This window comes from Xenopus laevis, chromosome 9_10L, assembly GCF_017654675.1.
Source record: "Xenopus laevis strain J_2021 chromosome 9_10L, Xenopus_laevis_v10.1, whole genome shotgun sequence".
NCBI classification, from domain to species: domain Eukaryota; kingdom Metazoa; phylum Chordata; class Amphibia; order Anura; family Pipidae; genus Xenopus; species Xenopus laevis.
This window is the reverse complement of record NC_054387.1, coordinates 133,641,259-133,713,347: the sequence shown is the minus strand read 5'-3', so window position 1 is coordinate 133,713,347 and position 72,089 is coordinate 133,641,259. Positions and strand designations below refer to the sequence as shown.

The following is a 72,089-nucleotide window of genomic DNA, read 5'->3' as shown; positions in this document are numbered from 1 at the left end:
ACGGGTCACACTCCAAGTAAGCGCCACTCATTGTATATATGGCCATAGTGATATAACGAGCAGCAGGTAGATTATCAAGTAGATTATCAGAACAACAGGATCCAGGAACAAGTCAGGATTAGTCAAGATATAGAATCCAAGTTCCTTTACCCTTGTGCTTTATCACTGCAACATAATATGTACAATAAGCAGTAACAGCTCTAAGAGCGAGTATGTGGGCGGCTCTGAAAATAGCCTTTGGGTATTAAATTAGTGGGAAGGAAGAGATTTATCCGCCAAAGCCGTAGAGAATGTGGCCCTGGCGCTTGAGAGCATACACCACATCCATGGCGGTAACGGTCTTCCTTTTGGTGTGCTCGGTGTAGGTGACGGCGTCCCGGATGACATTCTCCAGGAAAACCTTGAGGACCCCACAAGTCTCCTCATAGATGAGGCCAGAGATGCGCTTGACTCCCCCTCTCCGTGCCAGGCGGCGGATGGCGGGCTTGGTGAGTCAGGGGGAGTCGGCCTCTGAGGTTTCTCTCATTTATTGTTACAGATGGGATAGAAGGCACATTAGCAGGATACCTGGCAACATTGTGTGTGCTGTATTATCACAATCACGTGTATCACTTCAAGTTATGTGTTGCCTCTTCTTTCAATTGCAGCAATTATAAAATCTACTCACTGTGCTTTATTGGTTCTCTCTCTAGTAGATCTCTCTCCTATCCATGTAATCATTTTTTTCTCTTTCATTACTGGAATGATTGCGCTTGATCTAATTAGAGTGATATAGGGAATGATGTGAGTTTACTTTTCTGTGAAACTTCATGAAAATCGCTGCTGCGTCTGTGTCAGATACGGGGAACATGTGGTGTCTGTTTCAGCCTCTGTGCTCGGCATTGGAAATGCCACATAACCTGAGACGGAGTTCCCAGATTACTAATATTGAGTTTGGATTTACTGTTGAGCTGCCAAATCACGCAGTTTTATACAAGTGTAACCCATTTTTGGCTACCCCCTGGTGCCAAAGTGGTACATCACAATAATTACTGACTTACAGGTCCTGATTCCCCTTTGCTAGGTGAAAGGTACTGGGAATTCTTCTTCTCTGGTAGTGCCTCCACCTAATGGGATCTGGGAGTGCACCTGCAGATGGCCCCATTAGGAATAACATGAAACACACTTTATTATATAAAAACAACAACTTTATATAAGGAAAGTGTAATTTACAGAGTAAGTAAAAACACATTGTCATCATATCAAATATAACCTACTCTCATGTGAACCTGTGGCAGTCCATTTCCTGGTGCTCCATGCCAGGCAAAGTCCCGCACTACTCATTTGCAGATTAAAGTCTCAGTCCCTTATCCTAAATGAGTACCTTAGGTCCCAAGTAGCAATAGCAGCCAAAGACACCTTTCCCTCTGGTTAGGTACTGGCTCCCTCATGGCAGGCAAAAACAAAGCCCATTTTACAAATGGAATTTTGCCGGATCCTCTCTTTCTCCACCCTCCTCTGGCATCATTCACCCTGTGGATTCACTCAGATGGGCAGGTTCACCTAGAGCTGGAGCAGGCATCCACAACGATGAATCCATTCCATAAACATACACAGCTTGTATTAGCTTCCATGACATAGCTCCTAGCACTGTCTATAGCGCGAGCACATTGTTGCTGAATGCATAGCTGAACTGTAGCTCCCAGTACTGTATATAGCGCAAGCATTTCACTTTCAGTTGGGCAAATCTGGAGCTTCCAACCCTCTTGATCGAGCTCCCAGGCATGGGGTTGCACCCCAGCCACCGAGGCCTTCCTGCCTCTACATTGTGGCAGCTGAACTCACTACTCCTTAGTGAAATACTATCAGCAGCAAATCCTCCAGCAGTAATGGCTGACTGAGCACATGGCAGTCTCCTTTTATAGGGCACAGCGACACCTTGTGGGTGCTTTTTGGATCAGCCTTGCTGCACCAATCCAAGAGCTCTGCCACTGGAAAACTCTAGGAGACCCCACTCTCAAGCCAAACAGGGGAATTCCCAGACCATGAGGTCTTAGACCATAGGATTAACACTACGGGTCCCTACACAAGAAGGAAGTAGCAGCCACTGGCAGATAGAGGGTCAATCGCTAAGAAAGTCTTTTTACTATTCATAGAACATACCACTTGGGAGGCACAGGAAGTAGAGACTAATCTGTACCTTATTTATAGAATGGGTCGTAGGTTGGTCAGTGGGTGGAGTGTGAATATACAATATAATGATATGAAAAGAAATTCAGCTCATCGATGGCTCTGAAAAGAGCCTTTGTGTGGTGGACTTGGTTTGCCGCCGCTGCCAGTTGGAGACTGATCTAAGCCCTCTCACCTTGGATCCTGCGGGCCAGCTGGATGTCCTTGGGCATGATGGTGACCCTCTTGGCGTGGATGGCACACAGGTTGGTGTCCTCAAAGAGAGTGACCAGATAAGCCTCGCTGGCCTCCTGCAGAGCCATGACAGCTGAGCTCTGGAAGCGCAGGTCGGTCTTGAAGTCCTGAGCGATCTCCTGGACCAGGCGCTGGAAAGGCAGTTTGCGGATGAGCAGCTTGGTGGATTTCTGGTAGCGGCAGATCTCGCGGAGAGAGACTGTGCCGTGGGAGAGACAAACCGTGGGAGAGAGCTTCAGAGGAGAGGTGCAGCCCTTGCAAAGTCTTGAATGCGAGCATGTGAGGTGGTAATGAGAGAAGAGTTGAGTAGCAGGTCAGTAGAGGAGCGTAGTAAGCAGTTGGGTGAGTATATAGAGATGAGTTCAGAGATGTAGGGTGGGGCAGAGTTATGAAGTGCTTTGAATGTCAGGGTCATTAATTTGAATTTGATTCTGAAAGGTAGCAGAAGCCAGTGCAAGGATTGACAGAATGACGAGACAGAGAAGGAGCGGTTTCTGAGGTGTATGAGCCTCGCAGCAATGTTCATTATGGACTGGAGAGGTGACAGTCTCTGGAGGGGAAGGCCAATTAAAAGAGAGTTACAGTAGTCTAAACGTGATATGACGAGAGAGTGAATAAGAATTTTGGCAGCATCTTGAGTGATAAATAATGGTATTTTGGATATGTTCCTTAGGTGGAAGTGACATGATTTAATAAGTGACTGGATATAAGGAGTGAATGACAGGGCAGAATCTAAGATAACCCCAAGGCACCGGGCCTGGGGAGAGAGGGTGATAGTGGAATTGTTAGCTATGATAGATACTTCTGGGATGCTACTAGTGTTAGTTGGAGGAAAGAGAACCATTTCAGTTTTAGAGAGGTTTAATTTAAGGTAGCGTTGCGACATCCAGGTAGAGATAGCGGACAGACAGGAGGAGACGCGAGTTAGGAGTTCTGGGTTGAGATCAGGATAGAGGTGGTAGTGGAAACCGTATGAGTTGATTAATTTGCAGAGGGAGGAAGTATAGATGGAGAATAGTAATGGTCCCAGGACAGAGCCTTGAGGAACCCCAACAGAAAGAGGTAGGGGAGAAGATGCTACTCCATTATAGGAGACACAGAAGGAATGATTGGTGATGTAAGAAGAGAACCAGGACAGGGCTGTTTCACGTAGGCCAAGCGAATGGAGGGAATGGAGGAGCAGAGGGTGATCTACAGTGTCAAATGCAGCTGAGAGATCAAGCAGTATTAGTAATGAGAAATGATTGTTGGCTTTAGCGGTTAAAAGGTCATTAGTTAGTTGAGTCAGTCGAGTGTTGTGGCTTAAAACCAGATTGTAGGGGGTCCAGCAGGCTATTGTCAGAGAGGAATGAAGTTAGTCGGTTGTAGACTAGGAGCTCAAGTAGTTTAGAGATGAAAGGTAGCAGAGAGATAGGTCGGAGGTTGTCAAGATTGGAGGTTGAGTAGTGTAATGTCTCTTCTGATAGTGTCAATTTTGTTTTTGAAGTGCTCAGTAATATCTTGAGCAGAGACAAATGTGCATGGAGGGGGTGGAGAAGGGGAAAGGAGAGTGTTAAAGGTGGAGAAAAGTTGTTCTGGTTTTTTAGAAAGGGAGTTAATGAGTGAAGTAAAGTATGTTTGTTTGGCTTGGAAGAGGCTGGTGTTATAGGAGTGCAGGGCAGGTTTGTAGCTCCAAAAGTCTGACTCTGTCTTTGGAGCGCTTTTGTATGAGCAGTATGCCGAGGTTGAAGTGGTTTGGGTCTAGAATGTTTAGTTTTTATAGGAGCAGCTCATTAAGGGCAGTGGTGAGAGTACTATTGTAGACAGAGGTAGCCACATTAGGACAAGGGTTTGGGGAAATGTCCCCAGCTGCCAGCAATAGAAAGGAAAGATAGACTAAGTGAGAGCGGGATTTGTAAGTTCTTAGTTTGTATGAAAAAGAGGAGTTTTGTGGAATAGCTAAACAGAGTACTTTATAAACTTCATGTGTGGAGAGGGAAGGAGAGGAGAGTAGAGAGGCTGATATTTGTATAGAACTGGGATTTGATGGAGGAGGTAGTGAAAAATGTTTTATGAAGCATGAGAGTGAAAGGAGGAGAAATGCAGGATAAAGTATGTTTGGAGTAAGAAGTTACAAACTGGCAGGTACAAACAAATCTGTTTTCTTCTTATCCCAGCTGGTTCAAAGTTGATAGAAGATAATCCGGTTCCTTTTGCCTTGTCAATACCTTGTCCAACTGCCTTGTATAAAAATAGTTTTATGGAGATCTCTCACTTGTATAGATCAAAATCTCTAAGCAGAACACTACCAAATTTCCAAAGCACCGCTCCACAAAACGGCATACTTCTGATTTCAAGGCCAAACACTCGACTAACAGTAGGTTTACCCTAGAAAACAACGCAATATTAGAAAGAGCAGATTCTGACAAAAATGGGTAAATAGATCTATGGGGTCCTCTGAACAGTTTTATGTCCAATATGTATAGGTGTACCCAAGTACGTGGCATATAGGAGCCCCAAAACGAAGACCCCCCCATATGGTCTATCATTTCAGATACTGCAAAAGCAACACATTTACATCATTTTGAGGGGGGCAAAGTTAAAAAAGAGTACGTTCACCCCAGAAAACCATATATTTTTGGAAACTACACATTCCTCCGAATGCAAATTTGGTATACATGTCTTTCTACTCCAAAGCACCATACTGCAAAGCAACGCTAAAAGCTGTGGTTTTTATGACATTTCTGAAAATCACCTAAAAATATTACAATTGGCCACATTTTTCTCACCCAATTTCTTTCTTACAATTGTAAAACACATACAATTGTAAATATTGATGCCAAGGGTCTACTCTTGCACATACAAACACATTTATACACTTTTTAGAGCTCTACACATAATATTACACAAGCACACACATATAGAATTGTAGTTCAGTATGTTGGAGTAGAAAGACACAATTACTCATTTTGGATTCATCAGAATGTGTACTTTACACAAATATATGGTTTTGGGGGGTCTTTGTGCTGTTAGAGGGTCTTGTGGCAAATAATACACTGTAGGGGTTTTTGTTAACCTTTATTTCATCTTTATTTGGGGTCCGCACATGCCACCTGCTTTGGTATATCTTGGGCATCAAACTGTTCAGTAGACCCTTGGCATCAATACTTAGGGTGTTTTACAATTGTAAGAAAGAAATTGGGTGAGATAAATGTGGCCAATTGCAATATTGTTAGGTGATTTTCAGAAATGTCAAAAAAACCACAGATATTAGCGTTGCTTTGCAGTATGGTGCTTTGGAGTAGAAAGACATGCATACCAAATTTGTATTCGGGGGAATGTGTACTTTCCGAAAATATATGGTTATCTTGGGTGAACTTACTCTTTTCTTCTTTTTTTTAACAAATGTTTTTATTTATTTTCATAAAAGTAAAACAAATTCAAACAAAATAAACAAGTAATCTGTTCAAAATTTGGAGGAGCAAAAGGAGAGAAAATAGAAAAAGTGGGGTCATAAACCGTACAGTTTAACATGTATAGATATCGAACAAAGTTATTCACTTAACTTTACCATTTCAGTAAACAGCATTTTTTAAGGTTTTTAAATCCATAACCAAACTCCAATCCTTATTGCTTATATACCACTTGCAGATAGCAATCTATTGATTTGGTGACTCCTGGGGGGTGATTGATGACTCTTTCCCTGCGATCTATAAAGATTCTGTATGTATTGATTTGTATCTTATACTACATTATTGTTGAGCAACAATTCTGTATCAAACCATATGGTATGTCGAAATGCATAAATCGTTAAATGTGGAGTATGAGTAGGGAGTGAGGATATATATGTCATCCAGGTTGAAAAAAATGTTACTGTGTGTTCCTCTTTATTTGTAGTGGTTTCTATCCAGTCCATGTGGAAGATCTGGTGGAGTTTTCGTTTAACTAGCGAAAGCGGAGGTACCGATGGGGAAAGCCAATGATGAAGAATAGCTTTCCTATATGTTGCCATTAGTCTTTCCGCTAAGCATCTCTCAGATTGTGATAATGTTAGTTGTGAAGGGGGGGACCCAAAAAGTACCCATAATAAAGTAAAGGGAGCTGTATGTTGTGTTAAAGATCTCCAATATCCCTGCACGTTTTCCCAGAATTGCTGTATTAAGGGGCAAAGCCAAAGACAGTGCACAAGGTCTGCTCGAGACTGATGGCATCTTAGACAATTGTCCCTGTCCAAAGTACCAATATGATAGCGCCTGAGTGGTGTAAGATAAGAATGGTGTAGGACCTGTAATGACATTTCCTGGTATTTGCTGGAAGATAGAACCTGCATAGTTTTTGCATGGTATTGAAGTATTTGAGCTGTATCTATCTGCGGAAGTACTGAAGTCCATTTAGATAGAAAAGTATCTGTTGATTCTACTTGTAATGTGGATTGAATTATTCGGTATATCTGGGATGTAGTTTTGTATGAGTCACTCAATAGTGTATTAATTGGATTATCTTTGTCTGCAGGAGATAGATGTTGAAGAACCGTCTTAGTGAAGTGGATAATTTGAATTGAAAGCAAATAATAATTGGAGAAAAAGGGGAATTTTTGAATAAGATTTTCTTTTGATGGTATAGTAAAAGTCTCACTAATAATATCTTTGACCAATCTTAAATTTTGATTTTGCCAGTCCAAAACTGTTTAATTTTGTTCCCCTATCGGAAAGGTTGGGTTACCGAGCCATGTCAGATAGATAGAGTGATAGGAGTTAATTTATATCTGAGCCTTACTGAAATCCAAGTTTTGTATGTGTCAATGAATAAGGGGTGTTCAATCATATCCTGGGAAATGTCTTTTAGAGAGGAGTGGAGAAGCACATTAAGAGATATGCCACCTGACAGAAGTTGATCCACTTCTGTTGAAGTGTAAATATTTCTGTTATGTATCCAATCACCTACAAATCTGAGTAAAGATGCTTCATTATATTCCCTTATATTTGGAAAATTGTCTTTGGTTTGTTGTAGTTTAAACATACTTATCCGTGGTCTCTTTTTTTGCCAGATAAAAATGCAGCACATTTTAAGTAATCTTTTGTAGTCTGATGGTTTTATGCTATAAGGTAACATCTGTATTTTGTAAAGGATTTTTGGGAATAGCATCATTTTTATTAAGTGAATTCTGCCTAGCGAGCTAAGATTCAAGTTATCCCAGGATTTTAACTCTTGCTGGATCTTGTCTATAGTATGACGAATATTAATCGGATATAATTCAGTATGTTTTTTTGGCAACTTAATTCCCAGGTATGTTATGTAAGATTTTGCCACTTTAAAAGGAAAATCGCTATTTCTGCTTGTTATACTAGAACCCCCAAGTTCCAGTGCCTCCGATTTATTTAGATTAATCCTAAATACTACAAAAGTGCTAAAAGTTTCTATTGTTTCTAGTATCGTAGTCAATTCTATTTGGGGATTGTTAACAAATAATAAGATGTCATTGGCGAAAGCTGTTATTTTATGTTTGGTGTGGCCTAGTGGGATACCTGCAAATGTCTTAATCTGCAATAAATGTTTTATTAAGGGGTCTATCGCAATATTAAATAGTAAAGGGGATAGAGGACAGCCTTGCCTAGTTCCCTGTTGAATTTCAAATGTTTCCGAATTGTAACCGTTAACTGTGAGAAAAGTTTGGGGAGAATTATATAATGCTTTGAATAAGTTTAGCATGTGTATTCCAAAATGTTGAAACTTTAAAAGTCTCCTTATATTAATATAAGCGATCCTATCAAAAGCCTTATCTGCATCCAAATTTATTAATAATCCTTGTTGTCTCTTTTCTAGGTTACAATGATAAATAACAGCAATTGCCTTCCTAATCGCCTGGACCGGATATCTGTTTATGAGGAAGCCCATCTGATTAGAGGTAAGTATAGTAGGGAGAATTTTTTGTAGTCTATTCGCCATAATTTTTGTTATAATCGTTAGGTCTTGGTTTAATAGAGAGATTGGTCTATAGGAGGACGGGTCTGTACGTTCCTTTCTAGCATCTGCTGCTTTATCCCATAACTGATTGTCTTGTAAGATATCATTGTATAAAGATGTTAATAAAGAGGTTGTTTCTGTGAGTAGTAGTTTATAAAATTCCACTCATAAGCCATATGGGACTGGAGATTCACCATTTTTAAATTTAGTAATAGTCATTGCTACCTCTGTTTCCGTTACAGGTGCATCTAGGATTTCTCTATCCTGGACAAAAAGTTTATTCAGATGAGCTTCTTGGAGAAACTTAAGCCCATTTTCTGGGGAATCGAGAGTTCGCTGATAAAGTTTTTTTGAAATGGGATGCCATCACGTTTGTGATGTCTTTTGCAGTGTGGCTTAATTTATGTTTCATCTGTTCAGTCAATAAAGTATTGAAAAGAGCCTTTGACTCTGTGTATTTTTTCTTTGCTATAGCAGAATTTGTAGATTTAAAATTTTTATAATCCTGCGTGAGTTCTTTTTGTAGCAACCAGTACTTTTCACTAAAGGACCTCTTCCGCTGAATCAGGTAAGATATGATGTGGCCTCGTAACACTGGTTTGGCTGCTGCCCATAGTAAGTTTTTGTCATCCCAATGGGCTAGATTGTCATCAATATAATAAACCCAATGTTGCTTTAGATAATTTCTAAAGTCTTCATTATGGTACAGGTAAGTCGGAAATCTCCAATTATGTGAGTATGGTTGGGGTACAGACAGACGTAAGGTGAGTTTCATGGGGGCATGGTCTGAGGTATCTATGTTACCAATACTAGCGTCATCAATTGAGGCTAAGAGATGGGTAGACAAAAAGATGTAATCTATCCTCGAATGCGAGTTATGGACTGCAGAAAAGAAAGTGTAATCCCTAGTGTCCGGGTATAGGTATCTATAAGTATCTTGTAATTGAAGGTGTTCGTAAAGGGAGTGCAGTGGTTTGATTCTACTTAAGACATGTGTGGATGATGTATCTGACTTGTCCATGAAGGGATCACACACCGTGTTCATGTCACCACCAAAGATCAAATTTGAGGCCCCCCAGCAGTCTAACCATTGGAGCAATTCTGCAAAAAAAGATTGGTTTTCAGTGTTAGGAGCATAGACATTAACAAGAGTATATTTTGTCCCATATATATTCCCATCCATAATTAGGTATCTACCCATTTTGTCTTTGAGTATTTTTCCCACCGTACTATTCAAAGCAGTATTTAGGATAATTGCCACACCTCTACATTTGGAAGCATATGAGGCAGTAGTGACAGAGCCTATCCATCTATCTTTTAGAGAGGCTGTATCATGTCTGCGCCAATGCGTCTCCTGTAGAAAAGCTATGCGGACTTTGTCCCTTCAAAGGTGGTCCAATATTTTACGTCTTTTTATAGGAGTATTTAAACCCCCGACATTCCATGAAATTACCTTAATTTTCTCAAGGATATTATCCACCCTAGGGTTAGTAGAATCTTGAGTAGAAGACATATTAATTTAGCCTATACATTTTTTTGGAAAGCGTATGTCTCTATACTGATAGTGTATCCGGTCTGGCTGTCCCAGCGAGCAGACCAGGGTCTGGAATAAGTTGGGGTGTGGGAAAGTATCTTGTTCCTAAAGGCACACTGGCCTCCAGATTCCAGATTATAATATAATAAACATAATAACTAATCAAAATATTTAACTTGAAATATTATGACTGCATCTTAGCCGACTGTTCATATCATGCCCTAGGTCTCTCCAAGTATATAGAAATATAAGTGTAGGTCAAAAGGACCAATATGCAAAATTATCATCTTGTAGTGCAAAAAAATAAAAACCTGTAATACAAACTGTACTCTGAAGAAAAATTGTCCATAGCAGATAGTCCAACTGAAAAAGTCCAGTACAAAAGAAAAGCTAGGGAGCCAAAGAGAAAAGTCTGTTCCGGCTGATGAACAAGGGAGAAAAACCCTATGGAAGGTCTGTCTTTCCAGGCCAGAAGGCCAAGTATAAGGCTAGATGTCATTCCAAAAGGTATTTAGCGCTTAGTCTGTCCCAAAAAAGTATAATAGAACCATGTTATGAAAGAACAAGATGACATAGCTTAGATATAAGTTTATATCATACCAGGATCAATGTGTTTACAAGGATATATGTCCCTTTTCGGATCAAATACAAAACCGAATATCCCAACTCAGTAAGACAGAAAAGGGGTAGAATGTTAAGATCAGCAAAAGAGAAAGTTTTAACTCCTTCAGAAAATCATGGTCAACCTTCTTGTGCATTTTGTAAAGTATCAACATAGACACGTGCTTCATTCGGATTTTCGAAAAAATTGTGGTTTATCATTTTTTTTTCTGAGGATTTTCAATTTTGCCTGGTATAACAGTGAGAATTTATAACCCGCTGAGTACAGAGTTTTACAGTTGGTGAAAACTCCTGCCTTTTTGCGGAGACAGAGGCAGAATAATCCTGAAAAATATCGAGTCGGTGTCCATTATATTGTAAGTCCTTTGTTTTCCTGTATGCATCTAGGATTCCAATTTTGTCTGCGAAATTTAGTATCCTGAAAATCACTTGTCGTGGTCGGGTTGCGGATTGTTTTTGAGTTGGGCCAATCCGATGATAACTTTCTATCTGGAAAGATGGAGGTGACATTGGTAATTGGAGGGCTCTAGGAAGCCAAATCGTTAAAAGGTCTTCCAGGTCCTTGCCTTTAACCGTTTCTGGAACCCCAACAAGTCTCAGGTTGTTCCTTCTACTACGATTTTCAAGGTCCTCAAGTTTTTCAGCCAAGATGGTAATCTCTTTCTGTTGGTACTTTGTGCTTTGCCCACCTCATCTTCCAGAGATGATATACGTTCTTCTGCTTCGGATAGCCGTTGTGAGTGGGTGGTCACTTCCTGGAGAACCTCAGTTATGGAATCTTTAATGGAAGCCAATTTTTAATCCAATAATGGACCGAGAATCTGCACAAGGTCTTCCGCCGACGACAATTGAAGTCCAGATTGCGAATGTTGTAGATCTAGTTCAGCCTCTTGTTGAGTGTGTCCTGTCGATTTTTTTGTGTCCTTTAGTTTGGTCGATTTAATTGCTTTTGGTGGCATTGTTATAGTACTGTCTAAATATTTATCCATAACGGAGATAAGCAAATGAGTAGATAATACGTCTCCTTTCCGAAAATGAGTAGTATAGTTCAACCTGGTAAGATTTTATAATTTGGCCCAAAATATTTTGTGGAGCGAGAACCTGAGTGTTTATGCTGTAGTATCACATAATGTCTCTTATGAAGTAAAGCTGTTGAGAAACAACCGAAGATGTAGCATTCAAAGGGTTATTGTTACATAATGTGGCTGAGCCCTGGTGTAAATGATTTTCAGGCCTGGGTGAAAAAATTCCAGAGTCCTTTGCACAAATTCCAGGGCTTGTCTGTACAGGGATTTACCTCTGCTGGATGTGGCAAACAATCAAAGTTGCGATAGCCCCCTGTTGTTTCCCAGGTTGTGTTTTTAAATAAGTCCTGTGATTGCTCTGTCTATATAAAACAGAAAAATATTAAATAGTAGGCCAGAAGATTCCCAGCCATTGATAGCCAGGTAATTTGGATACAGGAGGCCTAGGTATTGAGTAGTATGTATCCAGGATTCATTATGCTTCTTATGGCCTTACCTCCCGTGTATCCCTTAACCGGGTTATGCCAGCCAAAGTTGGGTATTATTCATAGTGTACACTTTACCCGTTTATTGTACCGTCTTAGAAAAGGGTTATGCCAAGCAGTGGATTTGCTTAAGAGAAGCCCTGGCTTATGTTTGACCTGCCTGTGCAGCTTCTTTTATGGCGCGCCTGGTGGCCTTGTCCCTCTGTGGGCCTTAATAGGTGTTTGCGCCTCTCCTCCCATACTCGCCCTCCTGTGACCAGACTTACGGTCTGGAGGCAGCTGACTGTCACGTAGCTGCGGCCGATGATGTTATCGGTAAGTTGCCTCCAGTGATTGCAGTGTACTGTGCTCAATATCCGGTCCGGGTCCACGAGGTTGTTGTTCCAGCGTGTGTCTCCTGTTGTTTTCTGGTGGATTCTGGAGACAACACTCCTAAAAAATCTGTGATATTGAGGCAGCCGACAGGAGCTCTGTTAAGATGCCGACATCTCGTGGGTCCGCCCCCGGAAGTCCTCGAACTTACTCTTTTCTAACTTTGCCCCCTCAAAATTATGTAAATGTGTTGCTTTTGCAGTACCTGAAATGACAGACCATATGGGGGGGTCTTTGTTTTGGGGCTCCTATATGCCACGTGCTTAGGTACACCTATACATATTGGGCATCAAACTGTTCAGAGGACCCCAGGCTTTCATATTTGGGGTGATTTATCTTGATACCTAGTGATGGGCGAATCTGCGCCGTTTCGCTTCGCCGAAAAATTCGCGAAATTCGCGAAACGGCGAAAAATTCGCGAAACGGCGCCAGCGTCTCGTTTTTGACGCCGGCGCCCGTTTTTTCGACGCCGGCGCCCGTTTTTTACGCCAGCGCCCGTTTTTCGGAAAAAATTTTTTTGACGCGGGCGAATTTTTTCGGCGAATTTTCGCGAATTTATTCGCCTGACGCGAATCGCGCAAATTCGCCGCGAATTCGCGCCTGGCGAATAAATTCGCCCATCACTATTGATACCTAATAGTATGTGGAAAAAATGATGCTGCAGGGTAGAAATTTTGAGGTGATTTTTGGAAATGTCACCAAAATCGCCAAATTTAGGAAAGTTTTCCGGCTTGGTGCTTTGGAGTAGAAAGACTTGCATACCCAATTTGGATTTGGGGAAATGTATACTTTCCGAAAATATATAGTTTTCTGGGGTGAACTTACTCTTTTCTAACTTTGCCCCCCTCAAAATGATGTAAATGTGTTGCTTTTGCAGTATCTGAAATGACAGACCATATGGGGGGTCTTCGTATTGGGGCTCCTATATGCCACGTGCTTAGATACACCTATATGTATTGGACAAAAAACTGTTCAGAGGATCCCAGGCTTTCATATTTGGGGTGATTCATCTTGATACCTGATAGTATGGGGAAAAATGATGCTGTAGGGTGAAAATTTTGAGGTGATTTTTGGATATGTCACCAAAATTGCAAAATTTAGGAAAGTTTTGGGGGTTTGTGCTTTGGAGTAGAATTACATACCCAATTTGGATTCGGAGGAATGTGTAGTTTCCGAAAATATATGGTTGCCCCTCCGAATCTATGTGAATGCGTTGATTTTGCAGTATCTGGAATTACAGAACTGATCGCTCAAATGGGGTGTCTACATTTTGGGGTCCCTATATACCACATGCTTAAGTAAACCTATACATATTGGGCATGCAGCTTGGTAGTTTGGTGTACATAGATATATTTAACCATTTTTTATTTGCCAGAATCTGCTCTTTCAATGTAACAATGCATCATTTTCTAGGGTAAACCTACTGTTAGTGGAGTGTTTGGCCTTGAAATCAGAAGTGTGGCATTTTGGGGAGCGGTGCTTTGGAAATTTGGTAGTGTACTGCTTGAAGATTTTGATCTATACAAGTGAGAAATCTCCAAAAAAAAGAGACATAGACCATTCCAAATCTGCTGTGTTCTCATACATAAAATAAACTATGTTTCTGATATATGTATTTGTACTATGTGAAACATGTTTTTTTTTTTCATTTTATTAGACACTTAGAAGCCTATATCTTTTTACAAATGTGGAATTACACAAAAAGCCCAGGTTGTCCTGAAAAAAAACACCAATATATTGTTTTCCTGGGTAAACTAAAAGCCCCTCCCAGGAAAGGCCCTTAAAGTGAAAGAGTACAAAAAGTCTAAAAACTGATGTTGGCATTTAGGATGAAATGGCTGGCAGGGAAAGGGATAGACCAAGTGGCAGATCATTTCACTAATGTGCCCAAATATTACTGCTGATTACACTGTGCTAGGCAGGCCACATAATTAATAATTTCATGATGGAGGCTGAGGGCCAGTGTAAATTTGAAAATGGGCCGCATTTGGCCCCCAGCCTGACTATGGGCTAAGGGCTTTAGTTGCTTGGAGTAGATGGAGCTGGAGAGTATCAGTTATTACTGTCTCCTGGATTAAATTTAACAAAATGAGGGCTTAATTCTCAACCTGGATATTGTTCTTAGTTACAATTGTAGCGCTATGGTAAACTGACTTTGTTTTGGTCAGCCCTCGCAGCGGGGTGGAGGCAGGGTGTAGTGCAACTGTAACCAGGTGCAATAGCACAATGATGGGCGCCAGTAGTTTTTTAACTCTTAAACAATGAACTGTCTTTATTCAACTTAGCACATATCATAAATCCACAATGGAGTATAGAACAATCAGACAGCATAAAGGTAACATATACTCACAGTACCAGTATAGGCTGAATCCCTGCAGGTCAGGGGAAATACAGCAGAGAGTGTGGCAGCTTGTGAGGGGTATTGCCCAGTTTTCAGGATCTCTGTCAGAGGCAGTCTAGATGAATTCCTACCATCCCTAGTCTCATCACTTTAGTCCCTACTCTGGGTCAGTAATACCCTGGGATCTTAATCCCTCTAATATCCTCGGCGAGCTTTGAGCTGCTCAACTAAATAACCTCTCTATCACTCCTAGAGTGATCTATAAACGAGTATAGCTGTCTAATTACTAGGGCCAAGTGTTGCAAAATTGCATAGACTTGTGTGGAGTAGTGCAAATTAGTAATTTATAAGCCCTGGAGAGTAGTTTACTTATGTCTGATGTTGTTAGTAGGGATTGTTCCCATGCAGTCATAGACCTGCTCCACTTCTTATGTTTGTTTGCTTGAATACACCCATGTAATTGATTATAGCCCCAGTTGTCCCTGGGGTGATTTCCCAATCCTTTTTGTATTTCAGCTAAAGATATCATTCTATTATCCTTAAAAAATTGCGTATTCTAGGGTTTCTATTGTCCCATCTACTCCATCTGTTAAAGGAGCCTTTCTCCATGTTTGGACTAAACTACAGGTTGTATAGTAGGGGTTTGTAAAAGGTAGGGAGGGCTTGAAAGTTTGTATATTTCTTTATTATTTTGCTATTCTTTCCTTGTAGCTCTGATAAGTAGGTGGTTGGTTATTTCTTTGCTGGAACTACATGATGCATCTTCTTGAGATCTGACTCGCTGAGAGAAAACAGATGCGAAGAGACAAATGCAGAGAAAATAAGGTAATAGAAATGCCGGACCTTTTCGCTGCTTGTATTCTCCACGACACGACTGTGGGATGAAGACACAAAATGCAGAGTTGGCATCCGACTGTCAGATACAAGCAGCAACAAGGACCGGCATTTCTATTACTTACCTTATTTTCATTGCATCCGTCTCGTCACATAAGTTTTCTCTCAGCACGTTGGATCTCAAGAAGACGCATTGTTTCAGCCGTAATATAGAGCTTGATCATCCACCCAAAGTGTATTATCAATAGGGTGTGAAATGAAAGTCAGTTCTTAGCGACTCCAATCTTTCTTTTTTTTCTGCAGAGACCCAGCTGTGTATTCAAGTTAGGTGGACTGAGAGATAACAAAGGAGCAGCGCCTTTTTGCAATCTTTTTTTTTCTACACAGTATATTAGAATCTATAGGCAATTTTTTCGCAGTGAGACCTGACAAACATTTTTGTTCATTACTACTAGAAAATCTCAAACCTATTGATAAAGTAGTCTCTGATGCCTTTTAGGATGTCTCCCGGTGGGTTTACAAGGCAGAAGACCAACAGAAAATATGTCACTCTTTACTGAACTGGCGTGTGTAGAGCAGGTTGACTCTCAGAGCACCCTGGGAGGCAGTGGCTCTAATATGGGTGGTGGGGGGAGTGCAAGGAAGGAAAGGCAGGTTCTAGTTATAGGGGATTCAGTTATTAGAAAGTTGGATAGGGGAATCTGTCGTAAGGCCCCTACATGAAGAACAGTCTGCTGCTTGCCTGGTGCTAGGGTTCTGCATGTGGTGGAATGAGAGGAAAGATTATTGGAAGGGGCTGAGGAAGACCCTGCAGTTGAGGTACACATAGGCACATATAACAAAGTTAGAGGAGGTGGTGAAGTCCTCAAGAACAATTTTAAAAAACTAGGTGTAAAGTTGAGGGCGAGGACTTCCAAGGTAATTGTCTCAGAGATATTACCTGTGCCACGAGCAACACTAAGAAGACAGCGGTAGACTATTGCGTGGCTGAGAGATTGGTGTAGGGAGGAGGGTTTTGAGTTTTTGGAGAACTAGGCTGATTTCTCAGTTGGCTACAGGCTTTTTGCTAGGGATGGGGGCACCTCTATGATGATGCTTCGGGGGAGAAGATGGCTAGAAGGTTTGAGGAGATTTTAAACTAGGTATGGGGGGTGAAATAAAGGTTTCCATGGAAGATAGGTTAGAAGAGGAAGTGGGCATAGGAAGGGAAATGGGGGATTTGGCTGGGGATACTGTTAAGGATAGGGAGGACCACATGTCATTTGTTCAATATGGTACCAGTATTGAATGTATGTTTGCAAATGCAACAAGTCTGACTGGTAAAATGGGAGAGCTGGAGGTGCTGGTGGGAAAATATGATGTGATTGGTGTGGCCAAAACATGGCTGAATGAGTCGCATGACTGGGCAGTAAATATCAGTGGCTATACTTTGTTTTGGAGGGACAGAGGCAATAGAAAAGGAGGAGGGGTATGTCTGTATGTTAGGCAGGATTTAAAAGCTTATATAAAGGAGGAGGTTCTGTTAGAAAATGAGGGGGCTGAAGTCTTATGGGTGGAGTTCTTCACCAATTGTAAAGAGTCCAGCAAATTAATTGTAGGCGTCGCTATAGACCCCCTAATGTAAGTGACGAGGAGGAGGCAAAGCTCCTGATGCAAATAGAAAAGGCTGCTAGTTTGGGGAAAGTAATAATAACGGGGATTTTAATTACCCGGATATTGACTGGAGCAACAGTACTGCCAGATCAGTTAATGGGAACAAATTTATAAACTTGTCACATGACAATTTTATGGCACAGGTTGTTGAGGAGCCAACCAGAAAAAATGCTATTATTGATTTAGTGATCTCAAATGACCCAGAACTTATAGCAAATGTGCAAGTCATTGAACCCTGGGTAATAGTGACCATAATGTTATATCATTTAATGTCTGGTGCAAAAAACAATATATACTGGGGCAACAAAAACCATGAATTTTGGAAAAGCTTATTTTAGTGCCTTGAGGGCTGCCCTACAGAGCATTGATTGGGGCATTAGGTTTTTAGCTAAAAACACAGAACAGAAATGGTTGTCAAATGATATTAAATCATTACTGTTCTCAATTTATTCCCTTAAGAAGTAAATGTAGAAGCTCTAAGACTCATCCTGTGTGGCTTAATACAGAAGTAAAGAAGTTAATAGGAAAGATGAGAAAGGCATTTAAAAACTACAAATCTGTAGGGACAGAAGCTGCATTTTATGAATATAAACACTGTAATAAATGTTGTAAATCAGCAATCCGGAAGGCAAAGAACGGAAATTAATGAATTAATTGCGGTGGAGGTGAAAACTAACCCTAAAATGTTTTTTTATATATATTCATAGTAAAAAGATGAGAGTGTTGCTCCATTAAATAATGGTACCAGTATGGTTGTAACAGATACAGAAAAGGCAAATGTGTTAAATCAGTTCTTTTCTTCAGTGTATACAATAGAGGAGTCTGGGTTCACAGGCTCACTTTATAGCTGCACTAATGGCTCAGCTCAATCTAGTCAGTGGCTGACTCAGGATATGATTCATAAAGCTTTAATAAAAATGAATGTAAACAAGGCTCCAGGGCCTGATGGCATACACCCCCAGGTTCTAAGAGAGCTTAGTTCAGTTTTAGACCAGCCCCTATTTCTGATTTTCTCAGATTCACCTTCATCTGGTATGGTGCCTATGGATTGGAGAAAAGCTAACGTTATTCCAATAATTAAAAAGGGATTACGATCTCAGCCTGGCAATTATAGGCCAGTAAATTTGACATCTGTGGTGGGCAAATTATTTGAAGGCTTGTTAAGGGATCACATTCAAAATGTTGTCCTAGTTAATGGCATTATGAGCAGCAATAAGCATGGCTTTATGAAGGATAGGTCATGTCAGACAAATTTGATTGCTTTTTATGATGAGGTAAGTAAAATGCTGGACAGTGGGGGGGGCAGTAGATGTGATCTATTTGGATTTTGCCAAAGCGTTTGATACTGTGCCCCACAAACGACTGCTTTCTAAACTAAGGTCTGTTGGGCTTAATGAAGGCGTTTGCACATGGATAGGAAACTGGCTACAGGATCGGGTACAGAGGATGGTTGTTAATGGAACATTCTCTACTTGGAGTAAGGTTCTTAGTGGGGTCCCCCAGGGCTCAGTATTGGGTCCACTTTTATGTAACTTGTTCATTAATGACTTAGGGGAGGGTATTGTAAGTAATGTATCAGTGTTTGCAGATGACACAAAACTATCCAGCCCAATTAATTCCATCCAGGATGTGGCACTTGCAACAGGATCTTGGAAAACTGGCAATCTGGGCAGCTAAGTGGCAAATGAGATTCAATGTTGATAAATGTAAAGTCATGCACCTGGGATGTAAAAATATCCACTTATACCCTTAATGGGACTGCACTAGGCAAATCCATTATGGAAAAGGACCTTGGAGTCCTTGTAGATGATAAACTTGTCTGTAGCAAGCAATGCCAGTCAGCAGCATCAAGGGCAAATAAGGTCTTGAGTTGTATTAAAAGGGGTAGAGATTCACGGGAGGAGGGGGTCATTCTTCCACTGTATAGAGCACTGGTAAGGCCCCATCTAGAATATGCCGTACAGTTTTGGTCTCCATCACTCAAACAGGACATTATTGTATTAGAGAGGGTGCAGAGAAGGGCAACTAAGCTGGTAAAGGGAAAATCTTAGCTATGAGGAAAGACTGGCCAAATTGGGGATGTTCACGCTGGAGAAGAGGCGCTTATGGGGTGATATGATAACTATGTATAAATATATAAGGGGATTGTATAATAATCTCTCTAATGCTTTATTTACCAGTAGGTCTTTCCAGCTGACACAAGGTCACCCATTCTGATTAGAAGAAAGGGGTGTTACAGGGAGAGCTGGGAAGTGAATCAGTGGTACAGGCTGATACATTAGCTAGGTATAAGAAGGGGTTGGATGGTGTTTAGCAAGTGAGGGAATACAGGGATATGGGAGAGAGCTCATAGTACAAGTTGATCCAGGGACTGGTCCCATTGCATCTTGGAGTCAGGAAGGAATTTTTCCCCCTCTGAGGCAAATTGCAGAGGCTTCAGATGGGTTTTTTGCCTTCCTCTGGATCGACTAGCAGTTAGGCATATAAAAAAAAAACTAAAAGGTTGAACTTGATGGACGTGTGTCTTTTTTCAACCTTACTTACTATGTTACTATGTAGTTCTTATGTCTATCACACACACCCCACAAAGCACCACCTAAGTCCCAGGCACCTCATTGTACAGTGCTAAGGCAGTTAGGTCCCCTAACTGTCCTAAAAAGGACAACACTTTAACATCATGTCATCTTTGTGGCCCTAGAAATTTGTTTTATTGTTGTCGCTGTATATCTCGCCACTGGTACTGATGACATCAGCCCAACAGGTCTTGTGCCTGTGGTTAAAAACAGACTTTACAACTGTTTGAGCCTAAAAGTACTCTAGTTAAATATGTTATGGCAGCAGTCACACCTGACATTACAGTCTGTTGAATATGCACACACTCTACAGCTTGTAGCATGCCTTACATTTCAGACTCCCTAATACCATAGAGGATATAGTTAAGATGCCAAAAGTTAATTTCTTCCTTCTCCAATACAATACCACTTTCATCCTTATGGCTATAGCATAGTTAATATAACTAGAACAACAAGGAATATTGGTGAGTCAGTACACATTTGTTCAGATAGCATCTGTATTAATACATCAGCTATTACTGTTCTTTTTGTTCCTCCTTCTTCTTTCCACTGCGTGTCAAAAATACATTGCTGATTCTATGAGTTTGAACAAGCTGTTTTAGCACACATTGATAAAGTTGCAAAAATCAAATCTGTTTTTTTTTTTCACATACTGAACAAACAGTATTTTCCTGTCTAGACCCATCCACTTGGTTTCAGGCCTGGGCTCCTTGTTCTCTGGTTGGTTACATGGCCTCTTATCCCTCATTATCATTGCTTGTATTTTATCCACAAATCCCTCCTCAACAGGGTTGGACTGGTGAGGGTCACAACACATTGATTACTAAGTGCAGGAAGGTGCAACACTAATGCAAAGCAGCAAGTCTGCACCCACACAGCCAGACTGTACTTACTGAGGCAGTAGAGCAGTGCTAGTGTGGACATGGAACATGCCATCTTTTTGATGCTGATAGTTGCCTGTCTGTGTGTGCTGCATCTGTATGTAACACCCCCCCCCCAGTGTATGCACATCAGTAGAGGTGTGGCTCTTTGTACAGTGGACAGCAGGCACGATCACTATGGGGCAGGAAGAGTTTAGAATCAGAGTTGGCAGGCAGGCCTGGCACAACCCCCAGATGGCAAACCAAAAATTGACTGGCTGAACTTACACTTCAGATCATTTGTGAGTGGGTCCACTGCTGCAGCATCCTGCATCAGGTACTGTTAAAATGACTGAATCTGTTGTAACCCTTTGTTGGTACACTCATTTTCTTTGTAGCAGTTGCTATGGCGAGCCTCTTTGCATGAAAGATACTAGGAACTGGGATTTACAGCACAGTGCCTACCTGGAATGCAGGTTGCAGCAAAAAAAAACAACTTTATATTAAATTTAAGAAAAAAGAAATTGGGCATGTAATGCACAATACCATCCTAAACTAGGGACATGTGTATAGGTATCACTCTGACTGTCTCTCCAACACAGTCCTTTTTATTATCAGAGTCCCAATCACACCATAAGGGGTTAATGACCACACAGTTCAGTTTAAATTAAACTCCCCTTCCTAAGAGATCTTATTTGCCCAGTTAGTGCTACCTTTTTCCAAAGTACCTCAACCTTGGACAATTAGCAGCTGCTTCCATGTGGCAGGTACACAAACAAGACCTGTCCTCACACAGGGGTCCCATAGTCATCGGAGGGCTCTCAGCAGTCACACTGGAGATTACAGGAAGCTTAGGTAGGATCAAGCAGCTTGTCAGGGAACAGGATGGGCTCTCTCTGTACTTCTATATCTGCAGACATCTTATCCAGTCTCACGCTAACTGGTTCTGGCTGGATGTTATAGCAGGGGCTCTTTTATAAGGTCTCCCTGCCAGCCCCATAGATTTGGCCCCAAAACCTGGATCCTCCTCTTTTTTCCAGATGACCTCTAGGGATGTCAGACAATCAGTCACTTCTCTGCCTGTAAGTGGGTTCAGTGATGTCACAGGAATAACAGGGAGAAGGGCTAATATGTCACTGTCACTTGGGTGGGGTGCAGGCCCTTGATCAAGTTTCCTGGTGGGCCCAAGGCACCCAAGTCGCACACTGGCTCAAATACATTGTTGATAAATGAGTTCATGATGCTCATGACATTGGAGGAGATGCTGGTATCGGGGTGCACCTGCTTCAGCACTTTGTACATGTAAATAGCATATCTCTCCTTCTGGCTCTTCTTGCGTTTTTTTCTATCTTAGTCACCGCTTTCTTGGAGCCTTTCTTTGGGGCTGGAGTAGACTTGACCAGGTCAGGCATGATTTGTACTGCTTCTGTCTCACACACTAGTAAAGTATTTCCTCCTCCTGCTGGGCTCCTGCTTTTATAGTCTTCCCATGCTAATAAGGCAGTCCGATATAGGAAGAATCCTATCATACAGTGGCGTAACTTTGGATGCCAGGGCCCCCTCTGCACATATATAATAGTGGGAGAATTTCATGTATAATACCCCCAGAACTCATAGGAGGGTGGTACAGTGGCAATTCCATGTATAAATACCCTCTGAACTCATAGAAGGCTGGTACAGTGGCAATTCCATGTATAAATACTCTCAGAACTCATAGAAGGATGGCATAGAGGCAATTAGAGATATATATATATATATATATATATATATATATCAGATGGCACAATTGCAATTTTGCACATTAAGGCAAGGAAAGGGGTTAAAGGACCATAAGGCAGTGCAATAAATGTGATTTGTATCCTTACCCCCCTACATTCTTTCTATGCTGATAGTCTGGTAGAAGGGGGAGGAGGAGGGGAACGACCATCTGTCCTGCCTGTCTGGCTCGCTTCCCTCCACATGTTATTGAACTACAACACCCAGCACCAACACCTGGAGAGCTACAACCCTGGCCCAGGGCTAGTGGGGAGAGAGAAGAACCTGCTCCTGGAACTTTCGTGTCAGGCCGATGGTAAAACAGAGTGAGTTTATTGCGTGCGCACTGTGTAAATAGAGTGGGAAAAGGGGCATGAGTGTGGGCACAGCTGGCATCACACCCCCACAGCAGCAAATGTACCAATCATTCACACACATAGTAACAAACACACACAAACACACAAAAAACACACACACAAACACACAAAAATACAAACAGAGAAACACAAACACACACTCAAACTGTAATTGACACACATAGTAGAGCTTGCCTGGCTGCATGGCATCTCATCCAACCTGCTCCCTAAATCCACCCCGCCCCCCCAGGTTTAAGCTCAAACAGTTCCAGCAGCACAAACAAGGCAGCTAGGAAGATCAGCAGGCCACCGCTACCATGAGCACTCAGCACTGGGATCCAGCCATTAGCATTTGTGCCATTGTGCCATGTGACAGTCCTCTCATACCGGTCCCGGCACTACACTGACTAACTCCTCCAGGCACTGGGTGGAGGGGGGAGTTTAGAAATAGAAGAGCCCATCCAGGCATGCCTCTCAGACTGAAACAGCTGCACTGAGCACTGTAGGTTCGGCCCCCCAAGTGACGCCGTGGAGTTTAGAAGCTGTTTTTTTTCCTAGCTGCTCAGGATGTTGGGAATTTAAAGTGCCTATACGGAACATTGGGTTGAGCTGCAAAAAATGGGGCATTTGAGAGATATGCAGGTATCCCCATACTACTGAGGAAGCAGGCCCCGTCTGGGCCCCCTGTACTCCCGGGCCCCCCGTGGCTGTTGGGTCTGCTTCCTCGGTAGTTACTTCACTGCTATCATACTTACCTTGATTTTCCATTCCTGGCCAGCATTAACCTTCGGGTATTCCCCCTCCCACAGATGTGTCCTCTAGCAGTGTTTAAAAACCCGCATACTCATTTGTCTACTGTATGTAAAAAGCTCTAGGATTATGATGGGGATGCTGACCAGGGGGATGACCAGTAAAGGAGAATCATGGTAAGTATGATGGGATTAACCTTTAGGTAAATGCCCAAGCAATAATAAGGGAGGGCAACACAAGAATGAATCAGAACTTTATTCAGAACTTAACACCACCTGAATAACCTTTCGACCAAAATTAGTTCTTTTGGTCGCACTAACATCCAAATGATAATGTTTGACAAGAGTAGAGGGATTAGGTAGCTGCCTTGCAAATAGCATCTGTAGACATTTCTGCTTCTGCTGCCCAAGATGTTACCACCCGTCTGGTCGAATGAGGCCTGACCCCCTCAGGTGCTTCCTGCCCTGTAACGAGTAGGCTTTCTTGATTACAATCATTCTGCGAATTGTGGCAGTAGAAGCAGCTTGCCCCTTGTTTGCTCCACAAGGGATACTAAAGAGTCTTTCAGACTTTCTAAAGGATTTCGCAATGTTTAGATACACCTCTAGAAACCTCTTGACATCTAATGACACCGGGATGTTTCCTTCCAGACCTGACTTCTCCACATCAATGGCTGGAAGAAATATTGGCTTGTTCAAATGAAAACTGGACACTACCTTTGGCAAAAAACAAACTTGGTTTGAGGGTAACCCCTTGATCACTGCAAACTGTGTGAGGAGGATTGGACATTAGGGCTTGAAGTTCAGATACTCTTTGACCCGAAGCAACTGCCACTAGAAAAACTGCCTTGAGAGTTAGATCCCACAAGGATGTTTCTTCCTCTGGAAAGAAGGGTGACTCAGATAATGTCAAGAGGCAAATCCAAAGGAGGTGCCAGTTCTTTAATTGGAGGTCTTATTCTTACCATGGCTTTTAGAAATCGGACCACTAATGGGTCATTGGAGAGTTGAATACCTAGAACAGCTGAAAGAGCAGATACTTGGGACCCTTAGGACATGACCACCCCTAATTTGAAACACAGACAGGAACTGTTACATATTTATGGGGAGTTCCAATAAAGGGGGGGTTTATAAAGATATTAATTTTTGGCCCAAAGTAAAACCAGCACTGTTTATAATTCATTATTGCCTACAAAATTAGTGGGCTTTTTTGCTTATCTTATATGTCTCCATTAAAATGCTGACATTGCTTAGCCTGTATGATGGTTACGGAATGAAAATGTTTGGGTTAGAGAGCAGTGCAGAACAAAGAACAATTAAAGAACATATTTTTATTAATATATACTGATGATTCTGTCCCCACAGAGACTTTTGTATCTGAAAATAGTGCCCATACACAAAAACACAAATTTAAGGAATATGTGTGAAAGATTAGTAAAAATCTATTACACAAAGGGAATTTTTTTAACCCTTTAAGTGCCAGCAGAATTTCACATTTTGGTTACATGAAATGCCAGCCGTTTTTGAAACATTTTGTGCTCTCTCACTTTAGGGGCATTTTCTGAGGGGAAACCTATAGTTTACCTAGAAAAACTATACATTGTTTTTTTTCGGTAAAAACTGAGCTTTCTAAATCTGCCTGAGTTTTCATGTATTTCCATAATAAATTTATAGTGCTAAATACCAAAAAAAAATGAAAAATTACCATTTTTCATCGTATATCAATTTATACCAGAAAAATATTTCATTTTACGGATAAAAATCCAACTGATTTGGAAAGCCTTATGTCTCTCGAACGTGCCAATACCATAGATGTATAGTTTTAGGGAGATTTAGGATTTCTGTACAGCAAAAACTCCCTGCAGTATATTGCCGAATTTTGAAAGCACTAAGGCAGAAAATGGCATACTTTAGATTCCAAGACAAAAAATCCTGAAACCATAGGTTTACCCCAGAAATTTTTGAAAATACACATTCTGCTGATTACAAAATGGGTAACTATGTCTCTCTACTCCCAACTACCAAACAGAAAAGCTTGTCTGAACATAGCGGTTTTTCTAAAAAAAAATTCAAAATTCTGAAAAATCACTTCAAAGGTTTTATTTTGCTGCTCCGCATATCCAAAACTATATTAGGTACCAAGAAAAAGCACCTGAAATATGATTGCCAGGGGTCCACTGAACAGTTTGATACCCATTATGCATAGGTTTACCAAAGTATCTGGCATTTAGAGACACCAATATGAAGTTAGCACATCCAAATTGTTCAGGACTTTACTTCAGCTACTGAGAAATCAACACATTGACTGCATTTTTTGTGGGGTAAAAACACAGAAATATATGTTTACCCCCCAAACCCATATATTTTTGGAAAGTACACATTCTACAGAATCTAAAATGGGTACCCATGCCTTTCTGCTCCAAACTACTGAGTCGCAAGGCTTTCCCAAAATTGTCGGTTTTGGTGAAATATCTGAAAATTGCCTCAAAGCTTCAACTTCCCAGCACCATATCACCCATGTATCATTAGGTACCAAGAAAAAACACCCTAAATATGATTGCCAGGGTTCCTCTGAACAGTTTGGTGGCCATTGTTCATAAGTTTACCAAAGTATCTGGCATTTAGAGGCCCCAAAATGAAGTTAGCGCATACAAATAGTCCTGTGGGTAACTTCCGCTAATGAAAAATCAACACATTGACTGCTTTTTTGTGGGGTAAAAACACAGAAATATATGTTTACCCCCAAACCCATATATTTTTGGAAAGTACACATTCTACAGAATCTAAAATGGGTACCCATGCCTTTCTGCTCCAAACTACTCGCTCGCAAGGCTTTGCCAAATTTGGCGGTTTTGGTGAAATATCTGAAAATTGCCTCAAAGCTTCAACTTTCCAGCATCGTATTGTCCATGTATCATTACCAGCATAAAACATCCTAAATATAAACATAGGGGTCTAATAAACAGTTTGATGCCCAATGTGCATAGATATACCAAACTATGTGGGGCACAGAGACCCCCAAATGACAATAGTGTATATACATTTTCACGGCTGACGCGCTGGCTGCTGCAATATAAGCGCCTGGTGTGTGTATTATGTGACATTAGACCCCCTAACAGTACAGAGACCCCAGAAAAACCATATATTTTCAGAAAGTACACATTCTGACAAATCCAATATGGGTAAATAAGTGTTTCTACTGCAAACTGCCAAACTGCAAAGCAATGCTGAACGTAACGGTTTTTATCAAATTTCTGAAAATCGTCACAAAGCTTGAATTTTACCCCATTATATGCCCCACATTTCGTAACGTATCAGCATTAAACATCCTAAATATGAACGCCAGGGGTCTACTGAACACTTTGATGCCCAATATGCATAGATATACCAAACTATGTGGCGCACAGAGACCCCCAAATGGATATATAGTAGATAAAATTTACAAGGCAAAACAAAATAAGGCAGTAAATCCAATAAAACCACAAAAATCAATGTTTTTTTTTCCAGACTAGTGTAATCGGCCGTCAGAATCACAGTTTGAATATTTTAGCTGGGCCAAACAGGTTATACGGCTAGAAACAAGTGAACACAACATACGCAGAGCTGAAAATGCAATAAAATGGCTAAAAATTCAATAAATTGGCTAAAAATGCACCAAAATGCCCAAAATTGCAATATGATCACCGAAATAACATACAAAAGGTATTGCACAGTAAGGTTAGCGAATACGCTATTCGTAATGGCAATAAAACATTTTTTTCAACCAAAAAAAGAGACGATGCGATAAGAAAAAAAAAAAAAGCCACAATGCCATGTATGTGTGTGTGCGTGTGTACAAATGGTAAATTACATGTTATGTGCGCGTGTGTGCGTGTGCACGTGTGTGTAAGTGCAGTGAGTGTAAGTGACCCCCCCAATCCCCAAAAATGTATTTGTAAGTGTGTGTAAGTGTGAATCTAAGTGTGTATTACTGTAATAAGTGTGTGTTGGTGTGTTTGTGTGTGTAATTGTTGCACTAACCTGAAAAAGTTGCTGGAGACTGTTGCAGACGATCTGGAAGGGCCCCAGGAAGACATCTGCGATGTGATTCCTGTCCCTGTGCTGTGGGGGCGGAGCTGGACGGCGCAGTGTAGGCTGCAGCAGCAGGACACGTAAGTGACACGTGCCTGCTACTGTTTTGGGGCCCCTGGGCGATCACGCCCCAGGGGCCACTCAATCCCCTGCTCTGCTCGTTGCCTAGGGGCAGGGGATCGAAGAGGAACGGAGCGAGCGGCTCTAACAGCCACTCCTCCGCTCCAGAACCCGGAAGTGCTGCAGAATGTAGAATCTACGTTCTGTGGCATTTCAATTTACTTTTCCACAGACCGTAGATTCTACGTTCTGTGGCACTTAAAGGGTTAATATAAAAAGTAAAAGAAATCCCAGTACCAACATATATACGCCCCATACAGGTAGCAGCAAAGAATACAAACACACTTCAGAATGGAGTAAATACAGTGGAATAAAACAATCACAGTGATGACCCGTATCTTAACTAGTATAGTTGTGGGACCCGGAATTGATCACTGAAGAGTAAATGCATTTATTGGCTCAGTCAAATACACAGTACTGGAGAGGATAAGGACCTGAATTTTGGCAGAAGAAAGGGGTATATTTCTGTTGTGGTCCTGAGAAAGAAACAGTATGTCCTGGCCAGGAATTCAGTGTGACCTCTGCCTTGGGAGACTGGATGCAGACTGAAGGTGTTGAGATAAATGTTACATGGAGGAAGGGATCAAGGATACAGTGTGGCTTCACATTATTTTAGCCTAAATATCAATGTTACACAATGATACTAGAAGAAGTGAAAGGATGTGATGATCAAATCCAAGGGCTAATCTTTTGTTAGATCTGTAGGTCTGAACTCTCAGCTGTGTAAAAGTTCCTTGATGAGTGATTTGTTGTGTACAGACAATGTAAAGTAGAATACATTCTTATCAGCGTTCCCCCAAGTCTTTATACAGTCATAGAGTTGTCTCATCTTCTCCTGGGAGGTGCTCTTGCTTCTCACTGTGTCGTACTGTTCCTGGGTCAGGATCTCATTATCCAGGAGATCATCCAGGACTGGATCAATGTGGGACATGTTGGCAATCAGAGCTGCTCGGTGCTGATCAATAAAGTGCCGCCCATCTGTGAGAGAGGAGAAAAAGTCAAAAACAATTATGTCAACAATCTTATGGCACTTACAAGCTTGTGACTTTACTAGCTTGGAGCTTTGCTAGACTTAATTTCCTTTATTTTTATGGGCAGATTTGTCAAAGGTCAAATTTCGAATGTATTTGAATTTATTTAACTGTAATAAATTTGAATGTACTCAAAATTCAACCGGGAGGTTATTTCTAAAAGAATTTGATTATCTAAAATTCGATTGTTAATCGAAAATTCGAACTCACTTTTTGACCCTTAATAAATCTGTCCCTTAGGGGCATATTTATCAAGGGTCGAATTTCGAATTGAAAAAACGTCGAAATTCCAATTCAAAAAGACCAACCGAAATTAAGTCAAAGTTTTTTTGGGTCGAATAGGTCCGTATTTGGCCAAATTTGAATAGTAAATCAAAGGAATTGCACATTCAATCGAATTCGATTCAAAGTTTTTCCCAAAAAAAAACCTTAGAATTTTCAAAGTCTAAAGTTCAAAGTCTAAAGTCCTAATAGGTTCTAGGACGTCCCCCCATAGGCTAAAACGGCAATTTGGCAGGTTTTAGATGGCGAATGGTCGAAGTCGAATTTTTAAAGAGACAGTACATGATAAATTTCGATATTAGAATTTTTTAATTTTTTCCAAATTCGAATCAAATTTGGACTATTCCCTAAGTACACAAATTCAAATTTTTTTCATTCAAAAATTCACCTCGACCTTTGAATCTGCCCCAAGTGTCAAAGCACTCTCAATTTTATGTCCATTGTGACACTTGGTATTTGCACTCATAAGTAAACCCTAGTCTCCTATTTGAATACCTCTGAACATAGATTTTGGATTAACGAGCAGTTCCAACCATGTAGATATTGTTTGTTGTCTCCCCACAAACTCAAGGACACAGAAGAAAGAATATCATGTAGACTCAGGGTGAATGACCAGTTGAGATAATCTCTGTAGGCACCACTGTGTTGGTACCTACATTGGTATGTACTTAGGCTCAACAACCACTGAGTTATACACACTCGAAAATACTCTTCAACTCATCCATAAATTAGTTGTCAGGGACATTTTGAGTATACAGCATCTATCCCAGTGAAAAAAAACTATAGTTTTTATCCTGCTTGGCATGACTTCTATACTAGGCTAGATTACTTTTTAGTCTCCTCATGTGCACAGCTGCTTCCAGTATTCAATGGCGTTATTAGAGATCGATATTACATTGCAGCCCTAAAGAAGGTCTCATTGATGATTAAATGAGGAGATTTTAAAGTAAACATATAGGATATGCAAAAAAAAACAACTTTTGCAGGCCATAATGAATAATACATAGTTCTGATTTTACTTTGAGTTAAAAATTATCTTCAAAATCTTCAAAAATGTCCACTTGATTGGAGTTTCCCTATAAATCTGTTATGGTCCCTGTTTGTGTTTCAAATGAGGGGTGGGCGTCTCATAACGGTCCCTGCCCGAAGCACAGTAGGAAGGGGACAACCAATCACAGCCCTGCAGTCACACGAGCACATACAGGATTCAGTTCCCTATCAGGTCCTGCTCGCTGCTGATTGGTTCCTGTCCTACAGTGCAGTGAGCTGATTGCTGAGGCAGCAGCAAGTGGAAAAATTCCACATCCGATCCTCTCTCTGCTTCACTGCAGTCTCAAGTTTGAAGTCAATGGGGCAGCTCCATATATTGTACATCTTTATAATCCTTAGGATAGCGGGACAGGGTACCATGTTCCACATGTTGAAAACAACATAATATTGCAAGAACAACGTTTGAGGAAAAATACCAACCTTCTGTCACCTTTGTTTTTATTTCCAAGTCTTCTAAAAGAAAAAACAACAGTGGAGGAGACATTAATCCAATAGACCAAAGCATCTCTTTAGCATCTTTCAGCATAAGATAGAAGATGTATTAGAGCTCACTCTATTAAAATCACCAGACATCATGTCTCTCTACAAGCAGAAATTGTGCAAAAAGCTGTTTTTTTGTTAGATTTTGTTTGTACTGGAATCAGTCATTTGAGTGAGCTCTACTACATCTGCTAGGAAAGGAGCCCCCCTATAAGATATATTGGATCTAACTGTCAGTAAATATCTGACACCCAACTGCTGCATGAAGACAGAATGAAGAGAAACAGATGCTGAGAGAGGAATAGTGAATATAAACTTGATTATTTCAGAAACAGGGCAGAATATTTAATTGATTGTATTTATAAAGTTTCTTATTTCAGTATGATGAAACTTACATTTTCTTATTCGCAATAGTTCCTCTCTAAATAGAAGAACATTAAAGAAAAAACACCCACATCATAAAGTTCAGAATGGGGAGGGCTACTTCAATAGTGCCGAGAGGGCAATTTCATTTTCTGCACTAAAAGACATACATTTCTTGTGAAAGGTTTGTGTCCAATACAATATTGCTACATCAGATCAGAATCAATCCTAAGAAAGTCAATGAGCTTAGAATCTATTTTTTATTTCAAATGTAAGAAATTGTTGCAAATAAGGGGTGACATTTTCAATTTCCAAAAGAAATTCAGTCAGCTGACCTCTCTAATTTATATTTGTTACATTATTTTTCTATATATAAATATATTTCCTCTGTTTGTTTGGAAGTGACCTCGTTACCCTTAAATTAAAAAGGCAGAGTATTTCTTTACAAAATGTTTGTAAATGAGTCCCAGAAACCTTTTAATATAACAAACCTGAAAAATTCAGATAGGTACATTTGTCTTTTTACTATACACACCAAGCTGAAATCCTTTGCTATAGGATTTTTTACAAAATTTACAACCCACACTACAAACTTCTATTTCCTCAAAATTCTTGGATACAATCAATATGAATTACATGGGTATTTATATATTTGGTTAAATATCTGGCTACATCTGATCATAAATCTTTTGGAATTTTAATATAAATAGTAGTAGACTACTGCCAGAACACATAAGTTTTGTGAAGCAAAATGTATTTCTTTGTACACAAAACATTAAAGGAGACGTATAGCATAAGTGAAAAAACCCTAATTTTGTAGGCAATTATAAGTAATATATGGTGTTGCTTTTACATGGGGCTAAACATTAATATTATCTTTAAAAATAGCCCCTTTATTGGAGCTCCCTATAGATGTTCTCTGGTCCCTGTCTGTGTTTCACATGAGGGGTGGGCGTGTCCCTGCCAGAAGCACAGTAGGAGGGGGACAGACAATCACAGCCCTGCAGTCACACAAGCACAGACAGGCTTCAGTTCCCTATCAGGTCCTGCTAGCTGCTGATTGGTTCCTGTCCTACAGTGCAGTGAGCTGAGTGCACAGCCTGGGAATTCAGGGAGCAGCAAGTGGAAGAGAAGGGAGGGATTATTAGGGGTTTTTGCAGAAATATTCAATAAATCAGCCTGAAACACTACTTTTTTAAGCACAATTCTTCTATATCTAAATGAGTATAATGCACTGGTACATTCTTAGTTTTTACACTGAATGTCCCCTTTAAAACACAGATCTATAGTACAACTAGTGATTTTTACATAAGTTATACATAAGAGAAGGGATGGTGCAAGTAGACACATGAAACATGAAAGTTACCTGTCCTGAGCTGAGTTCGCCATGTCGATGTATTTTCTCCTTGACATGTCAATTTTAGGTAAATGTTATCCTGTATTTCCTTAAGGTATATCTCACTGTAAGGATACAGCTCTGAGTTGAAATCCAAATACAGCTCAAGCTCCTAAAAGAGAACAGATATTTACTCAAGTGAAAGATGAAATTTTGTGTGAAAAACACAAATGTGCAAGTGCATTATACTCACCTAACTTTAGAATTAATTTGCTTACAAAAATATATCTTTGGTGCTGAAAAATTCCAGCAAAAACCCCACTAGTCCCACTCATCTATTCCACTTGCTTCCGCCTCCTTTCCCAGGCTGTGCAGGGGAGCCAGTGGCTCTCAGCTCACTGCACTGTAGGACAGGAACCAATCAGTAGCTAGCAGGACCTGATAGGGAACTGAAGCCTGTCTGTGCTTGTGTGACTGCAGGGCTGTGATTGGCTGTCCCCCTCCTACTGTGCTTCTGGCAGGGACCATTAGGACACACCCACTCTTCATTTGAAACACAGACATGGACTGTTACAGATCTATAGGGAGCCCCAAAAAGGTGGTATTTTTGAAGATATTAACTTGTAGCCCCAAGTAAAACAAAACTGTATATTATTTATTATTGCCTAAAAAATGTTTCTACGTATCTGTCAGGATCTGCTGGTAATTGAACTCTAGTCACTGTGTTCCCATTTGCCTGCATTACCTCAGTGAGCCACTGAAAGCATAAACCACTTGCACGGACTAGTTTCTATAATGGGTCTTTTACATTCCTTTCTAAACAGTGCCCTCCTCCAAACTCGTTTGATTCATCTGTTCTTGATCAAGCAATTTGGGGCCTTTATAACCCTGTTTCCTGCATCTCCCAGTTGCTTGATCATTGTATCCCACAAACCTGACCCAGCCCGTTAATCTGTTCCTGCTTGTGCCCTGCCTGATTCCTGATCTGAGTCCTTGTCCTTGTTCCTGAGCCCTGCCTGTTTTTGACTGATCTCCTGGTACTGACTTCGGCCTGTTCCCTGGTTTCTCCTTTGTCTGCAAACTGCCCAAGACCTCGGCCTGCCTACCAGATTTCCCTTGCTTGCTCCCTGTCCAGAACTCGGCCTGTTTAATGGACTCTGATTACTTGCCTCCTGCCTCTGACCCCTGGCTTGTTAAAAGTACTTTTTTGTTTATTTTTAACCTGCTACATTGTTCTTTATCATCTTCATTTATAACATGTCATCTGCCTATTATCATGCTCCATTCCTGCATTACCCTCGTTATACAACACATAGGCTCCTACCAGCCAACCACAGACCTGTGGTCAGTCCTTACAGTATCTCCTTTAAGGCTTATAAGTAGGGATGTAGCGAACTGTTCGCCCGCGAACTAGTTCGCGCGAACTTCGACCGTTCGCGTCCGCCGAATGTTCGCGAACGTTTGGGAACGTTCGCATTTTGAGTTCGCGTTCGATTCGAATACAAGTCGTTCGACCATTCGACCATTCGAATTCCTTCGACCGCTAAAAATCGAACGATTTCCATTCGTTCGAACGATTGTAAGCATTCGATCGAATGAAAAGCATTCGATCGAATAGCTTCGATCGTTCGATTCTAATGAAAATCCTTCGATCGAACGATTAAAATCCTTCGATCGTTCGATTCGAACGATTTTAGCGGGTGTTCGAAGTTCGCGAACTGTCCGCGAACGTTCGCATTTTTTGCCGGTGTTCGCGAACGGCGTTCGCGAACACCAAATCGGCAGTTCGCTACATCCCTACTTATAAGACATGGATTGTTACATGCACTAGAGCCAGGGCCAGATTTCCTTTTCACCTGCCCCTAGGCCGTGCCCATATTCCGCACCCCTGGGCCGCTCGGTCCTAGTGCCGGCACTGCCCCCTCCTCGTGAGTGCACACAAACAATCGCAGGAGCACTGGGGAGCTGTGCGTACCCAGTGCTCCACAGAAAGCAGCTGGGCGGCATGCCGTCTCTCACATTTTGCCGCCCTAGGCCTGGGCCTTTGTGGCCTTGCCACAAATCCATGCCTGACTACAGCTTGGGAATAGCCAAGAATGAACCTTCCTGTGGAGTGTGTGTGTGTTATTATTTGACTGAGCACACATAATAAAGGTGATAAACTATGGAATAAATGGGACTCTGCACCAAAATAATTCTGAGAAAGTATAACTTGTAAAAATCATTCCATTTGCATTGAGCACCAGTGATAAGCAACATTTTTCACCTAGTTACACCGCAAAAATGATGCCATAGACTCCAAAGGTGAAAAAAATTGTCAAAAAAATTTTGTTGCTCCTCAAGAAATGTTGTTGCCCATAGATTCCAATGCATTTTGACAAATTTTTGCCATTTCACGATTTTTTGGAGAAGCAAAAAAGGCCAGATTCACCCATCATTATTGAGCACTTTTTAATTTTCACCCTTTTTTACACTCCAGGGTAACCCAAACACTGGCACCGTTACCTCTAAAGTTTTTATTAAACCCACGGCTGGGAATACGGTATTCAGAGCAAGCCGTTGACAGCCAAACACTATTAACTATTCTAAAACTATTAACATCAACATACGGACAGTTTATTAGGTACCATAAGAATTGTTCCAATGTAAAGTTATTTGAAGAACAATCTACTTGATTGAAAAAGAGACTAAATGCTCAAGGTTATTCCAAAAACACAATACATTAGGCACATTTAAAAGCTGGAGAATTGAATTGAGATGAACTATTGCCAAGTTTATCCCATATTAGAAAATACAGGTGTCAGCAAGATTTGAATCATATTTCTTTTTCTACTGAATATTCTTTGGAATCGAATGAGATCTATCATATTGTCAAACAATTTCTTCCCATGATGTATAGTGATCCGAAATTAAATTACATACTGCGAAACCATTCTATCAAATTTGTTTCTTGGAAAGCACTGACTTTAGCTAATAAACTGGCCCCCACTATGATAACCTCTTCTGCCAAGTCTTCTTCTCAATCCAATTGGCTCAATATGGTTGGTACTTACCCATGTGGAGCTATTGCCAAAAGTGTCACTTTTAAATCAAATGTTACACATAAAGAATACAAAATGAGACATTATGGCAACTGTAACTCCAAAGGTATAGTATATTTATTGGACTCCCTAAACTGCCATAAGCAATATGTTGGCCACACTTTTTGTTAGAATATCTAAAGAGTGTACTGCTATTCTGGGTTAACTCAGAATTCACAACTAAAATTTGAAAAACCCCTAATTTTGTAGGCAATTATAAGTAATATATGGTGTTGCTTTTACATGGTGCTAAAAATTAATATTATCTTTAAAAATATCCCCTTTATTGGAGCTCCCTATAGATGTTCTCTGGTCCCTGTCTGTGTTTCAAATGAGGGGTGGGCGTGTCCTAACGGTCCCTGCCAGAAGCACAGTAGGAGGGGGACAGCCAATCACAGCCCTGCAGTCACACAAGCACAGACAGGCTTCAGTTCCCTATCAGGTCCTGCTAGCTGCTGATTGGTTCCTGTCCTACAGTGCAGTGAGCTGAGTGCACAACCTGGGAATTCAGGGAGCAGCAAGTGGAAGAGAAGGGAGGGATTATTAGGGTTTTTGCAGAAATATTCAATAAATCAGCCTGAAACACTACTTTTTAAGCACAATTCTTCTATATCTAAATGAGTATAATGCACTGGTACATTCTTATTTTTTACACAATAAGTCTCCTTTAAAGCACAATTCTTCTATATCTAAATGAGTGTAATGCACTGGTACATTTTTATGTTTAACACAAAATATCTCCATTAAGGCCTTTCTATAATTCGGAACTTTCTGGATAACAGGTTTCCAGATAACGAATCCTATACCTGTATTTCAGGATGACATTACAAATTTCTGCAAAAACCCTACTAGTCCCGCCCCTCTGTTCCACTTCCTGCTGCCTCCTTTCCCAGGCTGTGCAGGGGAGTGTAGTGAGCTCCAGTAAAGGGGCCAGCACCATACATTATTTATAATTGCCTACAAGATTGGATGGATTTCATATAGATATGAAACATGGCTAATTATTCTGCAGATGGAAGTCTGCACAGGTATTTGTACCAAACTTACCTCTGGTATAATGTCTGCATCCTCCGGTCCCCCCACAATGTATATTTTCTCAGCATATATAGTGCTGGTCCGAGGAGGTTTGTCCACCCGGTAAAAGCCATTTTCTGTCTCCTTATTGTGCACAGCCTAAACACAATATATATAAATTAGCCACATATCAGATATCTCAATGTTCTGACTCTCTGAGAGAAACGTGGGAATTTATTTACCTGCTTTAATGAGAGATCATGTGGCATCAAGTAGAGATGAATGGTGTAACCTGTTTTGTATCTGCTGTATAACAGGACAACGCCGTGAGTCGGGGTGTTCCTCTGATTTCCATTAGGTGATGGTTGTAACATAATGACCCACACTGGGGAGAAGGTGGGATTTTCCAGAACAACATAAAAAGGCTCAACTTTGGTTGGTGATTCCAGGATCATATTGTCATCTTTATAATGAGCCACTCTAAACATTGCTGTATCCACGTCTCCTCCTGTGGGGGAATCACATGATTGGCCTCTAGTATTACCATGATTAATAAGAGCAAACAACAAGAGTTTTATCTATGGACAACCTATAAGTAAGTGTGAGCAGAATACTGTAGCTAATGATGTGCTGTTCATGGTTAACCCTTTAAGTGCCAGCAGAATTTCACATTTTGGTTATGCGAAATGCCAGCCATTTTTTAACCATTTTATGCTCTCTCATTTTAGGGGCATTTTCTGAGGGGAAACCTATAGTTTACCTAGGAAAACTATACATTGTTTTATGCAGAAGAAACTGAGCTTTCTAAATCTGCCTGAGTTTTCATGTATTTCCACATCTGCAAAAAGATTTATATTATATACGCTTAATAACAAAAAAAAGAGAAATTCCTATTTTTCATTGTTTATGAATTTATACCAGAAAAATATTTCATTTTACGCATGAAAATCCAACTGATTTGGAAAGCTTTCTGTCTCTCGAACGTGCCAATACCAGATATGTATAGTTTTAGCAGATTTATGACTTCTGTACAGCATAAACGCCCTGCAGTATATTACCAAATTTAGAAAGCACTAAGGCAGAAAATGGCATACTTTAGATTCCAAGTCAAAAAAATCCTGAAACAGTAGGTTTACCCCAGAAAACCATTTATTTTTGAAAAGTACACATTCTGCTGATTCCAACATGGGTAACTATGTCTCTCTACTCCTAACTACCAAACATCAAAGCTTGTCTGAACATAGCAGATTTTATAGAATGTTTTCAAAATTCTGAAAAATCACTTCAAAGGTTTTATTTTGCTGCTCCGCATATCACACACTATTAGATACCAAGAAAAAGCACCTGAATATGATTACCAGGGGTCCACTGAACAGTTTGATGCCCATTATGCATAGGTTTACCAAAGTATCTGACATTTAGAGACACCAATATGAAGTTAGCACATACAAATAGTCCTGTGGGTAACCTCAGCTAATGAAAAATCAACACATTGACTGCATTTTTTGTGGGGTAAAAACACAGAAATATATGTTTACACCCACCCCCCTGTGTGCCTCAAAGCTTGAACTTTACAGCATTGTATCATCCATGTATTATTACCAGTATAAAGCATCCTAAATATGAGCATGGGAGTCTACTAAACAGTTTGATGCCCAATATGCATAGATTTACCAAGCTATGTGGCATACAGAGACCCCCAAGTCCAAATTGTGCATATGAATTTTCACATATGACACTCTGGCTACCAAAATATAAGCAAAAGTACACATTCTGACAAATCTAAGCCTGTAATTACATCTTTCTACTGCAAACTACCAAACCGCAAAGCTATGCTAAACATAATGCTTTTTTTGAAATCTCTAAAATAATAGTCCCAAAGCTTGCATTTTACCCTATTATATAGCCCACATTTCTTAACGTACCAGCAAAAGGCATCCTAAATATGAATGCCAGGGGTCTACTGAACAGTTTGATGCCTGATATGAAAAGATTTACCAAATGACCCCCAAATGAAAACGGTACATAAGAATTTTCACGTATGACACTTTCTTTTTTTTTTTATTTAATTTATTTATTCAGTTTTTTTTTTGTTAAAACAAAGAGTACAACATATAACAAAACAATACAGCAATAAATGTTTTCTCATTGTATGGTCGTCACAGCTCATTAAATACATTTATCTGTATGCACAGATACATAAAAAAGAAAAATAAACAACAAAGAAAGAAAAAAAAAATTTTTTTATTACCCTATTAGTTAATAAATAATAATAATAAAGAAATTAATACTGTCACCCCCTTCTTAATTGTCCTTCATTCTCTAGAAAATCACACCATTGTTTCCATAATTTATGGTGTTTATTCGTTTTACCTCTTTTTTTGCTATTATTTCTTCTATACCTCTTATTTCTTCAATTTCCTTAATCCATGATAATTTATTTATTGGTAATTTTGTTTTCCATTCATATTCCTTGCCACACCTATTATTAATTTAATTACTGAATCGGTAATAGTTTTCTTCTTTTTATAGTCGTAAAGCAATATAATTTGTGTTATGTCTGTATCTGATATATAGGTTCCCATTTTATCTGTTACAGATAGGACATATTCCCAAAATGGCCTGATCACCTCACATTCAAACCATAGGTGGTTATATGTTCCTTTCTCTTTTTCACATCTCCAACATACCTCGGGCATTCCATACATATTATGAAGTTTAGTTGGTGTGTAATACCATCTGGATATCAGCTTATAACTAAATTCTTGCAATTTTGTATCCTTTGATATCTCTATGTTAGCTTTACAAATATAGTTCCACTCTTGATCTGATAAGGATATGTTTAATTCCTCTTCCCATTTTTAAAAAAAACACGGTTTGCTTAATGATCCTTTAATTAGCTCCCTGTAAGTCCTCGAGAGGCTATGTTGTATTTTATCTCCTCTATCTATAAGTTTCTCAAACCATGTTAGGGGTCTTATAATATCCTCCAATCCTAACGAGCAGATAAAATGTCTTATCTGATTTAATACCCAATCCATTCTAGGGTGGTATCCATACTTTGCTATCAACTTTCCTATTGTGATTATCCCATCTTTCTCTATGAAGTCTTTTATTCTCAATATTTTACCTTCCTTTTCTTCCCATTTTTTCAATAATCTATCTTCTTTCCCTGGAACGAAGATGGGGTTGTCACACATTGGGCTCATCATCGATGGGTACGTAATTATATTTAATTTTCTATTTTTCCTTCCCCAAATCTTTAGAGTTGAAGCAACTGTAAGCTCTTTTTTATCTATTTTTGCGTCTTGTATTGTATTTAATCCAAAGGCAGCTCCTAGTAATATGCCTTCCTCTCCTCTTTCAGCATTAAACCATGGTGATGAATCATCTTCTAGAGCCCAGTTCAGTACCCTTGATATGTGAACTGCTTCATAATAGGTATGGAGACATGGGAAGCTCACTCCTCCTTCTTTTTTTTTCCCAATCAGATTCGCATAGGATACCCTTGGTGGTTTATCTTTCCAGACATATCTCATCATAATACTTTTTATTCTCGAAAAGAATCCCTTTGGTATGTATATTGGTAAGGCCTGAAATATATACAATATCTGTGGGAGAATCATCATTTTAATAATATTCATTCTTCCAAACCATGATATGTTAATGTTTTTGCATCTATCCAATTCTCTTTCTAATGTTTGGAACAATGGTACATAATTTCTAATATATAACTGGTTTACTTGAGATGTAATCTGGATTCCCAAATATTTAATTTCCTTATTTGACCATTTTAACAAAAACATTTTTTCCAATTGTTCTACCTCTTCCTTTTTCAAATTTAAATTTAATATTTCCGATTTTTTATAATTAATTTTAAAATTTGAGAATGTTCTATATCTCTCTAATATTTTCATAATGTTTGGTATTGTTATTTTAGGTTGGGATACATAAAGTAGTAAATCATCAGCAAATGCTGCTACTTTATGGTGGGTTCCCCTGATTTTAACTCCCTTTATGTCTTCGTCTTCTCTAATTGCAATGAGTAGGGTTTCAATACATAGAACAAATAATATGGGAGATAGGGGGCATCCCTGTCTGGTGCCATTCCCTATATTAATTTTTTCAGATAAAATACCATTAATCTTTATCTTCGCATTTGGGGTTATATATAATGACATTATTTTACTCAATAGCTTGTCTCCAAATCCCATATACCATAATACTTTTTCCATAAATTCCCAGGACAGTCTATCGAACACTTTTTCTGCATCCATTGATATAATTACCGCTCCCTGGTTTCTTTTTTGTATTGTCTTTATCAGATTTAATGTTCTAATTATATTATTTTTCCCTTCTCTCCTAGGTACAAATCCACATTGGTCCTTGTGTATCCGCATCGGTAAGTATTTTTGTAGCCTGACTGCTATGAGTTTAGCAAATATTTTTTGATCCAGGTTGATCAAGGAGATGGGTCTATAGCTAGCACACTCCGTCGGATCCTTCCCTTCTTTATATATGACCGTAATATGTGCTTCCTGTGACTCGGGATATTACTTTTTCTGTTTTGATCATTATATAATTGTAAAAGTGTTGTAAGTAACTCATTCTGAAATTTTTTGTAATACAAGGCAGTTAATCCATCCGGGCCAGGGCTTTTCCCTACAGTGAGTTCTCAAATTATTTTTATAAGTTCATTTTCAGTGAATGGTAGTTCTAAATTTTCAATTATCTCAGTAGGAATTCTTGGAATTTTAAGTGTTTGTAGGAAATTGGACATATCGATTTTCGCCAACATGTAATAAAAGGCACTAAGTTTGCCCAGGAGCAGTAACCAGTAGCAACCAATAATATGTTTGCTTTTAAACATGTGACCAGGAAATTCTACCTGTTTATTGGTTGCTATAGGTTACTGCCCCTGGGCAAACTTAGTGCCTTTAATTACATAACCCCATTTGACTGCTACAATACAAGCACCCGATATATGTTTTATGTGCCATGAGACCCCCCTTACAGTATGGAAAATGGACAATGCCTGCATTTCACCCCATTATAGACTCCACATTTTGTAGTCTACCAGCATAAAGCATCCTAAATGTGAATGCCGGGGATCTACTAAACAAGTTGATGCCCAATATGCATAGATTTACCAAACTATTTTGCACACAGAGACCCCCAAATGGATATATAACATAAAAAATTTCCATGGGCAAAATGAAGTAACAAAGAACAGAAAGAAAAGGTATAAAATCACCAAAATCCAACAAAACCACAAAAAGCAAAGATTTTTTTTCCCGTTTAGTGTAATCAACACTCAGAATCAAAGTTTGAATATTTTAGCATATTTTAGAGGTTTTACAGACAAGAATTAAGCAAACAACACCTTTGCAAAACTCAAAATGTAATAAAATGGCTAAAATGAACCAAAATCACCGGTTGCAGTATAATCACCTTAATAACATATAAAACTTATTGTGCAGTGCAATTAGTGAATACGCTATTCATAGTGATGGACGAATAAACTCGGCAGGCACGAATTTGCGGTGAATTCCCGTGTTTCGCCACCGGCGAATAAATTCGCAAATCTCTCGCGAAACTTTGGCGGTGAAAATTCACATGCGGCAATTTAAGTTTTTTACGTTTTTTCGTGAAAACCGTCGAAATGCTTGATTTTTTCGCGAAAAGGTACGAAACGCTTGATTTTGTGTGAAAATATCTGAAGTTCACAAATTTTTCATGAAAACTTCAGAATTTCAGAAATTTTTCGTGAAAACGTCTGAATTTCACAAATTTTTCATGAACTTTCTGTTTTCAAAATTTTTCGCGAAGTTTTCGCCCCGAAATTAGCAAATTTTTCGGCGAATCCATACGGGAAAGATTCACCCATTACTAGCTATTCGCAATGGCAATAAAACAGTTTTTTCAGGCAAACAAACTGACGATGCAAAAAAAATAAATAAACACATAATAGAGTATGTATGTACAATTGGCCAATTGCATGTTGTGTGCAAGCGTGTGTGTGCGCTATGAATGTGTGTGACTCCCCTGATCCCCCAAAAAATGTATGTGTGTAAGTGTGAATGTAAGTGTGAATTGCTAAAATAATTGTGTTTGTGGGGGGGCACTAACAAGGAGTAGAAGGCTCAGGATTGTCCATCAGGGCTGGAGGATGTGAAAGAACCGTCTTGACCCGTCTATCCAGTAAGTGGGCGGAGCAGGGGACCAAGAAGTGCGTGCAGCAGCAGAGCACGTCCATTGCATGTGTTCTGCTGCTGCCTTTGGGGCCCTTGGGCAATCACACCCCAGGGGCCACTCGTTCCCGGCACTTGCTCATTGCCTAGGGGCTGGGGAACGAGAAGGAACAGAACGAGCATCTTGAAAAGCCACTCCTCCTTTACCAAACCCTTTAATGCTGCAGAACATAGAATCTATGTTCTGTGGCATTTCAAGTGCCTTTTCCACAGAACGTAGATTCCATGTTCTGTGGCTCTTAAAGGTTTAATCAGTGAAAGGAAGGGGAGTAAGTAACATAAATACACAGCAAATAAAGTAAATAAATAACATAAATACACAGCACTTAGATAGTTAAATGATACCTTTAATTATGATTTATCCCCTCAATAGAAGACCAGGTCTGATTAGAGCTACAACATAGAGAAAAGAAAAAGAACCCCTCTTCTATCAAGTACCCAAATGGTCCGTTTCAATTAATCTATTTCAAAAATTAACAACAAAATTACATTATTCTCTATAAATTAACACCAAACTATCCTCACCCCAACTGGATTAGTACTTAAATAAAGTGCTAGTGCTATTAATTCAATTCATTAAGAAAAATTAATTGAATTCCATAGTTAATTAAGGTGCTAGTTAATTAAGTTCATAAAAAGGCAGATTAAATCAATTCTAATTAATTATCTGCCTACCATTCAATAAATTACCAATAATTGGATTAAGAGTGATAGACTGCCTAAAGTGCATTAGTGTTAAAATTTCAATAACTTAACAATGTTGAAAGTGCAAGTGCCATTGTACACTGATCAGGACTTATAACAATTAATTGTTGTTCAAAGGAAAATTAATTATTCACAAAAATTGATTAAAAAATATAAATAGATTTTTAATAAATTTTGGTGACTAGTTAATTTTCCTTTGAACAACAATTAATTGTAATAAGTCCTGGTCGGTGGGCAATGGCACTTGCACTTTATTGAATGGTAGACAGATAATTAATTAGAATTGATTTAATCTGCCTTTTTATATTAACTTGATTAACTAGCACCTTAATTAACTATGGAATTCAATTAATTTTTCTTAATGTATTAAATTAATAGCACTAGCAATATTTTTAATAAGTACTAATCCAGTTGGGGTGAGGATAGTTTGGTGTTAATTGATAGAGAATAATGTGATTTTGTAGTTAAATTTGGAAATAGATTAATTGAAATGGACTATTGGGATACTTGATAGAAGAGGGGTTCTGTATCTTTTCTCTCCATTGTTATAAATACACAACACATAAAGTAAATAAATAAATACACAGTACATAAAGCACAGGATCAGGTGCACGGAACAGCCCATATCAGTTGGGTGATACAACCAATATGATCTTCTGGTGTTGGCCCACGGTGTAGTGAATAAGTGCAAATGTGCTGTACAAGTGTACTGTTACCAACACAATGTAAATTCAGTCAGTAGTGGCTGATAAACCACCAGCAAAATTATTATTTAAAAAGGACTGTTGCCATAAACACTAGAAAATACACAATAAAGGGCACCGTATATATCTAACGGATATTGGATTATTTTACAGAGACAGTTTAACTGTCCCAAACCCTATTTATTTGTTTGTATTTATTTTATGGAGACAGAGTTACTGTTGATAAATCCTATTGGTTTGTGTCAGTGAGACAGTGTTACTGATAAATCCTATTGGTTTGTGTCAGTGAGACAGTGTTACTGATAAATCCTATTGGTTTGTGTCAGTGAGACAGTGTTATTGATAAATCCTATTGGTTTGTGTCAGTGAGACAGTGTTACTGTTGATAAATCCTATTGGTTTGTTTCTCAGGGTGACACTTACCTTTCAGACACACGTAGTGGGGCAGATACACTGCTGATACTCGCCCAGATTTGACTGTGATGTTGAAAAGGGGCCCCACGATATCATATGTGTATTGTTGCAGGTGCTCCAGGAATTCCACCCAGGAACCAATTTCAATGTCAATATTGGCCGGTGATTCCACACGGAACTGTAATCCTGTCTCTGAGCAGCGGAAGAGACCTTCCCCCGGCACAACTAACCTGGAACACAATGGGTTAGTGTGAGAAACATCCTACAGAAACAGCCTGACTGTGCCCCTAACACTGAGCAACCAAACTTACTGTTTAGAAGTGCAACTAAACTTTCTTTTTAAAACTTTGGATCTGAATCAGGCCATTTACCATTACTACCAGTCTGCAACCGGAGGTAACACCCCTGGGCTTTTTATTATGAGGTTTTGCACCCCATTTGCAGACATCATTCACCCCCTCTATTAAATTCCGGACCCTGTAGTAGTACACAAAAGATTCACAGTAGCTGGGAGTAGAACAAACTTTACTAGAAGGAAAGCATGGCTGAACTGCCAACAAGTTAGGAGAAAAGAGAGATAGAGAGGCAGATACTTGGGAAACAATAATCAGCAGAGCAGAGTGACACATCTCAGTATAAGATGTAACAGCGCCATCTACTGGCATTACATTAGCAGTCAATACATAACACCCCTCCCCTCCTAGATAACATAATCCTCTAGGTGGCGGGGCCTTTGAATGACCCTTCTGGGCCGCTCCATTGGGACACTGATAACCTCTCCTTGTGGATTGGTCTCAGTATCTGTTGGTAACCCCTCAGGTACATCTACTGTCTGTTCAGCTGCAGGAATCTCTTCCTCTGGAAAAGCTAGAGGAGTTAAGTCACCTTGCAATCCAAACTGGCCATGGTTACCCTCTGTGTTAGGACAAACATTGTCCCCTAATCTGCTCCGAAGCTGATCAACATGTCTTCGAATAACACGGCCATCCGCAGTCTTAACCTTGTACGAGACAGGGCCTGTCGCTTCAACAATGACTGCTGGTATCCATTTTGGTCCCAGTGCATAATTTCTGGCATACACACTATTGCCTGCTTCAAACATCCTCACTATGGAGGTCTGTGCATTTTTATGGAATTTATCTTCCTGTTTATTTTGTACATCAGAAGCCAAGTCGGGATGCAGTCTGTCTAAACAGGTTTTAAGCCGTCAGTTCATCAAAAGTTCTGCAGGACTGCAGCCAGTGCTAGCAGAAGGGGTTATGTGCTGCTGCAACAAAAACTTTGCCAGTCTATAATTCCAGTCACCATCAATTATCCTTTTTAATGCATCCTTTGTAGTCTGGACCATGCGCTCAGCTTGTCCATTTGAAGATGGATGGAATGGTGCTGTTGTAACATGACGAATAAGATTACTTTCCATAAATGCTCTGAAGTCTGATGATGTAAACTGTGCTCCGTTATCGGATACAATAGTGTCTGGGAGTCCATGGGTGGCAAACAACTTCCGCAACACTTGAATGACTGCATGGGTGGTTGCAGATGCCACTGGAACAACTTCCAACCATTTGGAAAAGGAATCAACCACAAGGAAGAATGTCTGACCTTGAAAAGGCCCTGCAAAATCGATATGAAGCCGTGACCATGGGCTCCGCGTCACCTCCCATGGATGTGCCCAGGCCTTAGCAGGGGCATGTCGGTTGGTCTGGCAAGGGACACAACTTTTTACACAGTTTTCAATACATTCATCCATTTTAGGCCACCAGACATAACTTCTAGCAAGGGCTTTCATATTTACAATGCCTGGGTGACTCTCGTGTAGGGCTTTAAGAACATGGTTTTGCCCTGCTTTGGGAATTACCACTCTATTTCCCCACAAAAGGCAACCTTTGTATGCAGAGAGTTCATGCTGGCGTTTCTCAAAAGGTGTGAACTCTTCCTTTAAACTTATTTTTGGCCACCCCCTCCATACCCAGTTCAACACTCGAGACAATACTGGGTCAGTAGCTGTCATTCGGGCAATATCTGATGCCTGCAGAGGGGGACTAGGTAATGACTCTAGCATGAGGACCTCAGACAAGGCCGGTACTTGAAAATCAGGAGTGTTTACAGGTAAACGGCTTAAAGCATCTGCATTACTTATTTATTTTCCTGGGCGGTACTGCAACTCATAGTCATATGCATTTAGCAATAAACACCATCTCAGCATGCGTGGAGAAAGTATCTGCGCAGTAGGCCCATTATTTTTAAACAGACCCAATAATGGCTTGTGATCAGTAATTATAGCAAAACTTCTGCCATACAAGTACTCGTGGAATTTCTTTACCCCTGCCACAATGGCTAAAGCTTCCTTATCAATCTGAGCGTAATTCCTCTCTGTGGTACTCATGGTCCGTGAATAGAATGCAATGGGAGCCTCACGACCGCCACTTACAGTATGACTTAAAACAGCCCCTATTCCATAAGGAGAAGCATCACATGTGAGGTTAAGAGGTTTATGCAAATCATAATGTACTAGCACACTGTCTGATGATAAAAGTCTCTTTGCATCCTTGAAAGACTGCTCATGCAGGGCTGACCACTTCCAGGTAGAATTTTTGTCCAGTAGTCTGTGTAGTGGCTCAGCCACAGTAGCTTTGTCTTTCAAGAAGGAATGGTAGAAATTTAAAAGTCCGAGAAATGCTTGCAGCTCCTGTTTATTTTTGGGAACTGGAGCTTCATGAATGGCTTTTACTTTTGCATTTGTTGGATGTATTCCATTTGCATCAACTTTGTATCCCAGGAAATCAACACTTGGTACTCCTAAAACACATTTTTCCTTCTTAAGTTTTAACCCAGCATCTGCAAATCGCTGTAATACTGCTCTTACCCTTTCAGTTAATGATTCCATAGAGTCTGCTCCAATGAGGACATCATCAAAATATGGCACCACCCCTGGCAGGCTGGAAAGGAGGTCATCCATCAATTTCTGGAACACACCTGGTGCAATGCAAACTCCAAATTGCAACCGTGTAGCTTTAAATGCTCCTTTTTGTGTGATAATTGTTTGTGCATCAGCAGCTGCATCATCCACCGGTAACAGCTGGTATGCTTGAGCCAAATCAAGTTTGGCAAATAACTTTCCTTTAGCCAAGGTGCTGAGAATCTGATTGACAGCAGGAATTTGATATGGATGTTCCTGTAATGCCTTGTTGATTGTACATTTGTAGTCAGCACATATCCTCACTTCTCCATTTGGCTTCAGTACAGGCACTATTGGGGTGGCCCAAGTTGGCCGGGTTACTGGAATTAGCGCTCCTTGTTGCACCAAGCGATCTATTTCGGCATCTATTTTTGGACGGAGAGCAAATGGTACAGGTCGTGGCTTCATGCGTATTGGGGCAACTTTGGGATCCAGCAGGAATGATATTGGTGAGCCCTTAAATTTGCCAAGGCCTTCTTCAAATACACTGCTAAAGTCTTTGAGGACACTTTGCAAAGAGTCTGTCGTTGCATAATTTACTCCAGTTAATTGAATTCCTAGGGGCTCAAACCATTCTACTCCTAATAAGCTTGCTCTGTGTCCTTTTGTAATAATGAGGCGTAGTTTTCCTCTGTCTTTTCTATAGTGGACTTTAACAAAGCAGGCGCCCACAACATCCACAGGCTTTTTATTGTAATCCACAAGTCTAACTTCACATGGTAAAATAGGTGGGCCATTAGTGGGCCATAATGCATGGAAAGTTTCCTCTGAAATTAAGGAATAGACACAGCCTGTATCTACCTCCATTGTACATTTAGATCCTTGTAGTATTACATCAGTGAATTTCTTTTTGTGCATTGGCTCATTTTCAACACTATTTATAATTTCTGAGACATAAATATCTGTTTCTGCCTCCTTCTCAGTAGTGTCATTTTGGATTTTTACTATATGTGTTGCATCCCCAGATGGAGTTCCTCTGGCTTGCTTGTGTCTCTGTGAATTATCAACTTGGCGGCAGACTCTCTGTATGTGGCCGCGGCGCTTGCATTTGTGACACACAGCATTTTGGAATTTACAGTTTCCACGCAGGTGACCTCCCCCACAACTGTGGCACCTTAATTTTACTGGATCTGATACCTGTGCTGATGCTGGCATCTTATACACTTGATGCAGCTCTGGTGCAATAACTGAACTGGCAGAGGCCTGTATCTCCTTGGAATGTGCAGATGCAGCCTCATAAGCAAGTGCTTCCTCCTGGGCCAAAGCAAAGGTTAGGTTGTGCTTTGCTAGAAGCCTTCTTTGCAGTGATGCATCCCTGACCCCACACACAAGACGATCCCTTAGCAAGGATTCCCAGCTGCTGCCAAAATTGCAGTTTTCTGCCAAACTGCGCAGCTCTGCTATATAGGCAGCAATACTCTCACCTGACTGCTGGCTGCGCCTGTTAAAGTGGAACCTCTTAACAGTTTCAGATGTTGTGGGTGCAAAATGATTTTTAAGCTGCTTAATAATTTCCTCAAATGAGCAGTCACTGGGTTTAGTGGGGGATACCAGAGAGCGAATAATCTCATAAGTCTTTGAGCCTATAACACTCAGCAGAACTGCACGTTTCTGCACAGGGTCTGTCACCTTATTTGCTTCTAGAAAGAACTGTAGTCTCTCTGCATAGGAATCCCATGAGGATGGCCTGGCAATGTCAAACTCCTCTATGTGGCCCAGGGACACCATTATGGAAATAATAAAGTCTCTTAAGTTCCCTTTTACTCACTGGAATCTTGTAGTTGTAGATTTTTTTATGGGTTATATCCCAATCCACGTCGCCAGTATTAAATTCCGGACCCTGTAGTAGTACACAAAAGATTCACAGTAGCTGGGAGTAGAACAAACTTTACTAGAAGGAAAGCATGGCTGAACTGCCAACAAGTTAGGAGAAAAGAGAGATAGAGAGGCAGATACTTGGGAAACAATAATCAGCAGAGCAGAGTGACACATCTCAGTATAAGATGTAACAGCGCCATCTACTGGCATTACATTAGCAGTCAATACATAACACCCTCCCCAGAAGTTCTGACATCTCTCCCCTTTCTCCTACAGGCCCCTCCCAGTCCACAGATCCTTTGCTCTGGGTGGAATTGGGCCGGCAATGCTGCTAAAATGGCAGATCTGATGTAATTTCTTGCCCAGCGATTCCCCCTTCCATCTGATAACATATAGAATATAGTGAATAAAGTAAAATATAAGGATATTATAAGTTACCAAGGAGTTTCATGACCATATAAAAACACGAGGCCGAAGGCCGAGTGTTTTTATACAGGTCATGGAACTCCGAGGTAACTTCTAATATCCTTATATTTTGCAACTGGGGGTACTTTATTTATTATAATACACACGTTTTAGTGAGTCATGTGACAGAAATGACATCAGAACTCACCGTTTATAACTGATGACATCAGAACTCACCGTTTATAAGGATATAATTTACAAGATATTCATGGCTTTTGTGTATTATATGCAGATAATATCCATTATTCTCATTCATTACAGAGCTGCCCCAGTATCTCCCCAACAGAAGCAGAAATGAATTCTATGCCAGCACAGCTCCCCTATTAGCAGCACTAACATCAGTCAATAACAATATATGGGAATAAAGTTCTACCTGTATTTGGTGCCACTTCTCTGGGGACTGATTCGTGGAACTTCAGGAATCTGAAAAAAAAACAGACTCTGTATTGGAACCAGACAAGTCCCATTCACTGGATAAAGTCATAGTTATATAGTTAATATGGGCTGAAGAAAGAAAATACAAATGTCCTTCAAGGTAAACCTCCAAATAGTGGTGGGCAAATTGAAAGCAGCAATTAAGTTGCAGGTAAAACTTAGTCCCTTTGTAAAATGTATAATGAAGCAATTGAATTCTTAATGAATCAGATGAAAATTAAGCGTAGGACTGGCCAGATATGGGAAGACTTTGACGTAGTTGTTCAGCTTAAGTATATTGTAATATATGGACAAACAATCAGTCTTGTTTAAAGGGAAGGCATTTCTAGTAGCTTAAGGCACAAACTGTTTCAGTATCCTTAATATATTGATAATGGGTTGAGTGCAGAGGATCTCTTGTATATAGTTTATATATATATATGTATATATATATATAATTAACTAACTGTGATACCAAGTTAGTAATAGAACTATTGCACAGTGACAGTAAAGCAACTTTCTGCTGCCAATTTAGTTTCTTGGGGATGGGGTGAGGGGTTTGTTGGGAAAACAAAGAAATGTACGTTCTACTATAAGTACTGTTATTGCAGTGAAGGGCATCTCTGCTATTATTTCTTTGTAGAGATTGTGTGTTGGTGTGACATGTCAGATACTTCACCTTTCCACAGAGCTCACACTCCTCTGCACTCCCAGTGGGCCAGTCACATGTCTCTTCTTTCTGAACTCTGGGTTCTACTTCCACTTGACCAGAAGCCCCCCCTACCACTTGGTCAGAAATTCCTTCTTCCACTTGGCCAGAAGCCCCCACTTCCATTTTGCCAGAAAGTCCTTTTCCAACTTGGCCAATAGCCCCGTCTTCCACTTGGCCAGAAATTTCTTCTTCCACTTGGCCAGAAGCCCCCTCTTTTATTGGGCCAGAAAGTCCCTCTTCTTGATCTGAAAGATAAATCAGTATCAAAATAACATTGTAATGCTGCTGTGAATGCTATGTATTACCCTAGAAGAAATGACAAAGAAAGCCCAACCCACTACAGACACTCCTGATTAAAATAAGATAGCTAATTGGGTAGAATGAGAGACCTATTATAGCTCAGTGACATTCTTGCCACAATACACTGGTTACAAACATAGTTAAGTAGTTAAAGGAGACATACTGTACAGATAAATACTAGAGTCCTCTGCACTCAACCCATTATCAATATATTTAAGATATTGAAACATTTTGTGCCTTAAGCTACTAAAGATGCCTTACCCTTTAAACAAAACCGGGATTGTTTGTCCATATATTGCAATATATTTAAGCTGAACAACTACGTCAAAGTCATCCCATATCTGGCCAGTCCTACGCTCAATTTTCATCTGATTCATTAAGAATTCTATGGCTTCAGTATACTTTTTTTTTTTTTAAACTTGTTTTTATTCCAAAAAATATACAGAACATTTTTGTAGTCATGACAGGACAGTGAGATCATGTGATGTTCTGTTAACGTATCAAGTATGCAGTATCATGATAACAATAGTAACTATATTACAATATAAACTATCAGCTTGAACAATAGACAGCATATAAGACCCTATTAAGAAGTATGCGAATAGGAGGATAATAACCTGTTTATTAGGTGGCTCCTGGGGGGTTCATGGTTCGACCGTCTTTGTCCTTGTGGCTGGTTACTTTCACGTTGGGACGATTCCATGACCAATGGCATTTCTGTCAGTAATGCCGTGTCATACCATGTTGTACACTGAAATGTTTGTACTGTGAGATGTCTAATTTGTTGTGGCAAAGATTCTATATAAGGTGTCCATAAATTGAAAAATTTTGTGGTGTTTTGTTCTATTTTAGTCATGGTTTCCAGCCAATCCATGTGAAAGAGATAGTGCAGTTTCTGTTTTACTAATGTAATGTAGGGGGGGGGTCGCTGCCAATTTTCCAATCGGGTTCTTGTCGGTTTTCCTTAACTGCGTGTAAGTTGTATCATTGCTAAACATTGCCCATTCTAATTGCGCCTGAAAAGGTTTACCAATTATCTGAGCACCATATAGTGTTACATCTGAGCAGAAGTTTTTGAGTGAGGGGCATGACCATAAAGTATGGATCAAATCTGCTTTGGGTGATTGACATCTGAGACAGTTGTCGGTGGGCAGATTTTATATCTCCTGGCTGGAGTTAAGTAGGAGTTGTGAAGTATTTGGAGAGCCATTTCCTGATATCTACTGACTGGAAGCAGCTTCATGACTTTTGTGTGTTGTTGGAAGATCTCTGAAGTGTCGGAGTTTGGAATGTCGCCAGTCCATGTAAATCCTGGTCTTTGTTCACTCTCTATTTTAATTAACGTTCTGATTATTTGATATAGTCGTGAAGTTGTTTGTTTTACATGTTTATTTTTCCAGATTTGGTTGAAAGGGTTAATTTTGTCAGTCTCAGGGATTTTCCTAATTACACTAGTTGCAAAGTGGAGAATTTGTATAGTTAAAAACACGTGTTGTGTCGTGAATGGGAATTTTTCTTTCAATTTATCTTGAGAGTATATCGCATATTTGCTATCTATTATATCAGTTAGGTTACGCAATCCGTTGCCGCTCCATTGTAAAAGAATAGGGTTGTGTTAGCCTATAGGAAAATTGTCATTGCCTATTCATGATAGGTATGGGGAAAGAGTTGGTGACAGATTTGGTTTCTTTCTAACAGCTTGCCAGGCTATGTATGTATCCAAAAATAGAGGGTTGTTATGTAGTTGTGGTGGGATTTTGTTTGGTGGTGAATGCAGTATGTAACTTAGGGAGCGGGTTTCAGTTGTATATTGATCTAAAGAGATCGTGGTGTAAAGGTCTCTGTGGAGGATCCAATCTCCCACATAGCGGAGAAGTGCTGCTTCATTATATTCTTTAATGTTAGGAAGATTGGTGCCCCCTAAGTGTTTTAGTTGATGTAGTTTAAAGAGACTAATTCTCGTTCGTTTTTTGTTCCAAATAAAAGTTCTCAATGTTTGGTTTATTCTTTTCAGGTCTATTGACTTTATATGGTATGGTAACATTTGTAAAGGATATAGTAATTTGGGGGAAAAGAACATCTTAATGAAATCTATTCTTCCCAGAAAGGTCAGATTTCCATTTCCATTGATGCATTTCTTGATGAATATTGTCTATGATTTTCTGGATATTTAAGGCATTGTCCTTGTGATGTGATGGTAATTTAAAATGTGGGAGCCAATCTGAGGAATCGGAGTGGTGAAGTTGTAGAGCCTCTGATTTGTCTAGGTTGATTTGAAATCAATCGCTACATTGAATAGGAGGGGGGACAGCGGGCAGCCTTGGCGTGTACCTCTATGAATCAAGAATCTATCCGAGTTGGTGTTGTTTACTGTTAAAAAGGTAGTGGGTGTTAAAGGGATACTGTCATGGGAAAAAACATTTTTTTCAAAATGAATCAGTTAATAGTGCTGCTCCAGCAGAATTCTGCACTGAAATCCATTTCTCAAAAGAGCAAACAGATTTTTTTATATAAAATTTTGAAATCTGACATGGGGCTAGAAATTTTGTCAATTTCCTTGCTGCCCCAAGTCATGTGACTTGTGCTTTGATAAACTTCAATCACTCTTTACTGCTGTACTGCAAGTTGGAGTGATATCACGCCCTCCCTTTTTCCCCCCCAGCAGCCAAACAAAAGAACAATGGGAAGGTAACCAGATAGCAGCTCCCTAACACAAGATAACAGCTGCCTGGTAGATCTAAGAACAACACTCAATAGTAAAAATCCAGGTCCCACTGAGACACATTCAGTTACATTGAGAAGGAAAAACAGCAGCCTGCCAGAAGGCACAAGTCACATGACCAGGGGCAGCTGGGAAATTGACAAAATGTCTAGCCCCATGTCAGATTTCAAAATTGAATATAAAAATATCTGTTTGCTCTTTTGAGAAATGGATTTCAGTGCAGAATTCTACTGGAGCAGCACTATTAACTGATTCATTTTGAAAAAAAATTTTTTTCCCATGACAGTATCCCTTTAAGTATACATTTTTAAAAAGATTTAGCATGTGTATGCCAAAGTGTTGGAATTTCAGTAAGCGGCGTAAATGTGTGTGTGTAATTCTGTCAAAGGCCTTATCAGCATCTAAATTCACTAACATTACATGTTGTCTTTTTTCCAGGTTACTAACATATATGGCTGTAAGAATTTGTCGAAGGGCTCGAACTGGATGACGCTGTAAGAAAACCTACCTGATTTTCGGTGAGTATTGACGGTAATTTTTGTTGTAGTCTGTCTGCCATTATTTTGTTTAAAATTTTCAAACCCTGGTTTAAAAGTGAAATTGGTCTATATGATTTTGGATCCGTAAGATCTCTGCCTTCTTTGGGTATCAATATGATTCTAGACACATTTGCCTCATGCCAGAGTGGATTTCCTTGTAGGGTATCAGTGTATAGGGTGTTTAGGAGTGGTGTTATCTCTGGTAGTAAGAGTTTGTAAAATTCTGCTGTTAATCCGTCTGGTCCTGGTGTTTTTCTGTTCTTTAAATGTCGAATTGTGTCTGATATTTCTTTTTCTGTTATAGGGGCATCTAGGATTTCCCGATCTCGGACTGACAATTTTTTAAGGCCAGCTTCCTGTAAGAATCGTAGGCCGTCGGTGGGTCTGTCTACTGGGGCTTCATAAAGCGTTTTGAAATGTTCCGACAGTGTGTCTAATTTGTGTGGAATCTCGTGTCCATCCATCAGTAGTTTTAAGTTTTTGTATGTATGTAGTACATGTTTGTTTTTTAGCTATGCATGCTAGCAATTTCCCAGATTTGTTGCCATATCTGTAATATTGATTTGCTGTGTGGCTCAATGTATTATAAGCTCTTCCAGTCAATAAAGTATCAAAAAGTGTTTTTGTCTCTTTGTATTGGTTTTTGTCCTCTTCGGTGTTCGTATTTTTAAAGGTTTTGTAATGTTCTATCAATGGATTCTGCAGAAAAGTATATTTCTCATTGTATGACTTCTTTTGCTTTATTAAATACGAAATTATCTGCCCTCTTAGAACTGGTTTAGCTGCTGTCCATAGCAGTTGTGGATTGTCCCAATGATCTATATTATCATCCACATAATTTGCCCAACTGGTTTTCAGAAAAATCTTCATTGGTGCTCAGATAAGCCAGGAACCTCCAATTACAGTATATGAGCCTGATTGGGGGGTTTTCAGTTTTAAAATAATTGAGATTGGGGTGTGATCTGAGGTGTCTAAGTTTCCTATTGTGGCAGAAGTTAATGTCTGTAAGATCGTCTGTGATATGAATATGTAGTCCAATCTTGAGTGCGTTTTATGTACTCCTGAATAATAAGTGTAGTCTTTGGTTATGGGATGTATGTGTCTATAGGTGTCGCATAGTTGTAAGGTGTCACATAACATGTGTAGAGGCCGTGCTCTGGTCCATGAATGGATGGTGGATTTACCTGACTTGTCCATGAAATCGTCCCAAACCACGTTGGCATCTCCTCCCAGGATGATGTTTTCTGCCCCCCAAGAGCTCACCTTCTGCAATACAGTCATAAAATTTTGTTTATTTTCATCATTAGGTGCATATAAATTCACTATCGTGTATATCGTGCCATGTAGGTCCAGGTCTATAATCTGTAGGCGTCCTTGTTTGTCTTTGTATGTTCTCGTTATAGAACATTGGAGATCTTTAATAATTAATATCGCTACCCCTTTGGTCTTAGTTGTGTGTGATGCTTCTACAACTACTTGTAGCCATTTACTTTTGAGTGTTTGTTGTCCAGTGAGTCTCTTGTAAGAGAATTATCTGGGCCTTTTCCCTTTGCAATCTGTTTAGCACCTTTCTCCTTTTAATTGGAGAGTTAAGTCCTCCTACATTCCATGAAAGTATTTTAAAGTGAGTTTTAAGTTTGACTGTGGGGTCATCAATTTTCTCTGTATTTTGCATCTGGGTGGTTTAACCCACTCCTTTTTTGTGGAAGTTTATAGCAAGGGTATAAATCTCTGTATGGGTTAGCCTGTCCCAGCGAGCAGGCCAGTATCCCTGATATGTGTTTGTATAGGGTCTTCGTAAGAAAGACATTGTGTCAGTAGCAGTTGTGTTTAATGTCATTCGAGCTGATTTGAACATTTGAATTAAAGAAAACAACAAAAAAGAATATGCAATGTAGCTTGTTAACATTTGGTACTTAAACTAAAAAAGAAAGGAAAGAAAAGAAAAGGGGGGAGGGAGGGAAAGGCAGAGAGAAAAGGAAGTAGAAATAGAAATGGTCGAATATTTCTCATTACCGCCCCGTATGAGGAGTCCCTGCAGTCTTTTTATGAAGTAGGGAAACAGGGGGTTTGTGAAGAGGTCTTTACTAAGCACGTTGAATTAGTCCAGGTTCACGTCAATACAAGTTGAAGCTTTATCTTTGGTCTTCTCCTCAAAGTATTCTTTGGCTTGTTTCAGGGTTTCGAAGAATAGAGTTTGTCCATTGTCTTTATCTGTGACCTTTAATTTTGCTGGAAAAAATAGAGAGAATCAGTATCCGAGGTAAATAGGGTTGAGCAAATTGGCGAAAATTCCTTTCTTTTTGCTGTGACCGATGCCGAAAACTCGTGAAAAATTAAGATGCGTTTTCCATATATTGTAGATCCCTCTTTTTCCTGTAGGCAGCCAGTATGTTCATTTTGTCAGAGTAATTGAGCAATTTAAATATCACTTGTCTTGGTCTGTTGGTGGTTGTTGTTGGTGGGGGTCCAATTCTGTGGAATCTCTCTATAAGGAAAGTAGATTGAGTAGTCTCCATTTGGAGCAGAGTTGGTAGGTCACAAATGAGAACATTTTCCAGATCTTTTCCTCTGACCGATTCCGGGATGCCAACTATTCTGAGGTTGTTTCATCTGCTCCTGTTCTCCAGGTCATCCACCTTTTCAGCTAGAATAGTGATCTCTTTCTGTTGTGTGTCTACAGTTTTTTGTGTGATGTCCAATTTGTCCTCTAATGCCCAAAATTCGCCAAACAACGAAAATTCATCAAAATGCACTGAAGTTTTAGGGGTGTCAAATTAGTGTTGATTGTATTACTATGATTGGATCTTTGAGGTGTTATTAAACCTTCCAGGCAGAGGTGCAAAAATAGCATTGTATGTGACAGACAATAGTTGTCGTACCCCCAATAAACCAATGTTTAATAAACATTCTAACGTTATTCTGAATTGAGAAAGTCAGTTGGATGACTGGTGAAACGTCTTCAAGAAAAAACACAGCAAGTCCAGTTGATTTGACTTATTTCTACAGATATACCATGACCTGGATAAATGAGAATTTCTCACATTTTTTCTCTTTCTTTTCCTTAAATGATTTGTTCTATGATGTTGCAAACTGTTTCGGATTGAAAATGAATCAATTCCTACCAGCCACATCATTAGTTGATCCGAAAAAGTGATAGTTCCATAAAAACTTCATCAGCCCCTCCCCCTGCCATAAATGTCTGCACCCAAGGAAGAAAAACATTGGCAATCCCAAATTAGTCTATAACTGGATGTGGCCAAGCCCAAGATGTGCCCCAAAAAGAAAAGAGGTGGTTGATGTCTCTGACACAGGCTGTAGTTCAGGGGTGTCCAACCTTTTGGCTTCCCTGGGCCATATTGGAAGAAGAAATATTTTCTGGGGCCACACTCGAAATACACACAAACACTAACGCTAACTTTTGATTTATTTTATTGTAAAAGTAAAAGAAAAGAGGGTATCATAAACCTAGTGAGATTTTTGACATTGTGTTTGAGAAACTAATGTATCAATATCTGGTTCAATGGAAGTAGTTACAATTCTCAGAGAATTTTCAAGGTGCTCATCAGATAATTTGGTTTTAATTTTAATTTTAGGGGCAAATTTGTCAAGGGTCGAATTTCGAATTGAAAAAAAACGTAGAAATTAGAATTCAAAAAGACCAACCGAAATTAAGCCGAAGTTTTTTTTGGTCAAATAGGTCCATTTTCGATCGTGTAGGTCTGTATTCGGCCAAATTCGAATTATATGAATTGAAGGACTATTGCATTCGATTCAACGTTTTCCCCCAAAAAAAACTTGGATTTTTCAAAGTCCACCAATTGACTCTAAATAGGTCATAGGAGGTCCCCCATAGACTAAAACAGCAATTTGGCAAGTTTTAGATGGTGAAAGTTCGCCGTTAAATTTTTAAAGAGACAGTACATGATAAATTTTGATATTCAAATTTTTTAATTTTTTTCAAATTCAAATCGAATTTGGACTAACATCACATAAAGCACCCTCCTCCTATACCTCCCCCAGTCTAGTAAGAAGCACTTGAAGGGGTGGGAGGTTGGTGAATGCTGCCATGAGAGTGACTTGGAAATAGAAATTATGGTAAGTAGAAACAATTTCTACCTTTCCCAAGTCACCATGGCAGCAATTAACCAACATGGGATCTCCCAAAGCAAGAAAGAAGGGCAGGACTACAACAACTGCTGCATACATTTTTTAATCACACTTATTTCTCGACTGAAGATCCTTCCTCCCAAATTTGGCTTCTTGGGAATGTAGTACGTCCAACTTATAATGACGTACAAAGGTTGTCACTGATGACCACCTGGCTGCTCTGCAGATCTCCTCTGGCAGGGCCCTGGCTTCCGCCGCCCAGGATGTAGCTGCAGCCCTGGTTGAGTGAGCCCTCAGATCTCTGGGCACCTCCCTGCCAGCCAACGGATAAGCCATCACAATACACACAATTATCCATCCACCAATCATCACTTTAGAAGAAGATTGACCCTTCCTTGGGCCTCTTGGTATTACAAAAAGTCTATCCAACTTACGCCCTTGTGTGGTCAATGTAGTATGGCACTGCTCATACTAAATCCAGAGTATGCCACTGCTCTTCCCGCTTAGACTTTGTATTGGGATAAAATTAAGGCAAAATGACTTCCAAGTCCATGTGGAACTGAGAGATGACCTTCGGGAGAAATCCAAATGTTGGTCTCATCACCACTTTATCCTTGAATATAATAGTATCTGGTTCCTTTGCAGAAAGGGAATGAATCTATTTCACCCTACAAGCCGAAGTCACTGCCATTAAAGGAGAAGGAAAGCTACGGAAGCATTTTATTGCCAATAGATTAGCTACAACAGTGCAAGCTAGAATGCTATATTTATTCTGTAGAATGTTTTACCATACCTGAGTAAATAGCTCTAGAAACTCTCTGTTTGTTTAGGATAGGAGCTGCAGTATTAACATGGTGTGACATCACTTCCTGCCTGAGTCTCTCCCTGCTCTGGGCTCAGATTACAGTAGAGAAGGGAGGGGGGAGGGGAAAGAGGAGCAAACTGAGCATGCTCTTGCCCAGGGCAATGAGGTTTAAGCTGAAGGCAGGAAGTCTGATTCAGAAGCCCATGTGTACACAATAGAAGGAAAGAAATGCAGTGTTTCTTTTGACAGGGGACTCAGAGCAGCACTACTTTTGGGGTTTACTGGTATATTTAGATGGACCTTTCTGATAAGGCTTACTTAGTTTTAACCTTTCCTTCTCCTTTAAGAAGAGTACCTTCAAAGTTAAACGCCAGTCTGAAGCATCTTCCAACGGTTCAAAAGGTGACCCCATAAGAACTTGCAATACCGCTGGCAAATCCCAAGGGGGAACACGTGGCTTGATATATGGTTGAATCCTTTTTAAGGCCCCAAAAAATGTATAACCAGAGAATCCTCTGCCCAGGTCTTATTGTTCAAGGCTGATATAGCTGAAATCTGCCCACGTAAAGTACTATTACTTAGTCCTTACTGATATCCAGTGAAGAGAAACTGAACAATTCGACATGGTTCAGGACTTTCAGGATTAAAGTTCCTACTTTGAGCAAACTGAACAAAATGATCCCAAACTCGATAATATTGAGCTGAGGTAGAGGTCTTTCTGTATTTTAAAAGAAGGGTCAGAAGGTCTCCCTGGACTCCCATCTCACACAGCCGCTGACTCTCAACTTCCATACCATCAAGGATAGGTGTACCACATCCTCGTGGAATATGGGCCCCTATGACAACATGTCTGACCTTACTGGAAGCTTCCAAGGGTCCTCCACTGCCAGCTGAAGCAACAGCGGGAACCAAGGCCTGCTGGGCCAATGGGGAATCACTGCTATCACCAATGCTCCCTCCTGGTCTATTTTCCTCAGTACTCTCCAGATCATGGGAAATGGGGTAAAGATAAAAGAGAACATCTTGCTCCAATCCTGAAGCAAAGCATCTGACACTTCAGATTCAAATGTGTTGCCATTAAATCAACTTCCGGAACCCCTAACTTCTGGGTTATCCGCCCGAAGACTAAAGGACTCCATTTCCCTGGGACCAGAGTATTGCGGCTCAGATAGTCTGCCTGCAAATTTTGAACACTTGGCACATAGAAAGCTACTTACCCTGACAGATTTTGTTCTGCCCAACTCATAATGGGATCCATCTCCTTCATCAAACTGGAACTTCTTGTTCCCCCTTGTTTGTGAATAAAAGCTACTGCTGCGGCATTTTCGGAGTGTATTTTGACCCACTTGTGGGACACTTCCTCTGAAAGGGTGAACAACAGAGCTTGACCTATCGGCCTTAATTCCAGGACATTGGATGGCAGAGCATGCAGATTCCAACTTCCCTGCGCCAATCTGCCAAGCATGACTGCGCCCCAACCTGAGGCGTCTGTTGTAACCGTCATCCACTGGGGTTTGAATAGGGGCATACCCCTGGCCAGATTATGTGGTTCCATCCAACACCTCAAACTGGACTGCACCACTCCTGACAAACAGAGTTTTTGGTGAAGCTGCAAAGGATTCAGCACACCTGACTTGATCAGGAATTGCTGCAGGGGTCTCAGATGCCCCCTTGCCCATTTTACCATCTGGATAGTTGACGTCATGAAGCCCAGTAGCGACATACAGTCTTTGACCGAGACTTTCACTTGTCCCACAAAGGAAAGAACTCTCTCCTGTATTCGCTTGATCTTTTCTTGAGGAAGACCTATCAGATCTCTGACTGTATCTATCTGGGCCCCCAGAAATATTTGACTTTGGGTTGGAACAAGGCAACTCTTCTGCCAGTTTATGACCCAAACCGAAGTCCTGCAACATTCAAACAGCTTTGTCTCTGTTTCTTGCTGCTGCCAGGATGCCAGCCTCCCTCAAGACTGCAATGTTCATTACTAACACCTTCAAAAACGTTCTCTGTGACGTTGAAAGGCCAAAGGGGAGACAGGTGCACATGTTGATCCCCCACCACAAACCGAAGAAACTTTCCGTGTGGTCTGCAAATTGGCACGTGTAAGTATGCATCCTTCGGATCGAGCTTTATCAGCCACGACTCTGGACGAATTGCCATAGTAATCGAGACCAGAGACTCCAGCTTGAATTTTCTGCACAGGATGTACTGATTGAGGGGTCTCAAATCTAGGACTGGCCTGAAAGCCCCTGATGCTTTCTTCACTAAAAATAGTTCTGAGTAAAAGCCCAACCGTTGTTGCGAAGGTGGTACTGACTCCACTGCTCCCGACATCCTGAGCTGTTGGAGATAATCTTGAAGAATCAATTCCGCCCCTGCAATATTTGGAATAGTTGACACACGGAAAATATTGTATCTCAGAATCTTGCAGAATTTCAGTCGATAACCCTCCTGGATTATATTCAAAACCCAAGAATCCTTGATCTTTGAGACCCAGGTGTGTTGGAAGAAGAACAACCTTGCTCCTACCCTCACTTGGGTCTGCTGAATCTCTTTTTACTTTATTGGAAGTTGAGGGGAAGGACTTATTGCTGGACTGACATCCCTCTCCACTAGAGGACCTCCAACTTGATTGTCTTCCATACCCTCTACCAGGCTTTGAAAAAAGGAAGTCTACTTTTACATTTTCTCTCCCTGGGAGATGAACTGCCGTTAACCTTCTAACCAATTTTCTGCCCACTGGAACAGTGGCTTCACCTCTTCCAATAGGGCTTCACTTCTGGTGCCTCCTTGTTTCACTATATAAGCGACAGCAGTTGTGTTGTCTGACATGACTTTTACATGTCTGCCCTTTATTAGGTGAGAGAAGGAAAGAAGGGCTTGCTTTATGGCTTTGTGAAAACACAATCTCTTTTTTCCAAGTGCCTTGAACAAAGCTTTTGCCTATGTGGGCTCCCCACCCCACACTTGACGCATCGGTGGTCACTACCACCCACTCTGGCTCTTCCAAAGGAACCCCTTTTGCCAGATTTCCTTGATTGCGCCACCAGGATAGGCTTTTCTTGAGCTCCTGTGGTACTCTGACTTTTTCTTGTAAATGTAAATGAGGCGGTTTCACTTTTTTCAGTAAAAGGTCTTAAATGCCACCTTGCCATCGCACTATTTGTATAATCACCGAGGCTGTTCTCCATCCCTTGAATTCTTTTATTAGGTTGCTCATCTTCAACTGTCTGTCTAGTGGAAGACTGACCAGATTTTGGTTTGTTTGAAAGAGGGCCCCTAGATATTGCAGGGCTTGAGTGGGAACCAAGTCGTTTTTCTCTTGGTTTATTATCCACCCATGGGTTAGCATAAACTCACAGAATGCACTTCGGCCTCTTCTCTCAAGTTTGCTTCCACCAGGATGTCGTCCAAATAATGGTAAACTGCTAAGCCTTCCTTCCTCAATTAGGCAATGAGTGTCACTAACACCTTTGTGAACGCTCTTGGGGACTGGACAAGCCCAAATGGCCGGCATTTGAATTGTACAGTACATGCTTTTGTTCTACTGCAAACCTCAGGTACCTTCTGTGTCCTTGAGCTATTGGCACATGAAAGTAGGCATCCTTTAAATCGATGCTTGTTAACCAATCTCCTACTGAGACCGCTTGCATAATTGATGCTAGAGATTCCATCTTGAATTTTCTTACTTGCAGAAATTCTTTCAATCTTCTCATGTCCAACACCGGCCTTAATTCACCCAATGCTTTTTTTTATCACAAAGAGTCTTGAGTAAAAACCTGTGTACCTTTCTTGTGGAGTCACCGTTTCTATTGCTCCCGATTCAAACAACTGGTTCATGTCATCTTGAACAATACTCCTGTTTGATTCTGTGCCTTTGAAAACAGACTCTATGAAAAAATTTCTTCTGGGTATCGACTTGAACTCCAGAAAAAACCCAGATTCCACCACCTTCTGTACCCATGTGTCTCAAATGGTTGTGGCCCAGACATGTGCAAACTCAGATAATCTGCCCCCCACCATGTACTGGGCCTTGCCACCTTCATTGCTGATCGGAGGTAGATGGGGCGGAAGAAAAAACTCCGGTTCTCTTTGATGTTCCTCTGGAGCTTGGTCGACATGATCTCCATGTAGACTGCCTGTAGTACTCTCTCCCAGGCTTATACTGTCTTGAAGCTCTAAATGATTTTTCCTAAGCCTTGTTGTAGCGAGCCTTCTTGGCCTGACTTTCCTGAGGCAGGAACACACTCTTACCGCCAGAAACCTTCTTTATAATCGCAACAAGCTTCTCCCTAAATAACATTTCTCCTTCAAAAGGTAATTGACACAGGTTCGCTTTTGATGCCTTATCAGCTGCCCATGACTTCAGCCACAGCACTTTCCTGGCTGCCACAGACAACACCATGGACCTCGCCGAAAGATGCACGAAATCTATCGATGCTTCGGACATAAATTCTGTTGCCATCTTACAGTCTGATAACATCTCCAAATGCTTTGGTCTTTTCACATTAGACGAAATTGCATCACCTAGCTCGGACAGCCACACTTTCAACGCCCTAGACACTGATGTCAATGCCACTGATGGCTTACAGGCTGCTCCTGCTGCCCCAAATGCCTTTCTTAAATTAAATTAATTTTTTTCTCCATAGGCTCCCTAAAGACCGCCGCATCGTCTACTGGCAGAGTAGTCTTCTTAGCTAGTCTAACCACCGCTGCATCTACCTTCGGTGGAGAATCCCAGGACTTTGAATCCTGATCATCAAAGGGGTATTTTTTATTACATTTTCCAGCTGTCTGAGCTCTCTTTTCAGTTTTCTTCAATTCCATCATAATAATCTCCTTAACTGATGAATGTACTGGAAAAATGTTTTCTTTGAGGATGGAAATAACTTATCTGCTGATGACATCTTTGCAAATTCTGTCAGAAAAGTTAAGGTTTGCCTAACCACCTTTATCAAAGGATCAATGACTGCCAGATCAAATGTTGATTCCTCCTCCGACTCAATTTCCCCTTCTTCTGATCCTGCTTGCAAAGGACATCTGAATCAGGTGACAAATCACCTTCTGATACATCTGACACAGACTCCCCTTGCCTTGCATGACAATCCCTTGGCCTTTTCTTAGCACTGGATACTTCGTGAAATCCTTGTATGACTGTCTGCTTTATCACCGAGGCTAAGGACTCCTGAAATAGATTTTCTTGTGATAAAGATGCTCCAGGCTCTTGCTGTTTTTCACCAGAAGCTGTCACTTTCTCTGGAGACTTGTCTTTTTTAGCATCTGCGGCAGGAAGGCTGCAGAAAAATAACTGTGGGGCCCTATAGGGTTAATTGGCCCTATAGAGAGTTAATCTTTTCATTCTTTCTTTGGGTTATTGGGTAAGAGACCCTGTAGTAGACTAACCTTTAGCATTATTGGCTGAGAGGTGTAATGACACTCCCCTGCTATACTGCACTATAGTGAGTGTAAGGAGTGGCCTCTTCCTCTGTCGCCTCTGGATGCTGATCCAGCTGGATGTGCTCAGAGGGGCCGAGTACACCAGGCCCAAACGAAGTCATGTGTCCAAGTCGGGGACCAGGAATTCCCGTGAATGAGGAATACTTACACCAGGGCAGACTTGTCATAGTCTCTCTAGGAGAGGTTAGAGAGAAAGAGCAGTTCTGAGCTCCAACATAGGAGTGGCAGTTTGGTATCTCTCCCAGTCAATATCTCTCCCAGTTTGGTATCTCTCCCAGTCAATATTGCCTATAGTGTAGGGATCCCAGCAGAGAGGGAATCAGGAGAGAGTGATTGGCCTGAGGTTGATCCAGAGACACTACTGGAATATGTCGCAGAGGTGAAGTGGGATTCCTGCCAACTCTGTCCCCAGGGAGTGTCAGCCTGTGTCTGCTCTAGGTGAGCTGCCTGCAGATCTGTGTGACCTCTCTATATGCTGTTGCCTAAACTCCTGCCTGAGTACAAACCTGATGTCACTTGCCTCGTGCATAGTAATAAACAGTTTTCCTGTTCTACTGCAAGATCCTCCTGGTGCCCATATTTTGTATGTTTTGTGTGCACCGTAGCCTGAGGGATGTAGTTGCACTACACCATAGAGGGAACACTTCCACATGGTGAAGGCCCTGACCCTGTTGTGTAAGTCGCATGTAGCCAATGCTCTACTCTGCTAGTGGGTATTTGGTCACATACTGCCAAATAGGTGCTACTTAACATACTGTTAATACCTGAGCCTTCTGACCCCGCCAGTCTCTCTCATATTTCACCTTTTCCCGTTAGGGTGAGAGGCTTTCCCAGACATACCAGGTTCCATAGGTGAACTAATGAAGAGAAATAAATAAATACAATTAAATCAGCTTTCCCTCCTAGTATAATACAGAGGAAACTTAAGCCGACTCTCTCCACAGACATATCTGTATTTGGTGCTTTGAATGCTTAGCAAAAACTGCGTGGCAAAATGGCACCAACAGGAAGTCTAAGTTGCTTAAATAGAGGCGGCAGCCCTCTGGATACTATAATATAATCCCCCTGGCTGCATACCTGTAATACAATCTGCTTGCAGGTCAGAACGCCAGTTTTGGTGCCACTATCCTGCATTTTACCTCTGTGCTCAATAGCACAAACCGTTTGCCAGTAACCAAAATGGCCGCCTGGGAACTTCCGCTCTGACGTCACATCCCTTCACATGCCATGCGCTCAGAACAGCAGTGCTTCTACTACCTTCCTCCTGGCGCACTTCCACCCGGGTACAGGCAACACCTAACCCGCTCTGCGGGAGGATACAGCCCACTTCTCTTACTGAAGCTCCAACTGCCCCTCTTCTTGCCGACCCTCCTGACCCAGGACTAAGGTTGCCACCCGGCCGGTATTTTACCCGCCTAGCCAGCAAAATACCTGCCAAGACCGGGGCCGGTATTACAAATTTACCGGCAATGTAACTGCCGGTAAATTTGTAATACCATCAAAAGGAGCCCTTGGCCTGCCCCCAATCCCCTGCAACTTACCTTTTCTTTTGCCTCTTCTAGCGTCCGTGGTGTCCGTGGTGTGGCCCCGCCCCTTTTTACATCACATCCCGCCCCTTTTTATGTCACGCCCGCCCCTTTTTATGTCACGCCCCCCAGCAGCCGGTAATTTTTTTATAAAAGGTGGCAACCCTACCCAGGACTAGGTTTGCCATCTGTCTGGTATTTTACAGGCCTAGCCGGTAAAACACCTGCCAAGGCTGGGGACGGTATTACAAATTTACTGGCAATGTAGCTGCCGATAAATTTGTAATACCCTGAAAAAGACCCCCTCGGCCCGCCCCCAATCCCCTGTAAACTTACCTTGTCCTTTGGTTTTTGTCCTGGCCGTGCTGTGGCCCCACCCCTTTGCGTCACAACCCCGTCCTCTTTGATGTCAAACCACGCCCCAACCAGCCGTATATTTTTTTTTTGCAAAAGGTGGCAACCCTACCCAGGACTGGGAGGAGAATCCCCTCCGCGTATGTTTTTAGCCATGCTGACCCCTGCACTGGGGAGCTAATTAGGCCTTTCACGCAATCATAATCCTCATAGTAGTTTGTTTAAAAAATAAATAATATATCCTTCCCTGGCCCGGACAGGACAAAAAAAGACTAGGGGGAAGGGGAGGAAGCAGAACATTTGAACTGTTGGTAGGAGGTCCTGTCCGCTTGCCAGCAGGGGGAATTAACCAATTAGGTGAATGCTGTCCATGGGTGACTATGGGAAATAAGAACGTATCAGTGCGTTATACTCATGTAAATATATAAGACTTGTTCTTAAAAAAGTAGTGTCAGGATCATTCACTCCTGGAGATGACACGCTGCTCTCGCATACGTTTTTAGTTTACTGTTCTGGCACGTCAGTACGTCTATTGACACCTTCAGCCCTTAAGAAGTATGTGAGAGCGGCCCGTCACTACGTGTCTATGACTAACACCTTCAGCACACAGGCAGCAGTATAGACCAAGTAAATGTTACGCAATTGGAAAATAAGTCCAAACAGACTCCACTTCCGAAACGCCATGTACGCGTCCATCTTCGGGAGTGACTAATCCTGGAATGATCCTGATCACAAGTTAGCTACCTCGGAAGGGATATCGGTGTCAGGCTGAATGGTCGGCCCCCACACATTTTCACCTCACCTAATCTGGCCCTCTTTGCAAAAAGTTTGAACACCCCTGGCATACACCCCTGGCATAATAACTAAAAATAAATAAATAATAAGCAAATCACACAGGCTTCATGCTGTCAGACAATAGCCGCTATTCATGTGTGTGTGTCAGGGACACAGGGACTATTATGAGTGTAAGGAACCAGACTGGGAATGGAGTGGCTCTCACTATTGGTCACTTCAGTCTCTCCAGCTGAATTTATGGGTCACAGTCTCTCGCCAGGCTCCCTGTGTGTATGGGGAATATCACTGTCCACCAGCTGAAATCTCTGCCACTCTGATATTGTACTATAGACATGTGTGAGCTGTAGTTCAGCAACAGCTGATTAAAAAGACATTGATGCTTCCAAGGATCTTATCTTACCTGTGTGGTCAGACTTGTCACAATGGGTCACAGAGCTGAGTCTCTCTCCTGTGTACGTCATATGGAACGGTGTCATGTAACTCAGATATTCATTTAATTCAGTAGAGAGATTCATTGGCCTCTTGGCTTCCAGCTCCAGCACATAGGGACAGTCAGGGAAGGAGAGTTGGTGTCGGGTGAGGGGCACATCCCCAGGCTGCCAATTCTCCAACTCTCCCGCACAGGAGAAACACCGCACCCGGTCCCCAGGCCCCACATAGTAGAATCCTGCCTGGGACAAGCTTCGCTGGTTGTTATGTGGGAAATGGTGACGGTGCCTCCGGTAAGTCTCTAACCTGTTGTGTTTATCTCTCATTGTCCGAAGGGGTTTCTGCCCTGAGATACTGGAGCCACTGGGGGGCGCTGGTGTCTCACTCTCCCCTTCTGTAATAGACTCCACTTTACTGTAATCCGGGTCCTTTATCTGTCCATGTACAGTGGGACAATTAGAGCTGCTGGGAACAGTTGGACTGAGTCTCTCACTGGCTGATACAGTCTGACTTTGACCAAAGATGGTAGACATCTCAGCTCTCGCTCTCAGCTCCAGCACATAGGGACAGTCAGGGAAGGAGAGTTGGTGTCGGGTGAGGGGATCATTCCTGAACTCCCAATTCTCCAACTCTCCCCCACAGGAGAAACACCGCACCCGGTCCCCAGGCCCCACATAGTAGAATCCTGCCTGGGACAATAAAGACCACATGGAGGCTATAGGTGCAGGGTAGAGGTTATTACATTTGCTAAAGCTCTGGCACCTGTTAATCTCACTGCGCATGTCAGTGTCCCTGTCAATTCTCAGGTATATGATCTCCTTTTTGCAACTTGTATCTGTCACTTCACTCTCCAGTCTGAGCAGTTTGGGGACTTCCCTATAGTCCAACATCGAGTACTTGTGGTATTTATGTGGCTCCTCACTCCTCTCACTGCTCCTGCCCGATCCTCCCCGTGTCTCCTGCAGTTGCTCCTCCGACTCCATTCTGCGCTCTCACTGACACTTCTCTGTGACTTCTAATACTTCGCTACTTCCTTATAGAATCTTCTCCCCTCACATGTCTGTCATTTTAACCCTTTATGTACATTTACACTTCCAGTCAATGAGGAGACTATATGACTCAGTGAGGGGGGGGGAGCTGAGCGGTCACAGGGGATCTCTGAGCGATTATCGCTGCGCTTACTGGAAGGGATAAAGTTCTGGTATAAAGCTCAGTCAGTCTCTATATTGAGGCAGAAGCACAGTATGAGGTAAAGGTGCAACTACAAGACACTCAGTAACTGTCACACTAATGCTCAGACTAATGAATGTTATACTTGTAGGTTATTTAGGCAGATGAGAGGGACTCCAGGATCCCCTGAGATGCCAAGTGCTTGACTATTTGTATCCTGTATGGAGCTCCTCAGTGTAGGGTGTAGGGTGACCAGCCGCATTGTCAGACCAAACCATCCCTCCACCTTGACTTCCTCCACTTGGGGTCGCCATGGCGAAGTGACAAGGGGACAGTGGGGTGTGTATGGCAAGGGGATTGTGTGGCAAAGCAAGGGAGGTACAAGCTTAGCGCCCCTATCATTGCACCCTAAGCATGTGCAGATTCTGCCACCTCTGGTTCCAACCCTGGCCACATATCCTGCTTTAGACACGGCCAGTGGTACCTAAACTGCACCTCCCCCTGTCAATAAATCTTCCAAGAATGTACCAGTGCATTATACTCATTTAGATATAGAAGGAATGTGCTTTATACAGTTATGTTTGATTACTTTATTGTAAATTTCTGCAAAATACCTACTAGTCCCGCCCATCTGTTCCACTTGCTGCTCCCTTAATTCCCAGGCTGTGCTCTCAGCTCACTGCACTGTAGGACAGGAACCAATCAGCAGCTAGCAGGACCTGATAGGGAACTGAAGCCTGTCTGTGCTTGTGTGACTGCAGGGCTGTGATTGGCTGTCCCCCTCCTACTGTGCTTCTGGCAGGGACCGTTAGGACACGCCCACCCCTCATTTGAAACACAGACAGGGACCAGAGAACATCTATAGGGAGCTCCAATAAAGGGGCTATTTTTAAAGATAATATGAATATTTAGCACCATGTAAAAGCAACAGCAAATATTACTTATAATTGCCTACACAATTAGGGTTTTTTCATTGATCCTATATGTCTCCTTTAAAGGCCTGTGGATAACACAACATCCCCAGCACATGATTAAACAATAATTAGGTGGCCTAATTATTGTTAGGCCACCTAACAATAATTTATTTTCAAATGCTAACAAACCCCCCAGAACAAATACCAGGCTTATATTCCACAGGCAGAGCATGGCACACACAGGCAGAGTATGTTACACACAGGCAGAGCAGGACACACACAGGCAGAGTATCACACACAGGCAGAGCAGGACACACACAGGCAGAATATGTCACACAGGTAGAGTATGTTACACACAGGCAGAGTTTGACACACACAGGCAGAGTATGTCTCATACAGGCAGAGTAGGAAACACACAGGCAGAGTATGTTAGATACAATCAGAGCAGGGCACACACAGGCAGAGCAGGGCACACACAGGCAGAGTATTTCACACACAGGCAGAGTATGTCACATATAGACAGAGCAGGGCAGGGCAGGGCACACACAGGCAGAGTATTCCAATACAAACTCCAGCATCACTCTGGTATAGTGAAAAAATAATTTATTTGTGCAAATGAAGCAACGTTTCGGGCATAACCAGCCCTTTATCAAGCTTAACACCAGTGTAACATTTACTCCTTTATATACCTCAGTAGGGGGAGGGGAAAACACATTTGCTCCTCCCATGTGATAAAACTTTATATTAACCCTTTATGACATATATGATGAATAAATACACATTAAATACATACTAAATATTCAAGTATCTTTTGTTTATATACTGTATAATCCAAAAATCTTCAAAGTGTCCTTTAAAACTCTGCATCCTGCAGAAATATGGTTTGCTTAATAGTAAGCCTTGCAACATACATTAAAATCATTACTCACAATTTATGTTGTTTATTCCTGCGCCAAAAATGCCTATGTAATGAGGAACACAGCCATTCCCAGAGCATGAGCTGTATTTATCTAAAAACAAAAAGTGAGCCCACATCTGCTTTTATCAAGGTATCACGGAAATTTTTTCCCCTTTTATATGCCATTAACGGTGGCTCAGAGAAAGCCTTTATATGTGGTGCACAAGTTTGTAAAAGATGCCAATGTTTATTAATGATACTCTTCACCTTATTGCTAGCAGTAGTATATTTGCTAATGAAGGCTAGTCTCAAGGTTTCGTGTTTCACCCTTTTTGTTCTTAACTCTTCTCGGGGGATTTCTTCTACCTCATTTCTCACTGTTTCTAAAAGTTTTTTTGGGTATCCTCTCACTTCAAATCTCTTTTGCATTTCATCTAGTCTTTGACACTCTTTTTGTTGCTCTGAGACAATACGTCTCACTCTCATAAACTGAGATTTCGGCAGATTATTTTTCAGGGAAGGAGAGTGAAAGCTAGAGAAATGCAATAGATTGTTATGCTCTGTTTCTTTCTTGTACAGGTCAGTCTGTAACCGAGTACCTTCCTTTTTGATGGTCACATCCAAAAAGTTAACTGTCTCTGCATCATATGTCAAAGTGAAGTGCAGTGTGGACACCCTAGAATTTAAATGGGTAACAAAAGTTAACAGATTTTCCTCCGACCCTGTCCATAGCATCACTATATCATCTATATAGCGATAATATAGTTGGCACTATATATTTTCACTATACCGGAGTGCTGCTGGAGTTTGTATTGGAATTTGTGTAAAATAAGGTCACCCCCTTATTTTACACATTACCAAAAATTCATAAGAATTTGCAATTCCCTCCGGGCAGACCGATAGTGGCAAGTAATGAGTCAATTTTGGCTCCCCTGTCACTTTATCTAGATAAGATCTTACAACCTTATATGGTCAACACTAAATCTTACCTAAAAGATACAACACATCTATTGAATATTTTAGAAAACTGCCTGGTGACAAAGGAGACTTTTTTTTAGTGACGATGGATATACAGAGTCTCTACACATCAATAATGCATGATGCAGGGTTAGAAGCAGTACGAGAAACTCTTTTGATATATGATAATTACCCTTTGGAAGCCCAAGAATTTTTTCTATCATTATTAGAGGTGGTCTTATGTGAAAACGACTTTATGTTCCAAGATCAGTTTTATAAACAGATACAGGGGACCGCCATGGGGAGCAATGTTGCTCCCACGTATGCCAATTTGTAC

At 40.9% G+C, this 72,089-nt stretch overlaps 1 protein-coding gene across 1 annotated transcript; it reads right to left on the bottom strand.

Moving 5' to 3' along the window:
* Positions 1 to 28,070: 28,070 nt before the first annotated feature.
* On the bottom strand, positions 28,071 to 68,820 carry LOC108703849. The gene is made up of 9 exons (XM_041576563.1): positions 67,785 to 68,820; positions 50,741 to 51,018; positions 50,021 to 50,070; positions 44,415 to 44,635; positions 36,574 to 36,839; positions 36,365 to 36,490; positions 32,268 to 32,409; positions 30,479 to 30,511; positions 28,071 to 28,673 (listed from the first exon to the last, which is right to left on the bottom strand). The coding sequence occupies exons 1-9, from the start codon at positions 68,794 to 68,796 to the stop codon at positions 28,411 to 28,413; spliced, it is 2,391 nt and encodes a 796-aa protein (XP_041432497.1). The 5' UTR covers positions 68,797 to 68,820; the 3' UTR covers positions 28,071 to 28,410.
* Between the last annotated feature and the right edge of the window lie 3,269 nt (positions 68,821 to 72,089).

Coding starts and splice junctions, on each gene's coding strand:
- LOC108703849 (XM_041576563.1), bottom strand. CDS start 68,796: ATGGAGTCGGAGGAGCAACTGCAGGAGACACGGGGAGGATCGGGCAGG. Junction 32,410..36,364: donor ATGCAGACATTATACCAGAG/GTAAGTTTGGTA, acceptor GTTCTCTTTTAG/GAGCTTGAGCTGTATTTGGA. Junction 28,674..30,478: donor AAAAACAAAGGTGACAGAAG/GTTGGTATTTTT, acceptor CCTCTCTCACAG/ATGGGCGGCACTTTATTGAT.